Source organism: Carassius gibelio, chromosome B10 (assembly GCF_023724105.1).
Source record: "Carassius gibelio isolate Cgi1373 ecotype wild population from Czech Republic chromosome B10, carGib1.2-hapl.c, whole genome shotgun sequence".
NCBI lineage: Eukaryota > Metazoa > Chordata > Actinopteri > Cypriniformes > Cyprinidae > Carassius > Carassius gibelio.
In genome coordinates, this window is record NC_068405.1 from 4,150,459 (window position 1) to 4,222,547 (window position 72,089).

At 42.7% G+C, this 72,089-nt stretch overlaps 2 protein-coding genes across 2 annotated transcripts; one reads left to right on the plus strand and one right to left on the minus strand.

The window, feature by feature from the left end:
* Positions 1–15,168: 15,168 nt before the first annotated feature.
* On the minus strand, positions 15,169–21,689 carry phax (phosphorylated adaptor for RNA export). Its single transcript, XM_052567026.1, has 5 exons — positions 21,535–21,689; positions 20,270–20,805; positions 18,601–18,721; positions 17,896–17,979; positions 15,169–15,915 (listed from the first exon to the last, which is right to left on the minus strand). The coding sequence occupies exons 1-5, from the start codon at positions 21,607–21,609 to the stop codon at positions 15,646–15,648; spliced, it is 1,086 nt and encodes a 361-aa protein (XP_052422986.1). The 5' UTR covers positions 21,610–21,689; the 3' UTR covers positions 15,169–15,645.
* A 2,709-nt stretch (positions 21,690–24,398) lies between these two features.
* On the plus strand, positions 24,399–37,860 carry aldh7a1 (aldehyde dehydrogenase 7 family, member A1). The gene is made up of 18 exons (XM_052567019.1): positions 24,399–24,650; positions 25,905–25,958; positions 26,030–26,095; positions 26,427–26,507; positions 26,573–26,696; positions 26,764–26,896; positions 26,976–27,020; positions 27,705–27,782; positions 27,895–27,992; positions 28,746–28,787; positions 28,919–29,013; positions 29,095–29,179; positions 29,773–29,879; positions 31,644–31,760; positions 31,836–31,933; positions 32,007–32,080; positions 35,354–35,429; positions 37,632–37,860. Exons 1-18 carry the CDS (start codon positions 24,456–24,458, stop codon positions 37,684–37,686), a joined length of 1,623 nt encoding a protein of 540 aa, XP_052422979.1. The 5' UTR covers positions 24,399–24,455; the 3' UTR covers positions 37,687–37,860.
* Positions 37,861–72,089: the final 34,229 nt, after the last annotated feature.

The window sequence follows — 72,089 nt, forward strand, 5'->3', positions numbered from 1 at the left end:
TGGCTAAGAGAAGGATGTCAGATTAAATGGAAAATGTTCTTAGTGATGCTTTTATTTCATCTATTAACTCTCAAACAGAACCTGATACTGTGTATACAATAACCGAAGATGAGATTCCTGTGCAGAAAGTACCATGTGTTGATAATCAGACTGACAAGTCTGCTTCCATGTCTGAAAGACCATTTATTTTTGATGACCATGTAAACACTTGTTCTTTGTCTCCACTTTTATAGTGTAGTATAGTGACTCGAGATGAATTAATCAAAGCCCAGAATGCGGATGAAACCCTTCAAGACTTGTTCTCCTTAGCTGCTGGTAGAGGAAATAAAACCATGTCTTCCTTATATTTTCTTCAAGATGGATTGCTTTGTAGACAGCAGCCTATAAGTTCTGAAAGTTCTCTTGATCTTAGGATCCAAATTGTAGTTCCTCTTACTTTTCGTAAAGCCATCTTACAGTTATAACATCAGGGCCTTGCTGGTCATATGGGGGTACGGAAGACATATGGTAGAGTTATGAGGACATTTTATTGGCCTAGAATTAAGAGAGATGTGGTTAACTATATACGATCTTGCCACATCTGTGAAATGACTGGAAAACCAAACCAAAAGGTTCCATTTGGCTCCCTTACAGCCCATTGCTGTACTTACTACTCCATTTGAACATTTGACCATCAATTGTGTTGGTCCTTTACCATGATCTAAGGCTGGGCATGGTTACTTGCTTACTATAATGTGTCAGTCTACACGTTATCCACGTTATCCTAACCCTAAACCCTATCCTAACCCTAACCCTAACCCTATCCTAATATCTCAAGTGCTTACCACCCCCAGAGTCAAGGAGGGTTGGAAAGGTTCCATCAGACTCTTAAGTCCCATTTGAGATTGTATTGTGTTGAACTTGATTTTGACTGGGAGGATGGACTTCCCTGGATGCTGTTAGCTATTTGTGAGGTTTTGCAAGAGAGCACTGGTTTTAGTCCTAATGCATTGCTATTCGGACACACGGTCAGAGGCCCTATTGCTGTTTTAGCCGATGAATGTAAAACATCTGATCCCCCTGAGAATGTCTTGGACTACGTGAGTAGTTTTCGTTATCGACTCTACGAAGCCAGAGTTATTGCTCTATGAAAATTAGGTAAGTCTCAGGAAAAAAATTAAGAGGTTGTTTGATCTTAAGGTTCAAGCGAGAAGTTTCCAAGTAGACGATCAAGTGCTTGCTTTGTAAGCTGTTTTAAGTAGTCCATTCCAAGCTAGGTTTACTGGACCTTATACAATAGCAAAGTGTTATCCTAATAACAACTATCTTTTAAATACACCTGATCGTCGGAAGAAAGTACAGGTTTGTCATGTTAATTTATTGAAACCTTACATGACTCCTGTGTCGTCTCTGCCTGTTAATCTTGTGGCTACTGACGTCATAGATCTAGGTGTCTCTGAAACATCTGTAGAGATGGCTGATGTTCTAGAAGAGAAGAATGGTCCTTCTCGAGGAGTAATAGAAGGGCACCTTAATAACTCTGAGGTTCTTGCCAATTTAACTTATCATCTGTCTCATTTGAATGAACCAGAGAAGACCTATTTAATTAAGTTGGTGAATTCATTCCCCTCTATCTTTTCTGATGTTCCCACCCAAACGCATGTCATTGAGCATGACATTGATGTTGGTATGGCTCAACCTATTAAACAACATCCATATAGAGTAAACCCTGTAAAACGGAAGTTGTTTCAGAAAGAGGTGAATTATTTACTTGCTTATAATTTAGCAGAACCCAGTTTTAGTTCATGGAGCTCTCCCTGCATTTTAGTCCGTAAACCTGACAATTCATATCGGTTTTGTACTGATTACAGAAAACTTAACACCTTAACAGAGCCTGATTGTTTCTCTCTACCCAGAATTGACGACTGTGTAGATAGTGTAGGTTCTGCACAGTTTGTCAGTAAATTTGACCTCCTGAAATGTTATTGGCAAGTGCAGTGCTAAAGAACTATCTGCTTTCATTAGCCCTGACAGTTTTCTCCAGTATACAGTTATGCGATTCGGAGTGCGAAATGCTCCCACTACATTTCAACATTTAGTTAATCGAGTGTTGTCTGGGTTGGCAGGATGTGAAGCTTATTTGGATGATGTTGTCCTGTATAGCTCTTTTTGGTCTGAACACCTTGCACAAATTAAAGAACTTTTTGAGCGTTTGGCTAAAGCAAACTTGACTGTAAATCTTGCCAAATGCAAATTTGTCAAGGCTACAGTGATGTACTTGGGTAAGGTGGTTGGGGGAGGGTGTGTAAAATCTATTAATGCCAAAGTTGAAGCTGTCTGTAGTTTTCCCACTCCCACCACTCGATGTGAAATATGACGGTTTCTTGGGATGGTGGGCTACTATAGAGGGTTTTGCCAGAATTTTGCGGATGTAGTAGCACCTTTAACTGATTTGTTGAGGCCAAAGAGACCTTTTGAATGGTCACAACAATGTCAATGTGCTTTTGATAACACAAAGTCTCTCTTGGTCAATGCTCCTGTGTTGATGGCACCTAATTTTGAAAGATCTTTCTTAGTCGCAGTAGTGCTTATGGTGCTGGGGCTGTTCTTTTGCAAGAGGACGCTAAGGGAATTGAACATCCAGTCAGCTATTTTTCAAGAAAATGTAATCGTCATGGTCAGCAAGTGTATTCTACCGTGGAAAAAGAGGCTTTAGCCCTGGTCTTGGCCATTCAACATTTTGAGGTCTATTTAAATTCAATCTGTGGTCCTATCGTGGTTTACACCGACCACAATCCACTAACTTTCTTGGATCGAATCCGTGGCAAGAATCAAAGAATTATGAGGTGGAGCCTTATTTTACAGCCTTTCCACCTACAGATTGAAAGACAACGCGGCAAAGACAACTTAATTGCTGATGCTCTTTCGCGGCTGTAAGAGAGCTCTGTAGTGTAGAGTATATCTTCTCTCTCTTGTTTTTCTTTTTCTTTTTCTCTCTCCCTCTCTCTCTAGTTTTCTGTATGATGTCCTAGGGTCCAGGAGTCTTATTAAGTGAAATGAAGTGGGGATTGTGAAGATGAGTATTACAATTTGTTGTAAATGACATTATATTTAAATGGTGGTTTTTGTGTATTTTTTTTTTACCCTTTTTTTTTTTTTTTTTTTTTCTTTTGCGTTTTTTTAGACAACCTCCTTTTGGAGTGGGAGATGTGACGACCCTCAGTCTTCAGATCCTATTCGATGGAGTGTGATAGTTCCTGATTGGCCTTCTGTTAATTGCTCATTAGTCCCATTATATAAGTGTGTTACCTATTGACTAAGGGAGGCACTCTGTGGGATTGTTTCTCTGGAGTGGCTCTGGGTTTCAACATGTAAGAGCTTGTTGATTATGTTCCCCTTTGCATTTCTTATATCATGTAGTTAAAGTTTTGTTGTGAGATTTATTTTCCTTGTTTTCTATTATTACCCTAGACTTATGTTTATTATTATTATCATTAACTGCTGTTTTATTAGCTTAATACAATAAAAGTAGTTGCATCGGTATCCCTCTTTTATGTTGTGGCTTTAAAACGAGCAGGTCGTAACATAAAATTGGGGCTCGTCTGGGATGCTACATATATAAATAAATGTATAGTTTTTTGTGTGTTCACCTTTTATAAATGAGTAGACTTCAGGTAGTTAGAGTGCTCTCAGATGGATTTATAATTCCTCCATCGAGGCACTGTTTGTTATTTTAGTTTGTTATTTTTCCTTTCTTATTCTTGAAGGTTATTCTGGATGGAGGTTTTAAGACTCTGTTGGGGGTACGCTTCAGGCTTTTGGCTTGAAAGGCCAATTGTCTTCGAGTTTAGAGTTTAAACGCCGCTCCGAGTCAGTACTCATTTGAGGATTAGGTAGGTTTAGTTAGTTTTGTTAGTAGCTAGGAACTGAAGTCTCACACTTTGTTGTTGTTCTTTTCGAATCCTGTGTTTGAAGTGCCTACCAAGTTAGAAGGTAATTTGATAAGTGACTTGCGGTAAGTCTTTATTTATCTTGTAACGGTGAGGTTTTATATTTGGAGCGTGCTTGCGGTAGTGATCCCTGGTGATGTGGCTGATGGGATTTGTAGTTTTAACGCGCTGGATGCACAGGTGTTCATGTTTGATTGCTCTGTTCTCTTTTAACCATTATGTCGTCATCAGTAACCTTCGGAAATTTTATTGGAGAGGCGAACAAAGGATGAACTTCTGCAGATTACTGAACAATTTGATGTGGATGTAACAAGCAGTGATAAGAAGCTCAAGGAAACGCTAATGAAAGTTGTGAAGAGCTCAGTTTCAGAACGAGGTGTTTTAGAGGTAAGAGCTCAAATTATTAACCCTGAGGAGTCATCTTCCACTCTTTTTGATGTCGATCAAAATGCTAAGTTTAGCAAGATGTCTTTACAAGAGAAACAGTTGTGTCTTGATGCAAAAAACTTCACACTGAACGAGATGGTTGTGCTATAAAATAGAAGGAGTTAGAGAATCATTTTGAAATAAAGAAATTGTAACATGAAAAATTGAGTTACAATTTGAACTCATTCTTTTGAAGAGTTTAAAAGGTGTGTTCCAAGTACTGTTGCCATGTATCTTAATGAACACAAGGTTACTAAATTTTCTGATGCTGCGCTTATGGCAGATTAATTTGTTCTCATTCATCAAAGTTCTACTCTTTTAAATGAGTTAAGCAGGTCAAAGTTTAGTGTTTCAGTTAAGAATAAAAAGATGGTTGCACATCAAAGTGTTGTGTCAGCTTCTGCAGATAATGATTCATTCACATGTACAAAAAGAGAAATGGTTTGCTTTTATTGTAGGAAGCCAGGACATAAGATTTCAGACTGTGCTGTTCTTAAAAAGAAAGACAAGGCTCTTAAACCTGTTGTCTTAATTTCTACAAGTTTGAATTTTAGACCTGACAAGCAGAGTGAGCAGATGAATCTCACTAAGGTGGAGAATGTCAAAAACTGTGATTTTGGTCACTTCTTACAGATGGGAGTGTTTCTTTGCCTGACTGTGAGGAAACGGTACCTGTTCTTATCCTTCGAGATACTGGGGCAGGGCAGTCATTTTTGTTGGAAGGACTTTTGCCGTTGTCTGAACATACTGCTACTCATACTGCTACTAGATCTCACTTGTTGGTCAGAGGGCTTGATATGGGCTACATGGAAGTTCCTTTACACCACATCCACCTTAATTCCAAGCTTTTATCAGGTAATGTATTTGTAGGAGTTTGTGGTTTGCTTCCTATCCCTGGTGTCACTTTCATACTCGGCAATGACTTGGCTGGAGCTAATGTTTGGGAAAAGTCAGATGTTGGAGTTCCACCTATAGTAGTTCCCAGTGGAGAGAAATTGAATGGATCTTCTGACTGTCCTAACTTATTTCCGGCTTGTGTAATAACTCGAGCGATGGCTAAGAGAAGGATGTCAGATTAAATGGAAAATGTTCTTAGTGATGCTTTTATTTCATCTATTAACTCTCAAACAGAACCTGATACTGTGTATACAATAACAGAAGATGAGATTCCTGTGCAGAAAGTACCATGTGTTGATAATCAGACTGACAAGTCTGCTTCCATGTCTGAAAGACCATTTATTTTTGATGACCATGTAAACACTTGTTCTTTGTCTCCACTTTTATAGTGTAGTATAGTGACTCGAGATGAATTAATCAAAGCCCAGAATGCGGATGAAACCCTTCAAGACTTGTTCTCCTTAGCTGCTGGTAGAGGAAATAAAACCATGTCTTCCTTATATTTTCTTCAAGATGGATTGCTTTGTAGACAGCAGCCTATAAGTTCTGAAAGTTCTCTTGATCTTAGGATCCAAATTGTAGTTCCTCTTACTTTTCGTAAAGCCATCTTACAGTTATCACATCAGGGCCTTGCTGGTCATATGGGGGTACGGAAGACATATGGTAGAGTTATGAGGACATTTTATTGGCCTAGAATTAAGAGAGATGTGGTTAACTATATACGATCTTGCCACATCTGTGAAATGACTGGAAAACCAAACCAAAAGGTTCCATTTGGCTCCCTTACAGCCCATTGCTGTACTTACTACTCCATTTGAACATTTGACCATCAATTGTGTTGGTCCTTTACCATGATCTAAGGCTGGGCATGGTTACTTGCTTACTATAATGTGTCAGTCTACACGTTATCCACGTTATCCTAACCCTAAACCCTATCCTAACCCTAACCCTATCCTAATATCTCAAGTGCTTACCACCACCAGAGTCAAGGAGGGTTGGAAAGGTTCCATCAGACTCTTAAGTCCCATTTGAGATTGTATTGTGTTGAACTTGATTTTGACTGGGAGGATGGACTTCCCTGGATGCTGTTAGCTATTTGTGAGGTTGTGCAAGAGAGCACTGGTTTTAGTCCTAATGCATTGCTATTCGGACACACGGTCAGAGGCCCTATTGCTGTTTTAGCCGATGAATGTAAAACATCTGATCCCCCTGAGAATGTCTTGGACTACGTGAGTAGTTTTCGTTATCGACTCTACGAAGCCAGAGCTATTGCTCTATGAAAATTAGGTAAGTCTCAGGAAAAAAATTAAGAGGTTGTTTGATCTTAAGGTTCAAGCGAGAAGTTTCCAAGTAGACGATCAAGTGCTTGCTTTGTAAGCTGTTTTAAGTAGTCCATTCCAAGCTAGGTTTACTGGACCTTATACAATAGCAAAGTGTTATCCTAATAACAACTATCTTTTAAATACACCTGATCGTCGGAAGAAAGTACAGGTTTGTCATGTTAATTTATTGAAACCTTACATGACTCCTGTGTCGTCTCTGCCTGTTAATCTTGTGGCTACTGACGTCATAGATCTAGGTGTCTCTGAAACATCTGTAGAGATGGCTGATGTTCTAGAAGAGAACAATGGTCCTTCTCGAGGAGTAATAGAAGGGCACCTTAATAACTCTGAGGTTCTTGCCAATTTAACTTATCATCTGTCTCATTTGAATGAACCAGAGAAGACCTATTTAATTAAGTTGGTGAATTAATTCCCCTCTATCTTTTCTGATGTTCCCACCCAAACGCATGTCATTGAGCATGACATTGATGTTGGTATGGCTCAACCTATTAAACAACATCCATATAGAGTAAACCCTGTAAAACGGAAGTTGTTTCAGAAAGAGGTGAATTATTTACTGCTTATAATTTAGCAGAACCCAGTTTTAGTTCATGGAGCTCCCCCTGCATTTTAGTGCGTAAACCTGACAATTCATATCGGTTTTGTACTGATTACAGAAAACTTAACACCTTAACAGAGCCTGATTGTTTCCCTCTACCTAGAATTGACGACTGTGTAGATAGTGTAGGTTCTGCACAGTTTGTCAGTAAATTTGACCTCCTGAAATGTTATTGGCAAGTGCAGTGCTAAAGAACTATCTGCTTTCATTAGCCCTGACAGTTTTCTCCAGTATACAGTTATGCCTTTCGGAGTGCGAAATGCTCCCGCTACATTTCAACATTTAGTTAATCGAGTGTTGTCTGGGTTGGCAGGATGTGAAGCTTATTTGGATGATGTTGTCCTGTATAGCTCTTTTTGGTCTGAACACCTTGCACAAATTAAATAACTTTTTGAGCGTTTGGCTAAAGCAAACTTGACTGTAAATCTTGCCAAATGCAAATTTGTCAAGGCTACAGTGATGTACTTGGGTAAGGTGGTTGGGGGAGGGTGTGTAAAATCTATCAATGCCAAAGTTGAAGCTGTCTGTAGTTTTCCCACTCCCACCACTCGATGTGAAATATGACGGTTTCTTGGGATGGTGGGCTACTATAGAGGGTTTTTGCCAGAATTTTGCGGATGTAGTAGCACCTTTAACTGATTTGTTGAGGCCAAAGAGACCTTTTGAATGGTCACAACAATGTCAATGTGCTTTTGATAACACAAAGTCTCTCTTGGTCAATGCTCCTGTGTTGATGGCACCTAATTTTGAAAGATCTTTCTTAGTCGCAGTAGTGCTTATGGTGCTGGGGCTGTTCTTTTGCAAGAGGACGCTAAGGGAATTGAACATCCAGTCAGCTATTTTTCAAGAAAATGTAATCGTCATGGTCAGCAAGTGTATTCTACCGTGGAAAAAGAGGCTTTAGCCCTGGTCTTGGCCATTCAACATTTTGAGGTCTATTTAAATTCAATCTGTGGTCCTATCGTGGTTTACACCGACCACAATCCACTAACTTTCTTGGATCGAATGCGTGGCAAGAATCAAAGAATTATGAGGTGGAGCCTTATTTTACAGCCTTTCCACCTACAGATTGAAAGACAACGCGGCAAAGACAACTTAATTGCTGATGCTCTTTCGCGGCTGTAAGAGAGCTCTGTAGTGTAGAGTATATCTTCTCTCTCTTGTTTTTCTTTTTCTTTTTCTCTCTCCCTCTCTCTCTAGTTTTCTGTATGATGTCCTAGGGTCCAGGAGTCTTATTAAGTGAAATGAAGTGGGGATTGTGAAGATGAGTATTAAAATTTGTTGTAAATGACATTATATTTAAATGGTATTTTTTGTGTATTTTTTTATATTATCATTTTTTTTTTTTTAGTTTTTCTTTTGCGGTTTTTTAGACAACCTCCTTTTGGAGTGGGAGATGTGACGACCCTCAGTCTTCAGATCCTATTCGATGGAGTGTGACAGTTCCTGATTGGCCTTCTGTTAATTGCTCATTAGTCCCATTATATAAGTGTGTTACCTATTGACTAAGGGAGGCACTCTGTGGGATTGTTTCTCTGGAGTGGCTCTGGGTTTCAACATGTAAGAGCTTGTTGATTATGTTCCCCTTTGCATTTCTTATATCATGTAGTTAAAGTTTTGTTGTGAGATTTATTTTCCTTGTTTTCTATTATTACCCTAGACTTATGTTTATTATTATTATCATTAACTGCTGTTTTATTAGCTTAATACAATAAAAGTAGTTGCATCGGTATCCCTCTTTTATGTTGTGGCTTTAAAACGAGCAGGTCGTAACATAAAATTGGGGCTCGTCTGGGATGCTACATATATAAATAAATGTATAGTTTTTTGTGTGTTCACCTTTTATAAATGAGTAGACTTCAGGTAGTTAGAGTGCTCTCAGATGGATTTATAATTCCTCCATCGAGGCACTGTTTGTTATTTTAGTTTGTTATTTTTCCTTTCTTATTCTTGAAGGTTATTCTGGATGGAGGTTTTAAGACTCTGTTGGGGGTACGCTTCAGGCTTTTGGCTTGAAAGGCCAATTGTCTTCGAGTTTAGAGTTTAAACGCCGCTCCGAGTCAGTACTCATTTGAGGATTAGGTAGGTTTAGTTAGTTTTGTTAGTAGCTAGGAACTGAAGTCTCACACTTTGTTGTTGTTCTTTTCGAATCCTGTGTTTGAAGTGCCTACCAAGTTAGAAGGTAATTTGATAAGTGACTTGCGGTAAGTCTTTATTTATCTTGTAACGGTGAGGTTTTATATTTGGAGCGTGCTTGCGGTAGTGATCCCTGGTGATGTGGCTGATGGGATTTGTAGTTTTAACGCTCTGGATGCACAGGTGTTCATGTTTGATTGCTCTGTTCTCTTTTAACCATTATGCCGTCATCAGTAACCTTCGGAAATTTTATTGGAGAGGTGAACAAAGGATGAACTTCTGCAGATTACTGAACAATTTGATGTGGATGTAACAAGCAGTGATAAGAAGCTCAAGGAAACGCTAATGAAAGTTGTGAAGAGCTCAGTTTCAGAACGAGGTGTTTTAGAGGTAAGAGCTCAAATTATTAACCCTGAGGAGTCATCGTCCACTCTTTTTGGTGTCGATCAAAATGCTAAGTTTAGCAAGATGTCTTTACAAGAGAAACAGTTGTGTCTTGATGCAAAAAACTTCACACTGAACGAGATGTTTGTGCTATAAAATAGAAGGAGTTAGAGAATCATTTTGAAATAAAGAAATTGTAACATGAAAAATTGAGTTACAATTTGAACTCATTCTTTTGAAGAGTTTAAAAGGTGTGTTCCAAGTACTGTTGCCATGTATCTTAATAAACACAAGGTTACTAAATTTTCTGATGCTGCGCTTATGGCAGATTAATTTGTTCTCATTCATCAAAGTTGCAGCTTTAAAACGAGCGGGTCGTAACATGCACCCACTGAGAAACCTGATGAAAGTGCTCTAGTTATTGGTGATTCTATTGTACGGAACGTGAATATAGAGACACCAGCCACCATAGGCAAACGTTTACCGGGAGCCAGAGCGCCTGACATCTTGGCAAATTTAAAAGTGCTGGCTAATGCTAAACGTAAATACAGTAAGATTGTTATTCATGCCAGCGCTAATGATGTTTGACTTCAACAAGTCGGAAATCACAAAAAATAACATTAAAGAGGTGTGTGACCTTGCAAGCACGATGTCAGACACTGTAATATGCTCTGGTCCCCTGCCTGCTTACCGTGGTGATGAGATGCATAGCAGATTGTCATCACTCAATGGCTGGATGTCTAAGTGGTGCCCACAGAATAACATAGGTTTCATAGACAATTGAACGAGCTTTTGGGGCAGACCTGATCTGTTTAAAAGAGATGGTCTTCATCCCTCCTGGGGTGGTGCTGCTCTTCTGTCTAGAAATATGGCACATAGTCTTAGTGTTTATACTTGACTAACTGGGGCCCAGGTCAGGAAGCAGACAGACTGGCTAAACCGACCGTCTGCTAGCTGCCTCCCGTCACAGAGGTCAGTTAATTCTCAGCACATAGAGACTCTTTCACCTAGATATCACACTATAGAGACTGTGTCTGTTCCCCGAACTAGAAAATACAAAAAACGTCCAATCCAAGTTAAGGCTAACAATTTAATTGAGGTTCAACAAATAAAAAACAAATGCAATATGGATAAACAAATGATAAAGATTGGCTTATTGAATATCAGATCCATTTCTACGAAAACACTTTTTGTAAATAATATGATAACTGATCATAATATAGATGTGCTCTGTTTGACAGAAACCTGGCTAAAACCTGATGAATACATTATTTTAAATGAGTCCACCCCCCAAGATTATTGTTATAAACACGAGCCGCGTCTGAAAGGCAAAGGGGGAGGAGTTGCTTCAATTTATAACAACGTTTTCAGGATTTCTCAGAGGGCAGGCTTCAAGTATAACTCGTTTGAAGTAATGGTGCTTCATATAACATTATCCAGAGAAACCAATGTTAAAGGGGGGGTGAAATGCTCGTTTTCACTCAATATCCTGTTAATCTTGAGTACCTATAGAGTAGTACTGCATCCTTCATAACTCCAAAAAGTCTTTAGTTTTATTATATTTATAAGAGAAAGATAGTCTGTACCGATTTTTCCCGGAAAAACACGAGCGCCTGGAGGCGTGACGTGTGGGCGGAGCTAAAGAATCACCAGCGCCAGTAGGCTTTTTCGTTGAGAGCGTTTGGAAGCTGTGACATTACCGTGAGGACAAAACCAACCAAAACAAACCATTGCTAACAGTCAGATTCAGCGTATATTTATGATCCAGAATCAGATCCAGAGGCTAAAATTTAACAAGAGCAGCATCAGCAACAACGTCTCTATGTGGTATGTACTGAAACTGTATATATTTGCTTAGCGGTTTTGGAAAATGACTAAGTTCCACTTTGTCGTCTTTTTTTTTTTTTTTTTAAGCTGTACATGTGGAAAGTGCAGTTTGATGCAAACATCGCATGTTGTTTACTTGATGTGCTTACGCGCCGATAGCTAAGTTAACAACACAGAAATATTTGAAGCAGTTTTACCGCCTGCGGTTCCAACACACGATCATGACCCTTTTTCGTTGGGACTGCATTATCCTTAAGAAATAAACGATGTGCAAATCCGTCGTCAAACTGGGCCTTGTTTGTAAAACAAGCATCTTCGAAATGCAGAGGAACAAACACAAACACTTGCACAACTCCGTTGATGCTCTGTAAAAAATAAACTCCATCCACTGGTCCCTTAATGCTGTTTCTCTTTTGGTAATCTGTGCAGGGTTGTCTTGCCCTGGCAACCAAAAACACACTTCTTTTGTGACATTTGGCGACGCTCTCGCTCTGATCAGTGAAGTCTGTTGTGCTCTCAGTGCTCTGCTATACGGGAGTGCGCTCTTCCGGCAGAAGTGCCTCAGGACCCATATAAGGAAATTCTGCTCCATCTAACGTCACACAGAGCCATACTCGAAAAAAACTTTCCGAAACTTGTGACAAACCGGAAGGAGTATTTTTGGAACAGAAATACTCCTTCAAACGTACAACTTAATTTTTGAAACTTTGTCCATGTTTAGCATGGGAATCCAACTCTTTAACAGTGTAAAAAACTCAGTATGCATGAAATAGCATTTCACCCCCCCCTTTAATGATAAATCCCCTGTTATGTTTGTACTGGCTACTGTATACAGGCCACCAGGGCACCATACAGACTTTATTAAAGAGTTTGGTGATTTTACATCCGAGTTAGTTCTGGCTGCAGATAAAGTTTTAATAGTTGGTGATTTTAATATCCATGTTGATAATGGAAAAGATGCATTGGGATCAGCATTTATAGACATTCTGAACTCTATTGGAGACAACATGTTTCAGGACCTACTCATTGTCGAAATCATACTCTAAATTTAATACTGTCTCATGGAATTGATGTTGATAGTGTTGAAATTATTCAGCCAAGTGATGATATCTCAGATCATTATTTAGTTCTGTGCAAACTTCATATAGCCAAAATTGTAAATTCTACTTCTTGTTACAAGTATCGAAGAACCATCACTTCTACCACAAAAGACTGCTTTTTAAGTTATCTTCCTGATGTATCCGAATTCCTTAGCATATCCAAAACCTCAGAACAACTTGATGATGTAACAGAAACTATGGACTCTCTCTTTTCTAGCACTTTAAATACAGTTGCTCCTTTACGCTTAAGGATTAAAGACCCATCTCTTTAACCTGGCATACACATAACATACTAATATGCTTTTAATGTCCAAATCCGTTAAAGGATTTTTAGGCTGCATTAATTAGGTAAACCGGAACCGGAAACACTTCACATAACACCGTACTTTCTACATCATTAGAAGAATGGCATCTACGCTAATATTTGTCTGTTTCTCTCTTGTTCCGAGGTCACCGTGGCCACGAGATCCAGTCTGTGTCCAGATCAGAGGGTCACTGCAGTCACCCGGATCCAGTACGTATCCAGACCAGATGGTGGATCTGCACCTAGAAAGGACCTCTACTGCCCTGAAAGACAGCGGAGACCAGGACAACTAGAGCCCAGATACAGATCCCCTGTAAAGACTTTGTCTCAGAGGAGCACCAGGACAAGACCACAGGAAACAGATGATTCTTCTGCACAATCTGACTTTGCTGCAGCCTGGAATTGAACTACTGGTTTCGTCTGGTCAGAGGAGAACTGACCCCAACTGAGCCTGGTTTCTCCCAAGGTTTTTTTCTCCATTCTGTCACCGATAGAGTTTCGGTTCCTTGCCGCTGTCGCCTCTGGCTTGCTTAGTTGGGGTCACTTCATCTACAGCGATATCATTGACTTGATTGCAAATTAAAACAGACACTATTTCAACTGAACAGAGATGACATAACTGAATTCTATGATGAACTGCCTTTAACTATCATTTTGCATTACTGACACACTGTTTTCCAAATGAATGTTGTTCAGTGCTTTGACGCAATGTATTTTGTTTAAAGCGCTATATAAATAAGGTGACTTGACTTGACCATTACTAGGGGTGTCACGATTCATTGATATGGTGTACACAGCTCTGGTCAATAAACAATCGGTTCACAGTGTGTGAAACATTCAGCTTCAACAAGCTGTGGTGAAGTGTTAAAAGACCATTCGTCTTCTCTTCCTGGACAGAACATATCATCAAGAAACACCTCTCACAGACTTCTGGAAAACATTTTCTACAGCTACGCTTATGGAGCAAATCTAATAAAAATTTTGGTACAAACATTGTCAGTAAACTAATGAGGTTAGAAAAGGGGAATATTACTACAGCAGAAAATGCCAATAATAACTGCTATTAAAACGACTTATTGGACTAATATAAGCAGAACATCACTCAAGCACACAAACACCTTCTCACGTACCACGATTGGTCGATTTTCGTACTAAGTCTGCAGGTTATTGGTCAAATGATCATTACCTCCATTAAGTATGTAAACAGGAAACCAAAGCCAAAACCTGGATATTTTAGGCAATATAGAAATCCTGGCCAGGACATGTCCTGCGAAAATGGCACGAATGGCCACCCTAGTATACGGTCTACATCAAAGTAGTCCATGTGACATCAGAGGGTCCGTTGGAATATTTTGAAGCATCAAAAATACATTTTGGTCCAAAAATAGCAAAAACTATGACTTTATTCAGCATTGTCTTCTCTTCCGTGTCTGTTGTAAGACAGTTAAAAACAAAGCAGTCTGGATATCTGGTTCGTGAACGAATCCTTCGATGTAACCAGATCTTCTTGAACCAGTTCACCAAATCGAATTGAATAGTTTTAAATGCTTCTCATCTCCAATACGCATTTATCCACAAATGACTTAAGCTGTTAACTTTTTTAATGTGTCTGACACTTCCTCTGAGTTCAAACAAACCAATATCCCGGAGTAATTCATGCACTCAAACAGTAGACTGACTGAACTGCTGTGAACAGCTTTTAGGTTTCCTCTCATGATGAGCCGAGTTTTCTTTACTCTCTCAGTCTAGGATTTGTAGAGATTCAAACTTATTTTTTTTGTTTTTCAGGTGCCGATCTTTTAATTTGAACAATTTTTACCCAAGCATAACTGTTAGTGTTAGCATACATGTTAAAGGTGAGAATTATCCTGAAATGTTAAAGTGTCCCACTGGAAGTGCTAAATTTAAGAAATGTACCAGCTCAAAATACTTCATCAGATGAACACAGAGTTAAACACCAGGAACATAAAGCCCTTTCATTCTCAGCTGGAGGAAATGTAATGAACTTTAAGCTGTGCTGCTATTCTAGATTTTACCTTCAGTCTAGAGCTACAGTAACCATCATGTTCACAAGACCGACAGTAACTGGTTAATGTCACTCGTGTTATCCCCAACACTGTTCATGGATGGGTTTATTTCCAGGTCACAGATGAAACATCTGTAGTATATTCAGCCATGTGCAAGAGTGAACTTGATCAGAGAAGATAGCATTAAATCACAAAACTGAAGAGACTGCTTTTTAATTTGAGCATGTAGTGAAACTTAGTTCAATAATCAATTCAGCTCGATTACACCATACAATTAACGCAAAAACAAAGTAAAAAAAGCAAACCACAGACCTATTCGAGAGACACGCACCAAAGCTGAGCTTGACTTCTACACATTAAGCATCTACTCTTTATTGTACAAACGTTTAGAGCATCTCAGATGACTGAAACCAGCTGTATTCTTCTGAAATAAGTAAAGGTATATTTTCTTGCTGAAATACATTTTCCGTGAATGCAGTAATGTATCAAAAGCTTGCAAAAAATCAAACAGAAATATCACAATTTATCAACAACATTTTAACCAGGCAAGAATTTCTGCAGAAGATCTGTACAAGAGTTGGCTGCTGCTTACAGTCTTTCAGGAACCAGCAGAGAACTTGAAGTGCTATCTGTCTTTCATCTTTAGTTCAGTCGGTCTAGAAGGGGCATGCTGGTTAGAAAACCTCGAGGTCGGTGGAGCTGTAGACGACAGGGCTGTCCTCTGTGCCCAGTGCAGACTCCGACGGGCCCTCGGGGGCCTCCTCCAGCGAGCCCAGAGCCTCTTCAGTGTCACTGGCAAACGTTTCTCGGGACACGTCGTCATCCTCCTGGAGGTTGAGCGTGTTGATGGCCTGCTTCATTTGCTTTGCTACTACTCGCTTCCGTCGCTTCTTAGCTGCCTTCTTGTTGTTGTATTCTTTCTGGTTCTCCTCATGAAATATCTCCTGTACCAAGAGAACACGCAAACAAACATTTCTGAAATCTGTATGTAGTGAGGAGGAGATAAACACTGGAAATAAACCCCAACATCAGCTTCAGACAGCCGGCCTTTCGAGACCGTGTCAAACCAGACAACGAGTGCTTAACCCCACCCACCACTATCTCATGAAGCAGATAAGCTCCGCCCAACGAGTGCTTAACCCCACCCACCACCGATCTCATGAAGCAGATAAGCTCCTCCCAACGAGCGCTTAACCCCACCCACCACCGATCGCATGAAGCAGATAAGCTCCGCCCAACGAGCGCTTAACCCCACCCACCACCGATCGCATGAAGCAGATAAGCTCCGCCCAATGAGTGCTTAACCCCACCCACCACCGGCTCATGAAGCAGATAAGCTCCTCCCAACGAGTGCTTAACCCCACCCACCACCAAATCGCATGAAGCAGATAAGCTCCGCCCAACGAGTGCTTAACCCCACCCACCACTGTCTCATGAAGCAGATAAGCTCCGCCCAACAAGTGCTTAACCCCACCCACCACCGATCACATGAAGCAGATAAGCTCCGCCCAACGAGTGCTTAACCCCACCCACCACCGATCACATGAAGCAGATAAGCTCCTCCCAACGAGTGCTTAACCCCACCCACCACCGATCGCATGAAGCAGATAAGCTCCGCCCAACGAGTGCTTAACCCCACCCACCACCAATTGCATGAAGCAGATAAGCTCCGCCCAACGAGTGCTTAACCCCACCCACCACTGGCTCATGAAGCAGATAAGCTCCGCCCAAAGAGTGCTTAACCCCACCCACCACCGATCGCATGAAGCAGATAAGCTCCGCCCAACGAGTGCTTAACCCCACCCACCACCGGCTCATGAAGCAGATAAGCTCCGCCCAACGAGTGCTTAACCCAACCCACCACTGTCTCATGAAGCAGATAAGCTCCGCCCAACGAGTGCTTAACCCCACCCTCCACCGATCGCATGAAGCAGATGAGCTCTGCTGTAGTTTCCATTAGCCGCATCTCCACTGTTAGGGTTACGGGCCGGGAGGGGCTCATAGCGAGGCCAGAATAGCGCAGGGTTTCCACAGTCAGGGCTTGAAGCTCCGCTTCGCATCACTAAAACACGCCCTTTACACGCCTTTCAGGACAACGTCATGCAACCTCATCATTTCACCAACAAAGAGAAGTTATCAGAAAACTTCAGGAACATGCGCGATCACACACGAAGATGATAAAAGCGGCCGTTTGTTTGCATGCTTTGGTAAATATTCAAATTCAAAAGCATCAATGTTTTAACTATAGTAGAATAAGTGATACATTGATCATAACGAATTAATTTATCAGGACTCAAAATTAATCACACATAAATACTTATTTATAATTTTATTTATTTTTAACGCTCATGAAAATAGCCTACTTATTCAGTCGAGTCTGTTTCTGTTTATTAGCCACAGTAGCTGTCACATTAACAATGAATGATAATATCTCTATTTTTATAAAAGCTCCCGAACAAAAATCATTATTATATTTTGATGATATGCAACGTGGAGCTAAACTCACGAAACGAGACGACAGATAAAATGTTACTTAATAAATACACAATTGTGATAGAGAATAAGAAGCTGACGTCTGATTTATCCAAGCGGTCATATTTACCATGTTTACTATAGTAACGTTAATGTTTAGCGTGCATAGTCTTTTACATCGCTTATAAATATTTCTGCCTTGTTTAGTGATTATAACCCACATCGGATCAAGTTATTTCAAACACCCGCTGCTGACTAAGAGTGAGTTTTGAGCTCAACTTTAAACCGTCTTTAATGCTGGTGTTTTAGCTGTTATCTTTCTGAAATGATCCGCAGCGCTGACACTCTTGGCACACTTTAGGCTCCTCAGTGCTCGCCCGGTTTAAGCTCTATAGTGGAAACACGGCTATTGAAGTGTTCTTGAAGATTGAGACGTGTCAGTGTTGACGCACCTTCACCTGTCCGTCTGAGATACTGGGTGTGTTCTTCAGTAGATTCAGATACACTCCACCAGGTGTCCGTCTCCTGCTGCCATCCTACAGGAAAATCAAACAAACATGCTTGTGCACTGGATTCATTACTGGAAAACACTGATAACAGATCAACTTATTTAATGATGTGCAGTGATTGTTTGATATTCAAGGCTTCATGCTCAGTCAGTATTCTTCAGCCTGCACTTTCTATCACTGATCATGATCGATGGCCGATTCTACTGGCTGATTTTTGACAAATATATATATATATATATATATATATATATATATATATATATATATATATATATATATATATATATATATATATATATATATATATATATATATATATATATATATAGTTTTATGAGAAGGAATGGCAATGAATTCCAGGTAATGTTATATATTATATTCAGTTTGTCACACAGTGTGATCATTTTACTTCACAAGACCTCACAGGATATGGTCAGTAGTCCCAAGTATCAAGAAATGTATTGATGGCAAACTTTAATGGCCGTTACATTTCCATCTAGTACAAACTGTCCCTCCATTTGTGTCTACAAACATATTTATCAGAATAATGATCAAATGCTATGATTAACTAGTGAGTGCATGTTAGCGTGTCTCACATCGGTGTGTTTAGCTCTGAACAGGAGTGTTCAGGGAGGTAGATGGTCATACCACAGTGTAGAGTCCTCCGGTCTGCTCAATGGTTGCCGTCTCCGCCAGCAGCTCGATGGCTTTCTTCTTTCCTATCACTCTCACCACTCGCTCGATCAGATCCTTCTTCGGCTCCATGAGTCTTCAACAGAGAGTAAACAGAACAGACACCAAGATCAAGAACGAGCTGAAAGCTGCAGCAGGTGATGGTCTTCAGAAACACTGTTATACTGGTTAAAGTCTCCTCAAGTCCTGACAGCAATCGTTCAGTTAAGTGGTCTACATGTATTTATATATTCTGTGGAAGCCAAGTAATGCATGTCCAATCTAACCGCCCAACAGTGTGTTCCCTGCTCCCTTCTGAACACGGACTGATGCAGTCTGTCGTAGTAATGTTGTCTGTGAACATAAATGTGTTCAGGGGGCGTGGCTTTGAACAGAGACTGCAGGGAGGATGGGACGCTCCTGTCAGTGCTATCAGGCTAATGTTAGCATCTCCTGTCAGTGCTATCAGGCTAATGTTAGCATCTTCTGTCAGTGCTATCAGGCTAATGTTAGCATCTCCTGTCAGTGCTATCAGGCTAATGTTAGCATCTTCTGTCAGTGCTTTCAGGCTAATGTTAGCATCTCCTGTCAGTGCTATCAGGCTAATGTTAGCATCTCCTGTCAGTGCTATCAGGCTAATGTTAGCATCTCCTGTCAGTGCTATCAGGCTAATGTTAGCATATTCTGTCAGTGCTATCAGGCTAATGTTAGCATCTCCTGTCAGTGCTATCAGGCTAATGTTAGCATCTCCTGTCAGTGCTATCAGGCTAATGTTAGCATCTCCTGTCAGTGCGATCAGGCTAATGTTAGCATCTCCTGTCAGTGCGATCAGGCTAATGTTAGCATCTCCTGTCAGTGCGATCAGGCTAATGTTAGCATCTCCTGTCAGTGCGATCAGGCTAATGTTAGCATCTCCTGTCAGTGCGATCAGGCTAATGTTAGCATCTCCTGTCAGTGCTATCAGGCTAATGTTAGCATCTCCTGTCAGTGCTATCAGGCTAATGTTAGCATCTCCTGTCAGTGCTATCAGGCTAATGTTAGCATCTCCTGTCAGTGCTATCAGGCTAATGTTAGCATCTCCTGTCAGTGCTATCAGGCTAATGTTAGCATCTCCTGTCAGTGCTATCAGGCTAATGTTAGCATCTCCTGTCAGTGCTATCAGGCTAATGTTAGCATCTTCTGTCAGTGCTATCAGGCTAATGTTAACATCTGCTGTCAGTGCTATCATGTTAATGTTAGCATCTTCTGTCAGTGCTATCAGGCTAATGTTAGCATCTCCTGTCAGTGCTATCAGGCTAATGTTAGCATCTCCTGTCAGCGCTATCAGGCTAATGTTAGCATCTTCTGTCAGCGCTATCAGGCTAATGTTAACATCTTCTGTCAGTGCTAGCAGGCTAATGTTAGCATCTTCCAAGATCTCCTATTGTACCCTTAAGTTACTGTAGAATTTAGGTTTGCACATATTGATGTTCAAAAGTTATAGCATATTGTTGATGTATGAAAACCAGCTGCTTTTATCCTCCATGTTAATCAGTAATTTTACACATGATGATGCCCTGTCCGCTTCGGTCCTTCATTAGAAGCAGACTGACTCTGAGCGTGTGCATATGGCGACTCTCTGTGTTTATGGTGTGTGTCTCCTGACCTGTGGGCGATCTCCTCCACCACTCTCTCCTCCGGGTCGTCCTCCAGCAGCGGGTATCGGCCGCTCAGGTCCATCTCAGCTCGTGGGCCCAGCCTCTCTTTAGCAGGACGCTTCCTCTTCAGACTCGGACAGCTCTTCTCCTGCATGTATCCGTCCAGCTGGCCGTCCAGCGCGCTCCTCAGGCCCTGCTCCTGCTCCTCGCGCTCCTTCTCCATCAGCTTGCGGGCCAGGATGTAGTTGTAGGTCTCGCTCTGGCGACTGCTCATGCTGACGCTGCTCTCCATGCCCATGATGCCCAGCTCTGCGGCCACAGACTCCTGGCTCTGCTCCTGCACCACGGAGCCCCAGACGTTGTTGACCCTGCGTCCGGAGCCGGAGCAGGAGCCGGAGGCGGAGGGAGTGCTGGAGCTGCGGAGCCGCTTGTGTCTCCAGGCCACGGCCTCGTCTTCAGACGCAGAGTCACTGTCGCTGGAGCCCGGGCTCTTCAGACTGCGGTACCCAGAGATGGAGGCCGAGCTCAGAGACGGACCGCGGCCCTGCAGCACACAAGAGCAGACACTGATCACTGTCCATTCACAAACATCACTTGTCCATTCACATGATCTGATCATCATCATCTGTCTGGCGTCACATGAAGAAACTGAACACACTGAGACAGACTCAATCAGAAGAACGGTGTCTCCCAGACGCTTAAACAAACCTCCTGCAAACCTATAGTGCTGTTAAACGCTTAGGCACTGGTGTAAAAATGCAGTCAAAAATGATGTCATAAGTAGATTTCTTTATCAATTAAATAATATGAGCTAAATGAAATCATCATTTGTTGTGAGCATCTGTGTTTAAAGCAGAGTTTCTCACGAGGTTTGTTGAAGTGTCTCTGAGACACAGTTCTTCTGGATTGAGTCTGTCTCTGTGTGTGTGTGTTTCTTCATGTCTGATGATGATCACATTTCCTTCTGACACACTACAGCAGAAGACTGACATGAGCTGTTGATAAGATCACTACTGTATTCTGTCTCGGAGAAGAGATCTTTACCAGATGAAGAAATCCGACAGTCACTTCAGAGACAAAACAAGTGTTTTACAACAACAAGACAGAGCAGGAACGTGTGAGTGAAGAGAATGAGGTTCAGAGAAACTCCGTCATCTTCTGAAACACACACACACACAGACACACAGACACACACACACACACACACACACACACACACACACACACACACACACACACACACACACACACACACACACACAGATATATATACCGGCTCTCGCTGCTCCTGGTCTGAATCCAGCTCTCCGTCCTCCAGCTCCGCCATTCTATCTTCATCGCCCGCCATTTTTCATAGCCGGAAGTGACGCGCACATATTTACTGCAGCTCCGCTCACTCTCATTGGGCGCGTTCTCTTCTGCTGCTTCTTCTTTGCTCACTAGACAGCACACTCCCGCCACCTGCTGGGAGCTAATGCGTCATATCCTGTTCGTGTTAAACACGTATTCGCTAACATCCCATTCCACTAGTGACCAGATCCCTCTTAATTCCCCTTTTCCTAATTCTTCCTTTATGTTTTTCCTCTGTTCTTCATATGGATCAGTTTCACAAGACTGTGATGACGCGTTTAACGGTCATCAGCATCGTAAATTTTAAATATGACAGTTTTCGTATTTTTTATTTATTATTATTTTTAATATGAACATTTAAAATAGTTTTCTTTGTACTATATCACCTTTGCATTAAATAAATAAATGACCTGTTCTCGTTAATGCGAGGGTGTTTCTAATGCAGTAAATGGTTATCAGAATCTCAGTTTGTTTGCTATTATTCAAAGTCATGAAAACACTATGGTGCAGTTTTTCTTTTGCCATCTGAGCAAATGGGTATGCAAAAATATTTTTGTATATTATTGCCTACATTTAGTCTCTATCCAGTGCTGTTGTCATTCTCTATAAGGATCTTTCTGTAATTTGCTTTATTTCAGATATTAACTATTTAATACTTAGTATCATCTCCTCATGAAGTTAATCAAATATGTCTTCCTTTCTTATTAAGAGTGTCCTGCGTGACATCTAAACTCCTGTAAAACTAAACTCAGTAAACTTCTCAGTGTAATCTCCACGCTGCTGTTTCATCTTTTCCTTCACATATATTTCAGTTATTTTCACATTTAAGCCAACTGTATCCAATGATTTACCGCTCTAATTACAGACTTTGGTCATTTTTCTGAGTGAACGTGTTTAATAGCAGTTGTTTGTGTGCTTCTTTTGACCTGAACTCAGTCATGACAGAGAGAACTACACAAGTACACATTAATAAGTGTTCAGCACTTAACAGATGAGGACAGTAACACACGTGTACAGGAGCTGTTAGTGTTAATGTACAGCTGGTGAGCACTAGCACACATTCAACACTTTACATAAGTACACTCTCCTCAAGTTTATTAACACATGATTAAACCTGATATTCATGAGTTGTACTAAACAAGGATCTTGATACACAGATCACACATGTGTCCCTGCAGCACAGAAGCTCTCATCAGTATCACATGTACAGGTCCTTCTCAAACAATTAGCATATTGTGAAAAAGTTCATTATTTTCCATAATGAAAAATTCCTATCTCAAAAAAATTAGCATATTTCATCCGACCAATAAAATAAAAGTGTTTTTAATACAAAAAAAGTCAACCTTCAAATAATTATGTTCAGTTATGCACTCAATACTTGGTTGGGAATCCTTTTGCAGAAATGACTGCTTCAGTGCGGCGTGGCATGGAGGGAATCAGCCTGTGGCACTGCTGAGGTGTTATGGAGGCCCAGGATGCTTCGATAGCGGCCTTAAGCTCATCCAGAGTGTTGGGTCTTGCGTCTCTTTCTCTTCACAATATCCCACAGATTCTCTATGGGGTTCAGGTCAGGAGAGTTGGCAGGCCAATTGAGCACAGTAATACCATGGTCAGTAAACCATTTACCAGTGGTTTTGGCACTGTGAGCAGGTGCCAGGTCGTGCTGAAAAACAAAATCTTCATCTCCATAAAGCTTTTCAGCAGATGGAAGCATGAAGTGCTCCAAAATCTCCTGATAGCTAGCTGCATTGACCCTGCCCTTGATAAAACACAGTGGACCAACACCAGCAGCTGACATGGCACCGCAGACCATCACTGACTGTGGGTACTTGATACTGGACTTCAGGCATTTTGGCATTTCCTTCTCCCCAGTCTTCCTCCAGACTCTGGCACCTTGATTTCTGAATGACATGCAAAATTTGCTTTCATCTGAAAAAAGTACTTTGGCCCACTGAGCAACAGTCCAGTGCTGCTTCTCTGTAGCCCATTTCCTGCCCACACCTATGCACGGTGGCTCTGGATGTTTCTACTCCAGACTCAGTCCACTGCTTCCGCAGGTCCCCCAAGGTCTGGAATCGGTCCTTCTCCACAATCTTCCTCAGGGTCCGGTCACCTCTTCTCGTTGTGCAGCGTTTTTTGCCACACTTTTTCCTTCCCACAGACTTCCCACTGAGGTGCCTTGATACAGCACTCTGGGAACAGCCTATTCATTCAGAAATGTCTTTCTGTGTCTTACCCTCTCGCTTGAGGGGGTCAATGATGGCCTTCTGGACAGCAGTCAGGTCGGCAGTCTTACCCATGATTGCGGTTTTGAGTAATGAACCAGGCTGGGAGTTTTTAAAAGCCTCAGGAATCTTTTGCAGGTGTTTAGAGTTAATTAGTTGATTCAGATGATTAGGGTAATAGCTCGTTTAGAGAACCTTTTCATGATATGAATATATATTTTTCATATATATTTTTGAGATAGGAATTTTGGGTTTTCATGAGCTGTATGCCAAAATCATCAGTATTAAAACAATAAAAGACCTGAAATATTTCATTTGGTGTGCAATGAATCTAAAATATATGAAAGTTCATTTTTTATCATTACATTATGGAAAATAATGAACTTTTTCACAATATGCTAATTTTTTGAGAAGGACCTGTATATCTGTACTAAAAGAAAACAATACATTGTATGGGTCCGAATTATACGTGTTTCTTTTATGTTTTGTGCTTCAGGGACAGACACACGTGTGTATTTGAAGGGGTGAGTCGCTGGCTGACCAATCAGAAGCGCCGTGAGCACGTGACCGGGGACGGCTGCGCCTGGCGCTCCTGCGTGCTGTGCGTCAGTTGTTCGCCATGCAGCGCGTGCTTACGCAGAGAGTGGCGCTGCTCCTCGCGCTCAGAACTAAACTCTGTCCGCGTGTCGGATCCAAGGCGGTCAACATGTCGACGCTGCTCGTGAACCAGCCGCAGTACGCCTGGCTGAGAGAGCTGGGCCTCAGCGACGATAACCACGGCGTGTATAACGGCTCCTGGGGCGGCCAGGGACAGGTGAGAGGATCACTGACGCGACGCGACGCGCGCTAAATATAGCTGCACCGCGACGCGCTCGTCACTGCACGATCAATACAGCTTCGGGTCTCTTCTGTTAGATTACAGGCTTGTGTTAACTCCGAGTGAAGTTACAGCTCTAGTCAAGGATAACTTAACTAGTTATAGTTTGTTAACCTGCTTCCTCACTTGTGGCTTCTGCACAGATCAGAAAACAGTCAGTCTGTTAATTCTAACTTCTATTAAACATCAGCTTAACTAGTAAAACATTTACAGTATTTTGCAAAATATTGATAGTAACAAGTAACACTTTATTTTAAGGAGTCGTAAGTTGCTGACAAATATAATGTATCGATGAATAAAGTCGCGTGGCAGTGCAGACAGGTTCATTAACTTATTAAATCATTATTTAAATCTACAAAAGGAGATGTTATTCTCTCTTGTACCACGGCAGATTGAATGACTTCAGTATGAATCTGTACCTCACACTGAACTATGGAACAGCTTCAGAACACTTCAAATATAGTGCACAAAACGTTTAGGTGCTTTATAATGTTTTTGTGTTTGAGCTCAACAATCACAGAATAGTACACACACAATATGAGATGTGGATCGGTCTCGTCTGATGATACCCGATCATATAAAATGCCAGTATCGGAGCCAATACCGATCCCGAGTAACGTTAGAGGATCGATGAATGCCTCATTTGAACATTCAATACAAATATCTTACTTAAACGAATACTCAACAGCAAATACCTAAACTAATAACAAAATACACTTCCAGTAGCTGATTCAGAAGCACCAGATTGTCGTAGTAAAGTCAGAATGACCTGGGTTTACGAAACGATTGTCCATAAAATGTGTGCTGTTCTGTTGGAAGTAATCTTAAAGATTCCTGAATGCATGTCAGAAGAACAAATAAAGTGCTTCGCACCGAGCACTGAAAATCACTTGCACAGCTCTGCTGTTATATATTGACCATATCAAAGTCACGTTTATTTGAGGCTCAGCAACCCGTCTGAAGATGACAGACACAACACAACCAGACAACTACACCTAAAGATCAAAGATACTCTTATTTACTTGAAACATTGTCCTGCTGTAGTTTTGCAGTGTCAATGCAGTCCTGCTTCCTCTGAGCTTCAGTAAACAGTCTGTGTACATCCATTTAAATGTTTGTTCTTCAGTTGTGTTCGGTGTGTCTGTAGTTGTTTCTGTGAACAGGAAGTGTTGAATGCTCTGTGTCGTTCAGGTGGTCACTTCCTACTGTCCAGCCAACAATGAGCCCATCGCCCGAGTGCGCCAGGTAATTACACACCACATGATGAAGCACACTGAAGGACATGCCTCTCTCTGAATGAATGCTCTCTTTCACAGGCCACCATGGCAGAATATGAGGAGACCGTGCAGAAAGCACAAGAAGCGTGGAGAGTGTGGGCAGACGTAAGCTTTCACACTGTCAGGAGTTATCTTACTACAGACACACATGATCACTGCATTACTTTATCTGTAACGAGCGTTTACTTGTGTTCTTGATCGTTTTAGAAAAGGAATAATCCACCCCTTTCATTCAGGTCGAAGTGTCATTGAGCTCAGTCAGATCGATTAAGGTGTTTCCATCGAGGCTTTCAGTCCAGTTACTCACAGATTATGGGATGCATGTAAACATAGCCAAAAGAAGAGAGGCAGCACTGCTGAAGAGATCCAGAAAATAAGAGATCTTTCAGTGGCTGAACCCCGTAGTTCCTCCTGAACCCTTCTCCTCGTTCTGCAGGTTCCTGCTCCCAAGAGAGGTGAGATCGTGCGTCAGATCGGCGAGGCTTTGAGAGGGAAGATCACGGCTCTGGGCCGCTTGGTAAGGTTTGATGGAGACGGCTGTGTTTGGTGAGGGGTGAGGGTGTGACCGTGTGCTGTGTGCAGGTGTCTCTGGAGATGGGCAAGATCTATGTGGAGGGTGTCGGGGAGGTGCAGGAGTATGTGGACGTGTGTGACTACGCTGTAGGACTGTCCCGTATGATCGGAGGACCCATTCTCCCCTCAGAAAGTGAGTAGTGGGTGCACGGGTGGTGTTGAGGTGTAGCAGACTCTGAGTGTTGTCTCTGTGCTCCCAGGGCCGGGTCATGCGCTCATCGAACAGTGGAATCCTGTGGGTTTGGTGGGGATCATCACTGCCTTTAACTTCCCTGTGGCTGTGTACGGCTGGAACAACGCCCTCGCTCTCATCTGTGGAAACGTCTGTCTTTGGTTAGCCCTCCGCTATCTCACTGCAGGATGGTCACAGCGTTCAGTGTGCGGTCCTGACCTCTGTTTCTTTACTCGACAGGAAAGGAGCGCCTACAACACCCCTCACCAGCGTCGCCGTGACCAGGTACAGCTTTCTGACCTGGATCCGTTCCCCCACGACTGTGTTTCACATGTAGTTCAGAGTGAAATGATTGATTGGATTGTGTGAAGTCAGCTGTGCAGAGAATGTCACATAATGATACAACATAACACAAAATACAAACCAATAAAACTGACACACTTTTATTGAAAGTAAAACCATAAAAATTGGATAGAAAATATATTAATTTTAAATATCAATATTTAATTTTTATCCAGGTCTATGTAAAACAATCAGTTTTTTCAATTATCCAAATAATGTGCAGTTTTCCAAAGCGGTTATGATCAGCAGGTGAGCACAGCGTCACGAGAGGGTAGGGTTATTTTACTGCCAACAGTTCAGTTAAATTATACAGGATGCATTCAAAGTCTGAGGCTCTCAGTGATTTTCTTTTTGTTGTTTTATTAACATTAAAGGAATAGTTCACCCCAAAAAATCTAAATACTGTCATCTTTGTCAAATCTGTCATGCTTATTTATTTTTGTACCATCATTTTCTCACTCAAAAGTGGTTTTAAACCGGAGTTTGTTTCTTCTGCTGAACAGTTGCTGGTCCACAGTGAGTGTATTAGTCTCCGAGTCAGTGTGGATCACTGGACCGCTGTTTAACAGGCTTTTAGTAATAGTTTCAGAGGTCTTTAGCTGTGCTGTGGTTCATGTTTGTGTGTAGGATTGTAGCTGAGGTGCTGGAGCGCAATCATCTTCCTGGAGCGATCTGTTCGATGACCTGTGGAGGTGCTGACATCGGGTATGACACCAACACACTTTCCTCAGTCACACCAGACCATTAGAACAACCAGAACCAGCCTCCTGTACACGTGTGTGTGTGTGTGTGTGTGTGTGTGTGTGTGTGCGTGCAGCACGGCCATGGCCAGAGATGAGCGGGTGGGTCTGGTGTCCTTCACAGGAAGCACTCAGGTGGGCAAACAGGTGGCCATGATGGTACAAGAACGCTTCGGTGAGTTCATATTAACATTCACATCTAATCATTTAGCAGATGCTTTATCCGAAGCAACTTACACATGAAGCTAAAACATCAACACAAGACTAAGTGCTGTGCCGAGTACACATCAGATCTTTATCAGTGCGCGGCACACATCTGAACATGTGGACGTGTTTAACGAGGTGTTTTACAGGGGGGCGTGGGTGAAGATCTCTTTGGGTTTGAGACTTTAGTCTTTGCAACGTTACAGATCTTTATGCACCAAGAGCTTGTAACACTGCACAGAGAAGGGTAATACTTTAAATCGCATCACATGACCCCTGTAACTCTGTCTCACAGCGCCACCTAAAGCACAACATCACCAGTGCAGGATTAGCCCCACTCTGAAAGTCATGAGATCCAGTGAGAAGAGACGTCTCTCCACACACACTGTGTTGTCTTAGCTCTTTAACAGCGCTGATGTTCCCAACAACACTGATGCAGAAGAACAGCACACACTGTGTGACAGCCGTTTAATTAGGAGTTTCAGTCCACAGATCCTCTATCCACCACAGATGTGAGGTCTTGTTCTGATGATATCACCACAGTAGCACCTTTCTATAACGTTCACTCAGGAGCAGAACCCTTTGTTTAAACGTGATTAGTCATTAACTGTGATTATCTTTGTCATCTGATCAGTCTCTGGCCACAGCGTCCAGCTCTAGAACCGTAGATCAGTGTTTGGGTACTGATGACATTTCAGAATGGTGATTATTTTGTGTTTTACAGGTCGTCAGCTGCTGGAGTTGGGAGGAAATAATGCCATCATAGGTTTGTGTCTTATTTACTGAAAGGGTCTGTGGATCAGATGTGTTAGTCTTGAGTTATTGAGTCTGAGACTGTAGGGCTAGTGAAACTGATGCCCAGGTGTGCAGTGCAGTGATGGCTGAGTGTTTCCCCAGTGTTCGAGGACGCTGATCTGAATCTGGTGGTGCCGTCTGCTGTCTTCGCCTCTGTGGGAACGGCTGGCCAGCGCTGCACTACGACCAGACGACTGGTGAGCACATGTGCTGAGCGATCCTAGATTAACCACACCGGGATCCGTCTGAGTGTTAGTCATGTGATCTCTTGCTGTTAGATGCTGCATGAGAGTGTACATGACGATGTTGTGGAGAGGATCACTAAAGCCTACAAGCAGATCCGCATCGGTGACCCCTGGGACCGTAAGTTCAGTAGATAATCACGGGCCTCCATCACTAATACCTGCATGGACCGGTTCTATTTATGTGCACAGGAACTTACACTCGTACGTGTCTCTGTGTGTGTGTGTGTGTGTGTGTGTGCATTAAAACTTAGCTTTAGGTAGTTTAAGCACAAAATGTTTTTATTACTTTTTTTTTTACTGTTTACATATTCTGTTACACCAAATACACAAAATAATGATCTTTAATAAAGCATCTTGTGTCCCCATTAAAACTTACTAAATCTGCACATAAAACATAAGAAAAAGAAAATTGTTTACATTTTATTTTGCTTTTTACTTTGACATCTTATTTGTTGTTTGTCTTAAAAATAAATAAATCTATAGTTTTTTGTGTTGCTCGTGTTGCATGTATGAGGCCCAGTGCTTATAAATGTGTAAGTTGAACAGTATATAATGTAAGCTTGTGGAATAATTATGGGCTTGCTCTTAAATGGTGACCGTGTGAATGATTACAAATAATTGAATGATCTTTTAGTTGAGTGTTTTTCTGGTAAAAGCCCGTCTCTAGTATGCAGATAGTAAATGAGCCCCGATGTGTTGTGTGTTTAACAGCGAGCACTCTCTATGGCCCTCTGCACACCGAGCAGGCCGTTCAGCAGTATCTCTCAGCTGTAGAGCAAGCCAAGCAGCAGGGCGGCACTCTCGTGTGTGGAGGAAAGGTAACACGCTTCATTCACTCCCAATACCTGCAGCATGTTGTCATTATTACACTAGAAACAGGGCTTCTTCTGACACTTAGTGCCCTACACCTGTATATTAAAAATGGCCCTGGCTCTTCCAAGCTTTATAATGGCAGTGGATGGGTGTTTCTGTTCCAACAGTCCAAAAGAAGTCAAATAAAGTACATCCATCCATAATAATACATGCCTCACATGGCTCGGGGGGTGGACATTTAAAAATAATAATGTTATCAAAATGTAAACCTTTATAAACTCTCTTCAGCTAACTCTCATACAAGCAGGCCATTCTGCGCAGATGGAAAATGATATGAATCGCACCATTTTATTACTTCTCTGTGAAACATGGTTACATGTGTTCAGTCATTCCTCAGTGACCAGGAATCGTGACCCTGCGTGTGACACGGTTCCCTCTAGGGACACCGAACACACACATGGGCCGCCTTTAGGGAGTCTTTACTATGAGCGGGTACCCAAAATCAAGGGCCATACCACACCTCGTACTGAATTTAGCTTTCAGTGACAGAGACAGTTGGTCCAAGGTTCACTAATTGAGAAACTAAAATCTGGACCTAAACAGCACATATTGTTAGCACATAGAGGGGGGAGCTCTACACCCTGCCAGTCATCTGGGTTCATCTGTTAATACTCCTGATATAACTCCTGATGAGACTGCTTCACGCACTGATCCTAAAATCTGCTCAAGGCATTAGCAGTTGCACATGTTGGCACCATTTGAGCAGTGTTGGGTAAGTTAATCTAAAAAAGTAATTAATAGTTACTTATTACATCTTCAACAGTGTAATTAGATTACTGTACAAATTACTCTCTCCAAAAAGTATTTCATTTCTTATTACTAGGGATGCACCGATACCACTTTTTCCAGTACTCGCCCGATACGATACATTTATTTTTGGTACTTGACGATACGGAGTACCAATACTGTTATTTTTATTAGTACATTTTTTTTACATATTGGGTACAGAAGCCAAAAGAGTATGTATAATGTTATCTGGTTAACTTAATTTATTAAAATTTAATTCTCTATAGTTTAGAAGATGGTGATTAAAATATGACAAGAACTATTTCTATAACTTTGATAGAAATATATCACAATTGACCAAACACTCATGCAGCTGTTAGTATGACAGAAAACAGTGTTTGGTCTCCTGCCTCAGGAAGATGTTCAAGCACAGCTGGCATGTGTCTGCTCCTGTGAATAGACAGAACATCACAAAACAAGACGTGCTATATTGAGTCGGTTAAGGGCTGTTATCATTTCTGAACACCAAGAGGAAATGGGGCCAGGGTGTTCATTCAAGTGGACATACTCCTTACTCCAGGAAGAGCTGAATGACTGGACACCATATAGTACAGTATCCACTTAGCTGGGACTACTGCAACAGAGCCGTGTTTCAAAGGTTGTTACTTTAACAAGCTTCACCTGCTTAATTATCAGATCAGGTCAGATAACTTTACTTGAAGCAGTCAGTTTCATCTGTGAACTTTATGCATTTGAAAAGTTACTTTTTGGTTCACTTTTTTTATTTGAAAGATGTTAAATCCATTGTTAGTTTTGTAATGAAACCGGTTGCTATCAAACATCATGTGCACTGCTCTACCTGCAGGAAACTGTTCTTTCATTCTGCTGCTTTGAGAAACATCACAGTTTTGTATCTTGTATTCATAGCATGTTTGTGAAAGGTAAGCTTCGTAACCGAGATGATGTACTGATTTGTGATTCAGGTAATGGAGCGCCCGGGTAACTATGTGGAACCGACCATTATCACTGGACTGCCACACGACGCTCCCATAGTGCACACAGAGACCTTCGTGCCCATCCTTTACGTGCTTAAATTCAAGGTGGGCTGTGGTTTTGCTTATTGTTATATGATATAATTATAACTGTGCTGGTAATAATGTCTCCACTGGTTTCAGACGGAGGATGAAGCGTTTGCCTGGAATAATGAAGTGAAGCAGGGTCTGTCCAGCAGCATCTTCACTAAAGACATGGGTCGAGTGTTTCGCTGGTTAGGGTGAGTGTGCAGGGGTCAGGGACTGTGCTGGTCTGGGTGAACTGAAGAGGGTGTAACTGTTGTTTGTCTGTAGACCCAAGGGCTCTGACTGTGGCATCGTGAACGTCAACATTCCCACCAGCGGCGCAGAGATCGGAGGAGCCTTCGGTGCGTATCTACACATCATTCACGCTTAGCAGTTTAAACACTGCCACAAAGGGAAAGACATAGACCAGAATAAGGGTTCAAGTTATCCTTTTATTCCTTGAGTCCCAACAAAATCCCATTTGTCTGCTATTCTGATGAAGACTGAACAAGCAGCTAAGAACAGCCTTCTCCCAGGTTAGCTGTTCTCTAGCTAATTCCAATTAAAACCATGCAGATGGTGTATTTTGAGTGCTCTTGGGAAGATTGTTAGCACAGTGACCTCAGGTTGATGTGACATGTCATAACTGTTAGATTTAGCTGTATTTGGTGAGCAGTCATAACATAATCATGGTCAGATTCCTTCTGTCTGTGAGATGGAGCTTTAGACCTGATAAAAAAGGCTACAAACTAGGGTTAGATGATCGTATCGTGTATCGACGATAGTCAGAGATATCCACGCAAGTCAAGACGATATTAGGCTCATTCTCATATTAATGTATTACATTATAATTCTTATATTATTTATTAGATTATTTAATTATATAATATTATTTTTATTTTTGTTAGGCGGCCCTTTTTAATACGGCTATCACACTGCCCAGCTATTTCACTTCAGCACCACATTTCACACACACACACACACACACACACACACAGTGAGCGCAAGAGGATTAGAGTCTGTCGCTGAAGAAGTTGAAACACTTTGACTCTGATGACTGGTTAAATCCATGAAATAAAAGAGATAGAAAACGAGGAGTTGGTGTCCCACACATTTAATGGCTGATACACGTTATCTTCTCATACATGAGAGATAAACTCTTTCTTGGCGTTACAAATAAAGTAAAGACAAAATAATAAGATGCATAGTGGTTCTCTCGTAGCCCTTCTCTTAAAGACTGATCACTTCTAACACACACTGTTGTGATGACGCAGAAGGACGTGAGAAACACTGGATGATACGGTCGCTCTGCCGTCTTATTTTCATGCACTCCGCACTGTAATGTGATGAAAAATACATAGTTTTGGCCGTTACAGAGTCCATCCACAAACAGACGTACATCGTGTGCAGGTATAAGGTACTTTAACAAGTAATGTGAACAGTATATATGTGCACTATATGAAACGAGCCCTCACTAACTGAGTTTAATGCCACAGTAATGTTAGGACGCGTCTCATTCTTGTTTCTGTGGCAGTCTCATCATGAGGCGCACGATCCGGAGCGATGTATGACTGATGCAGCAGTTCAATTCAACTTTACTCATAATATATCAACTGACCTGTTTTCAGTAGCCTTTATATTTAACCTGTTCCTTTATCTCCAATATTAGTGATAAACTGTTGGACTTCACCGTTGACTGATTCTGCAGATCATTTAGACTGATAACTTCTGTGCTCAGAGGAGGCAGATCTGTCACAGGACGGTGATATGACCGTTGTGTCAGACTATATATGAACTAGCTGTATTAAATACAGTATTTTCATATTTAACGTTAGTTCATCAATATGTTTGTTTGGCCATAGGATACGCATTTGAGTTTTGTCATGTTTTTTTTCCTTTTTTTTTTTTTTAACTTCCACTGCAATCATTTGAGCTTTATTAAATTTGTATTGGACCATATTAGGGCTGCAAGATAGTTGTAAAGAATCAAGGATCTTTGCTGCCATAACGTGGTTGTAGCAGGCACTGCATTATATCACTGTGCCTGGATTATTACGCCAGAACGAGAGTATAGTTCCTAGCCATATCGACCTGAAATGTCACAACTTTTCATTTTCTGTCGGTTTTAGTACAGGATGTCACTACAGAAGACTCAAGTTTTAAATATTAAAAATATTTAATAATTTGAGCAAGATGCTAATGGTCTAATCAGATTCAATGATCTGTGCTAAGCTAGGCTAAAGTGCTCCCGCCAGACCCAGAGATCTGCTGAATTCAACTGTTTAACTCTAGGGGAGTTGGAAAATCAGCCTGTTTTCAAAAATAGTGAAGTGTTCCTTTAACTTTTCAGTGCTGCAATTCTGACACTTTTACTGGTTATTCAATATAAATTCTTGTCATGGCTTCTAAACTTATTCTTTAAATCATCACTAGAATTAGTTGCAAATTAATCTCCAATTCCCTAAAAAAAAAAAACTTCGGTCTCAAGTCAGTGGAGAAACAGAGCAGTTCTGAGAGCAGTGTGAAGGAAAGGGAATGTATTTCTGTCTGAAAGCGCTGTTGATCAACCTCATTGTCCAGTTCAGTGGTTCCCAAACTTTTTCAGCTCGCGGCCCACACAACCAAACACCTGCAATACCACCGCGTCCCTCAGGTTGAAAAGCACTGGTCCAGTTGATCTGCGTGTTAGCGTGCTGTAACGGTGTGTTAGCGTGCTGTAACGGTGTGTTAAGCGTGCTGTAATGGTGTGTTAGCGTGCTGTAACGGTGTGTTAGCGTGCTGTAACGGTGTGTTAGCGTGCTGTAGCGGTGTGTTAAGCGTGCTGTAGCGGTGTGTTAGCGTGCTGTAACGGTGTGTTAGCGTGCTGTAACGGTGTGTTAAGCGTGCTGTAATGGTGTGTTAGCGTGCTGTAACGGTGTGTTAGCGTGCTGTAACGGTGTGTTAGCGTGCTGTAGCGGTGTGTTAGCGTGCTGTAGCGGTGTGTTAGCGTGCTGTAGCGGTGTGTTAGCGTGCTGTAGCGGTGTGTTAGCGTGCTGTAACGGTGTGTTAAGCGTGCTGTAACGGTGTGTTAGCGTGCTGTAACGGTGTGTTAGCGTGCTGTAACGGTGTGTTAGCGTGCTGTAGCGGTGTGTTAGCGTGCTGTAGCGGTGTGTTAGCGTGCTGTAGCGGTGTGTTAGCGTGCTGTAACGGTGTGTTAAGCGTGCTGTAACGGTGTGTTAGCGTGCTGTAGCGGTGTGTTAGCGTGCTGTAGCGGTGTGTTAGCGTGCTGTAACGGTGTGTTAGCGTGCTGTAACGGTGTGTTAGCGTGCTGTAGCGGTGTGTTAGCGTGCTGTAGCGGTGTGTTAGCGTGCTGTAGCGGTGTGTTAGCGTGCTGTAGCGGTGTGTTAGCGTGCTGTAGCGGTGTGTTAGCGTGCTGTAGCGGTGTGTTAGCGTGCTGTAGCGGTGTGTTAGCGTGCTGTAGCGGTGTGTTAGCGTGCTGTAGCGGTGTGTTAGCGTGCTGTAGCGGTGTGTTAGCGTGCTGTAGCGGTGTGTTAGCGTGCTGTAGCGGTGTGTTAGCGTGCTGTAGCGGTGTGTTAGCGTGCTGTAACGGTGTGTTAGCGTGCTGTAACAGTGTTTGCGTGTGTGTGTGTGTGCAGGAGGTGAGAAACACACCGGAGGTGGCCGTGAGTCTGGCAGTGACTCATGGAAGCAGTACATGAGAAGATCCACATGGTGAGTATCGGTCTACATCAGATCCTCAGGAAATGATCCTGCATGCTTGAAATAAAACACTGTTTATTATTCACCTCTTTCCTACACGCCACGCCGCTTTGAGCAAATTATGGGAGTAACTTCCATTTAGACTGTAATCAATCAGCAAAAGGTTTGCGCTGAACATAAACTGGGAACAATGAGGCGACATTATTTTACTCACCCTTCAGTCATCAAGCATTAAAAGAAAAAAAAACATTAACATTTGTGACTCTGGACCACAAAAGCATTAAGTCGCTGGGGTATATTTTGTAGCAGTAGCCAAAAAACAAATTGTACAGGTCAAAATTATTGATTTTTCTTTTATGCCAGAAATCATTAGGATATTTTGATATTTACAGTAGATTTACAAAATATATCTAAATTACATTTTTGATTAGTTAAAACTAAAAAAAAAACTTCATCTGAACAACCTTAAAGATGATTTTCTCAATATTTAGATGTTTTTGCTCCCTCAGATTCCAGATTTATAATAGTTGTGTCTCAGACAAATATTGTCCTCCTCACAAACCAGACACCAATGAGAGAAGATTTATTCAGCTTTCAGCAGTGTTGGGTATCAAGCGGAGGTCTCTATACGTTCCTGCCGCGTTCCCTGACAGAACGCAGTGTGTTATAATCTAGAGACTGTAAAGGATGTAGCACACACACTGACGTGTTTAGAGACTTCTCTCGTGAGACCCAGAGCAGCATCAGATGCAGGAGTCCTGGTGCGAGACGGTACACACTCATGAGAACAAAATCATTCACAGCACTACCCCAAATAGAAATATCTAAACATAAAATATCTAAACCCAATAAATGTTTATTCATCTATCGCACAAATGCAACATGAACTAATATCAAATCTAAACAATTAGCTTCAAGTGTATATTCAGAGTTTCTATTTAGGCTATGACACATGTTTACAGCGTTGAGCAATGCATTGCTGAACTTCACATGCTCACAAATCCTCTCATTATACACAAATTGTAGACCTTATGAAAGATTCATTATGCATATATTTATTGTGTTAGAGCTGAGATTGTGATGAACTGAGATGTCTTTTAGAGATTATAAAAGCAGCGCTATGTGCTTGTATTCTGCAGAACCATGCACACAGTCACTTGCTTCAGTTAAAAATAACTGTTGTGTGAATATTGATGCTGTAATAACATAGTTATCAGGAGCATGAGGCCTATGCTGTGATTCATATTTCATGGAGAAAAAAATAACGTTACTAGTAATGTAACTAATTACTATTTACTTTTGAAATAATGTTATAACAGTTACGTGATTACTTTTAAAAGGAGTAATTAGTAATTTGATTACTTTTTCAGAGTAACTTGCCCAACAGTGGCTATCAGATGGTGTTCACATCTCTATTTAGACTAGTTTTGTGCTCCCTGAGCCCCTTTCACACTGCACGTCGGACCCGCAATATTCCCGTAACATTGCCTGGTCGCCTTCTGTGTGAAAGCAACCACGTCCCGGAATTGATTACTGAATCGAACCCGGGTCGGGGACATAGTAACATTGCGGTAATCAATCCGGGACGAGCGCTGTGTGAACAAAACCCAGATCTAATTCCGTGTCGAAGTGATGACGCGCGTTATCGCGCGACTCTTTTACCGGCTGTTTTGAAGGAAGATCAACATTCGCGACGAAAACATGTGCAAACTGTAATGAAGCAGAGATCAGTTAGTTCCTCACTTTCCGCGCTGACGCAGAGATCGTTTGCTTGCTTCAGTGAAAGTATAACGTGCCAAGCGTTGTCGACTCGTACATTACACGTCACGCGCTGATGTCACGTGTCGTTACGGGATCTTCAAGGGTTGTGTGTGAAAGCACGCACATATACCGGGTCATCACTGGCAGTGTGAAAGTGCCAAATCTAGCGACCAGGGAACAATTACAGGAACACTTTACCCCTGTATTTGCCGGAATGGCAGTGTGAAAGGGGCTCTGGTCACATATTACTCCTGAAGATCCTCCTCCTGTCCGCAGCAATTACAGACATGTTAAATATCATCATGGTAATAATGTCTGTATTTGGTCTTTTTGAGTGGAACTACTTCAAACCGGATCATTTAAGACTTGTTAGGAAAAAGGTGGTGATAAAATGGATCCAGTAACTCTCCTGTTGACAGATTTAACCATCAATGAAACGCTCTTTTCTTGCAGCACGATCAACTACAGCAAAGATCTTCCACTGGCCCAGGGGATCAAGTTTGAATGAACCGCATCGCTGCCTAGCTGACTGTGAGAGATAGCATTGAGGATGGACAAAACACTGTTTGTATGTTGATCTGTGTTTGTATGAACACATAAAGTAGTCCCAAACCTTTGATAGCACTTAGCCATAGCTTCTAGTCTTGATGCTGTTTCTTACCAATAAACCATGAAAGACTAACCCAGTTTCTGTCCACTTTCTGAACATATTTTCATCCAGGCATATTACTAAATAATTTCACGTTCTCACTTGCATATAATAGACAAAGGTTATGTGTATTTGTGGTGCTGTCTGAGGGGAGGGCTCCGAGCTCTGAATTTTGTCCTGTACCCAGAGTACACCCCCAAATGTAAAAATAAATAAATGTTTACCTACATGATATGGATTATAGTCTGATTTAAGAAAATAATTCTAATGCAACCAAAGATCATTTGATGAATGGGAATCCTGAGTCTTTTCGTTCGTATGTCCCGTGACTGATGCAATGAACAAATCATTCTTTAATGACCCATCACTACTTTATAAACAGATAAAAACTGACCGAACATTTACATCCTATCAAGGTGACAATGTGTTTATTGTATATATATTTTGTATTCCTTTATCATTTAGAAAGGGCAGTGGAGAGATTACAGGAAAGTATTAGGTATTGTAATATGACATGGTTTCATTAAACAGAATGAGGCAGAAATCATGTCACTTTATATTATTCTATACCGTGATAAAGGCTATATTGATTAGCATTGCATATTAAACTTTATTCTTATAAAAATACCAAAGATGGCTTGAAGAGCACCGATACAACCATATATTGTTGCAGTCATTGTTTCTTTGCTTCATGTTTCATCAGTAAAACGTCCATCTGCATGTTATTCAGCTACATCTACAGTGAAAGCTGAGTTTCCTGGAACTTCATCAGTGAGTCTCACTTGTGGTGTTTCTGCGCAAGAGCACCCTCCGTGGACGAGTAAGAATGAAAAATAGCAAAAATTATTATGAACTTTGTAGTAAACATTTGTAAATCCCTTTGTTTTTCTCCAGGGTAACGAAGTGTGCATTTTTTTATTGCAACTATATATATCATTATATTTATTTTTAAATACTCAGTTCTGTAGTGAAATGTTATTACAAAGGTAAAATTCCTTCTTTTGATTAATGTTTTTATTTAGAAATAATAACCATAATCATTATTATTAGTCTTATTGGTATATATATATATATATATCTGTCTCTCTCTCTCTCTCTCTCTCTCTCTATATATATATATATATATATATATATATAGACTGAGCCTGAGATGTAAGCCCTCACTCACTAAACGCACAGTTCCCATCTATCCGTATGGTTCAAACACCCTACTGTGTACCCTGGGAATATTCACCTCACTGGTGGAATCCAAATCACGATTCACAAACGCTACTTTCCAAGTACTTCAAGGCAGTAACGGCAGTTTACTTTGCTATGACACTGCCAGTCAGTTGGGACTAATCAAAGTTGCTAACACACTCCACCACAGCCTGACCACCTCAAGCCAGACGGACATGAATCCAATATTTCATCTGCTCACTGAGTATGGGGATCTCTTTTGTGGGATGGGAAAATTAAAGGACTTTCAAGTCAAGCTGCACATAAAGAAAGACGTTCCTCCAGTCACAGAACTCACAGAAGAGTACCTTTCCATATCAGAAAGTGAATTGAAGCTGAATTACAACGTTTAGAGGAACATGGCACAGAGAAATGGCCCATTTGAACCAACCAGAGTGATAAGCTATGCAAGCAGTGCCATGTCACCCATCAATCAAAAATATTCACAAACCGGTAGCTCTCACTATTGTGTGGGACTGTGAGCATTTTCACATCTATCTTTATGGGGCACCACTTACCTTTGTCAGTGACCACAAACCTTTGGAACGGATTTTAAATGACCCCAAATCCAAGCCGCCTGCTCGTATAGAACGCTGGAGTCTACGCCTTCAGCTTTACCACTACACGATCTGTTACAAGTCTGGCAAGGACAACCCAGCGGATTACATGTCATGACACCCCACACATTTCACACGTCTTTCAGGAGTTTTCAAACACCGAACAACAAGTGAAAGAATACGTGAGCTTCCTTACTGCAAACGCTGTCCCTAAGGAAATGACATTAACAGAAATTCAGAATGCAACCATAGCTGACCCCACTCAGAGCTCACCCCACTGCAAAGTCATCCAATTCATCAAAGAAGGCTCATGGGGGTCACTGTCTGAGAAACAGGATTTTGCTGATGGAGTTGATGATGCTGTAATGAAATCATACCATAACTGAGAACTGAGAGTAAACACAACCCATGACACTGTACTGCATGGCACAAAGATCGTTATCCCCCAATCTTTACAAGTCAGGGCAATACCACTTGCACATGTAGGCCACCAGGGACTAGTCAAAACAAAGAAACTGATCAGGGAGAAAGTCTGGTTCCCTGGCATTAACAGACAGGTAGAAACCATGATAGCTGGCTGCATCCCATGTCAGGCCCTTGTGCCCAATCCACTTCAGGTCTCTACCAGCACATGCAAAACACTCCTCTTAGTTGTGTGGGGGACAAGATGCCATGAACTGGACTGAAACTCTTCCTGAACAAACCCCAGAACCCTTAGCCCCTGACCCCACTGGGTCACAGTCACCTGATCGCAAATACGCAGTCAGGGTAAATAGAACACCCCCAGCACACCTCACTGACTTTAAAAAATGTGGACAGTTAAAAAAAAAAAGTAATGAAAGGAGGGTTGTGATGTTCACAATTTATAATGTGACGTAATGAAAAAGGAGCGGAGAGCAGAAAAATGTAAACAATTGTAACAGGGATTTATAAGTTCACTTAAAGATCTAAAAGCGGCTTTGCTGTGTCAGAATTTTATTCAGAAAGTTTACAGTTAGGAACCTAGGTGTGCTATTTGATAGTAATTTTTTTCTTAGAAAGCCTTTCTAGCATTTGTAAAACTGCTTTTTTCCATCTCAAAAATATATCTAAATTATGTCCTCAAGGTTAGACTATTGTAATGCTTTATTGGGTGGTTGTTCTGCACGCTTAGTAAACAAACTACAGCTAGTCCAAAATGCAGCAGCAAGAGTTCTTATAGAACCAGGAAGTATGACCATATTAGCCCGGTCCTGTCCACACTGCACTGGCTCCCTATCAAACATCGTATAGATTTTACAATATTGCTTATTACTTATAAAGCCCTGAATGGTTTAGCACCTCGGTATTTGAATGAGCTCCTTTTACATTATACTCCTCTACGTCCGCTACGTTCTCAAAACTCAGGCAATTTGATAATACCTAGAATATCAAAATCAACTGCGGGCGGCAGATCCTTTTCCTATTTGGCGCCTAAACTCTGGAATAACCTACCTAACATTGTTCGGGAGGCAGACACACTCTTGCAGTTTAAATCTAGATTAAAGACCCATCTCTTTAACCTGGCATACACATAACATACTAATATGCTTTTAATATCCAAATCCGTTAAAGGATTTTTAGGCTGCATTAATTAGGTAAACCGGAACCGGAAACACTTCCCATAACACCCTATGTACTCTCTACATCATTAGAAGAATGGCATCTACGCTAATATTTGTCTGTTTCTCTCTTGTTCCGAGGTCACCGTGGCCACCAGATCCAGTCTGTATCCAGATCAGAGGGTCACTGCAGTCACCCGGATTCAGTACGTATCCAGACCAGATGGTGGATCAGCACCTAGAAAGGACCTCTACTGCCCTGAAAGACAGCCGAGACCAGGACAACTAGAGCCCAGATACAGATCCCCTGTAATGACCTTGTCTTAGAGGAGCACCAGGACAAGACCACAGGAAACAGATGATTCTTCTGCACAATCTGACTTTGCTGCAGCCTGGAATTGAACTACTGGTTTCGTCTGGTCAGAGGAGAACTGACCCCAACTGAGCCTGGTTTCTCCCAAGGTTTTTTCTCCATTCTGTCACCGATGGAGTTTTGGTTCCTTGCCGCTGTCGCCTCTGGCTTGCTTAGTTGGGGTCACTTCATCTACAGCGATATCATTGACTTGATTGCACAGACACTATTTCAACTGAACAGAGATGACATCACTGAATTAAATGATGAACTGCCTTTAACTATCATTTTGCATTATTGACTCTTTTCCTAATGAATGTTATTCAGTTGCTTTGATGCAATGTATTTTTTTAAAGCGCTATATAAATAAAGGTGACTTGACTTAACTTGTGCTAATTAATGCTATTGCTAAGACAATTGTGTTTCTTTTTTATTTTTTTTAAACAACAATTACCCTGTTTTACGTCTTGCTGTATTTGTCCTGGTTTTTTTCTGACCATTCAATGGTAGAAGCTTGTGTGTTTATTAAATCTGTGAAGCATAAGACTGCATATTGGCATTTTAATAATGCTTTACTTGATGATGCTGTTTTTGGACAATGTCTACTTTTCTTTGGATGGGACGGAGAGTTCAAAAGCATAATTTTACCTCAATACAGCAGTGGTGGGATGTTGGAAAGTTAGAGATACAAAAACTATGTAATAAGTATAATTCTAATGTCACAAGAAAAACTATTCAAAATATTCTAAATTTAGAAATGGATATCGTGGAGCTCCAAGTGTTGTGTGGAACCCATAGAGATCAAGGCCAAATTCAGACTCTTAAGGACAAAAAAGTATTCAGTTTTTAGGGTTTGTGGATTGGATGCATCTGATTAGGGTTTCTGATATTCAAAAAAGGGCTATTAGCTTCTATAAAGAGATATGTGCCTCTGAATGTGTGGAGGACCAGTCAACAAATCTATTCCTTTTAGATCTTCCACAGGTGACCGAGGAGTCTTGTGCTGGTTTGGTACATCCTCTGACAGTGGATGAACTTTTTAAGGCACTGCAAAGTAGAGCTGTAGTACTCGAGTCCAGTCGGCAGCGTCATACATCAGCAGCGTCATGAACGCACTCACAACAGACACGGAAGAGAAGACAATGCTGAATAATGTTGTCATTTTTGTTATTTTTTTTAGAAATAAGAGGTTTAGAAGAGATCTTAACATCACACACTGTGCTCAGATATTTCTCCAAAGTGTGTGATGTTGTTGAGATCTCTAATCTAAACTTTGGGGAGACAAATGTGAGGGATCCAGAGTCTCTAGATAAGGATAAATATCCTAGCACAGTTTTGTGATTTTGTTGTGCTCTCTACTGAAGCTTTAAAAGAGACAAATGTGAGAGTCTCTAGCTAAGGAGAAATAACTGAACACAGTGTGTGATGTTGCTGAGACCATTGTGAGAGTGTTTTTGTCTCAGGAGACACGTTTAAGAAGCAGGGGACTCGACCAAAAATCTTCATGCGAGCTTAAAAAGCTCCGTTTCTTGTTTCAGTAAACGTAAATTGCACTAGGTACCTAGGGCTGTATTATATCTTCAGGAGGAAGGTGGTCAAGGCATTGTAGACCTTAAGAGCAGAAAAGCAGCCTTTAGGTTACAGTTTTTTAAGAAATATTTATATAAATCAAATGTTTCTTCGACTGGATAAACTTTTTGCCTTCTAAGTAAGGTTGATGGTTGGGGCTTGGGGAAAAATCTTTTCTGTACGGACTGCACTAAATTAGATTTTAGGTGTATTTCTCTTTTTGATGAAACTGTGAAAAAAGTTTGGTGTCTGGTGCAAGTCAGGAGATCACTGGTTTCTAGAAGAACCTCCAATTAATGATGCACATCTGGATTTATGTGATGGTAACACATTGATTAAAACAAAAGCTAATGGAAGTGGCTGGTAAGATTCTGGACAATAATACTGCGTTTGCACAGAAACTGGGCATAAGATCAACAAGAACAGTTCATCGTCTGTTGAACATTTTTTGAGAGACTTTGAGCAAAGAAAACTGGACTGCTTTACTATCACAAACTGTCCTGAATGCAACAGATCTCTTTCCCCTTTCTGGTCAAGTCTGTCAGGGGGGCTGCTATGGAGGAGAAGTTAGGTAGGAAGCAACGGTAATACCCAACCAACCCCAGCAAAGCCTGTACCTGCGTCTTGGAGCTGGGGAGCCGACAGAGGTCTGCCATCAGCTGGGACATGAAGGGGGTCCCCTGGTCGGTCAGAATCTCAGCGGGGATGGCGACTCAGAGGAGGAACAGCTCTTGGGCAATGGCCTTGGCGGTGGCCTTCCATAGGGGAATAGCCTCGGGGTACCGGGTGGCATAGTCGACAATCACGAGGATGTGCTCGTGTCCCCGGGTGGACTTTGGCAGCGGCCCCACGAGATCCATCCCGATCCGCTCAAAGGGCACCTCAATGATGGGTACTGGAATCAGCGGGCTGGGGGGAGGGGTCTGTGGCGACGTCCGCTGGCAGGTCGGGCACACCTGGCAGAACCTCTTCACCTTGTCATCCAGGCCGGGCCAGTGGAAGCGATCCCGGATCCGTTGGATGGTATTCTGGCCCCCGAGGTGGCCGGCCATGGGATGTGAGTGGGCCAGCTCCATCACTGTCTCCGTTTTCGTCCGAGGCACTACCAGCAAGGTTTTTTCCTCCCCCCTTCGCGGTGCGACACAATAGAGCAGGCCTTTCCTGACGATGAAGTGTGGGACCTGGTGGGGCCCTGGCCGGACCTCTTTCCCCTCGATGACCCGGACCTGGGCCCAACAGTGCTTCAACTGGTCGTCCTCGTGCTGGGCCTTGCTGAAGTTGCCCATCTCCTGACACCTGGTGGAAGACATCAAGATACAGGGTTAAGGACACTTGGGGACTCGGACCCGGTCGACGACCACGCGCTCGGCCACCTGGCTAGCGGAGGGATCCCCGGCTAGCAGCCAGTGCCGTGCGAGCCGGGAGAGTTCTGCCGCTTGGGCCCGGGCTGGGGACCGTGCGTTGTATTCCCAGTCAATGAACAGTTGGGCCGCTGCAATCGGTGACAATCCCACCCGAGCCATGATTTCCCGCTTCAGTTCCTCGTAGCTCTCACTGGCCTCGGGTGGGAGGGATAAGTAGGCGCGCTGTGCTTCGCCGGTCAGGAGGGGTGCGAGCAGTCGTGCCCAACCCGGGCATTCCCAATGCTCTCGGTTGGTGACGTTCTCAAACATCTGCAGGAACATCTCTACGTCATCTCAGGCGGTCATTTTGAGTATCAGCTGTCTGGACACGGGGATCAGGTGGCGGGGCGTGTTGGCCTGCCTGGAGGGCGGCGAGCTCCCGTTCCGTCTCCCCTTGACGGCTGGCGAGGTGTTCAGCAATTTGTTGCTGGCGGATGCTGACCTCGGTGAGGTGTTTGATCAGATCTTCCATGATGAGGGGAGGAGCGCCCGCCTGCATGGGGAAAGGGAGAGAAGAAGCAGCGGTGAGGAAACAAAATAATATATATATATTTTTTTTTTTAAGTGAGGGCGGCTGTCGGTGACTCTTCACGCTTCTGCCCGCATTCTCCACCAGTGTCACGGGGTGAAGAATCACATGACAGCAAGGAGTGCAAAGTAAGGTCCCGGAGGGTGGATTTATTTGGGTGAGAGAGTTCCGTTGTCAGGAGTGGGAAGTGCTGATGCGCTGGTCGTGGTGGTGTCCCAGGTCCGTGTCCGTGCGTGGGGGTGCTGATCGGTCACAAGCTTTCTGCAAAGGAACACAGAGAACAGCATTAGCAGCCAGTCTTCTGGAGTGATCACTCACTTGTGTACAAGTGGTGGCGGCTTATGTAGCCTGGTTTCTCCCAAGGTTTTTTTCTCCATTCTGTCACCGATGGAGTTTCGGTTCCTTGCCGCTGTCGCCTCTGGCTTGCTTAGTTGGGGTCACTTCATCTACAGCGATATCATTGACTTGATTGCAAATTAAAACAGACACTATTTCAACTGAACAGAGATGACATAACTGAATTCAATGATGAACTGCCTTTAACTATCATTTTGCATTATTGAGACACTGTTTTCCAAATGAATGTTGTTCAGTGCTTTGGCGCAATGTATTTTGTTTAAAGCACTATATAAAAATAAAGGTGATGTAGCCACCGCTTGATTGACGGCAGCCGTTGACATTGGCGGCATTTTAATGTGATATGTCTTTTTGCTTTAAATTAAATTTTGTATTAATACAAATTTTGTACTTTTGATACCCACGTTTCTGCCTACCAGTTTTTTAGAGTCGAACCTGGGTGTCCTAATCACAATCTTGTAGGTGTCATTTATATGTCCCTGGGTGAAATTCCCATGGGTGGCGTAGTCAAAATTCCTTGTATTTTAAACCTGTTTCACTTCCCCCACAATCTGACGCAGTCGGCAGAAGATGTGGGTATTGTGTTTGTTGGTTTAATATTTTTTGATATTCTGTATTTCTTTCTCTTTTGCAGAAACCACATAGCCGCAGTCTTTCATTATTTTTTATTTATTTTTTTTGCATGATTCACAATCATGGACGATGAACTACGTGAGTTAAGAGAATTAGTAGTCCAACTGAAGGCAGACAATGAAAGATTACGACAGGAGCAAGTGCCTGTAGCACAGCCTGGTCCATCTGGTGCTCCGATACCTGCAGCTGAGGACCTTCCACCCACTGGTTCCAGTTGTAGCAACAATCACTTTCTGGGGAATAATTAACTCAAATGAAGTGAATATTCATGAGTCTATGAATATAACGTGCTTATTGCTTACAAATATAAATATAAAACAATTCAATTCAAGCAAATTATAGGATTTAATAAAAACAGACTAAAGAGTACATAACTACAATTCACATGGAGTAAATATGAGTATATAGCAAAACGAAAATACAATTTAAACAAGGTAAACGTACAAGAATAATAATGAGATAAATGAGAGAGAGAGATAAAGAGAGAGAGAGGGGGAGAGAAAGTGAAAGTGAAAACCAATTTCAGCGTGACAATTTCAAACAGTTAACTTTGCAAGAGACCCCAAGTCATTGAATAATTTCACAAACATGGAATAGCCTAGACAACCTTAAACAGCAATTTTAGTTGCGATATAAGAAAGTACTTGCTTTGATCTGGCTCTTGTGTGTAGCTGCGCTCAAATTGTCCGTCCGTGCGGCCTCACCGCGGTTCTTTCCAGAGCAGATGATGCGTGAGCTCGATGGTTAACGCGAAGGTAAACTTTGCCAAAAGATGATTAGACTTAAGTTCGTTTGGCTCGTGAAGACAATTGAACGAAGTCAAATATCCGAAGACAATAAAGAAAAACTAACTTGAAACGAAAAGTAAAGAAGAATAAACGGAGAACTTCTTGAAGTCCGGTTACAAAGCTGGGAACCCTCTTTTCTCTCTGGCGGAATGCCCAGAATACAGGTTTCCCTGAGCTTTTACGTAAACCTAGGTTTACACCTATTTTTCAGTATGAGCCAATGAAGTGTAAACAAACTGAGGCGGGAAAAATCTTCTTTGTTTGCTGATCTCCGCCCACTGGTCTAATTTATGGCGATGACAAAATTAAACATTTTTCTTAAGCAAGATCGTTCCTCTGAAACAATGCATCTTTTTGTAATTTGCTATCAAGATTCGTTACAGTCGTGTTTTTACGATTATACAGACACCAAGAACTATGATTTTACCAACCAAGTATACAGAGATACAGAGTTATTCTTAACTAAATGCATATAAAGTTTGCATTAAACACAGTAACATTCATATATTCCACTATGCCGCATACATACATTTGAGCACATAAAGGGAGACATTAAAATACATTTAGAGGTAGTTTTAGTAAAAAGGTCCATGGGCTAGCCAAAAATGCTTGTGCCTGTTTTTGAATGTGTGTGCGTCTTTTGAGTGTGGGTGCGTCTGTTTCGCTGGAATGTGTGATCAAAAAGGGGGGGGTGTTTGTCTTCCCTTTTGAAGTTCGATATCGCATCTCTGGATAGTCTCCAAGGCGTTTTAACTCTCATCCACGCCAGGACGTTGCCATCATGGAGGCGCCCAGGGTGGTGAGTTATGTTGTAAGAGGGTTGTAAAACGAAGGTCCTTGTTTTTTCTTTAACTCACGTTCTGGTCTTTGAGTGTAGAATGTGTCAAAGAGTCAAACTTGCATTGGCCTCTTTGTGTGTGTGTTGTGCTTCTCTCGTCCGCAGTGAGCCAGGATGTCGCGTGCATCCAGTCCCTCGGGATCAGCTAGCGACATGGCTGGAGATGATGATGACCTCCTTCCTGCCAAAGGACACCAGTGACCTGCAGCACTTCAGCCAGAGACAACTGGACACTGAGATGGACCAGCTGATGGCAAACGATCCGACCGAGAGTTACACCCATAAAGAACTCGCCAGGATCACAGGGACCGTAGCTCACCTCCTCATCGCCCAGGCACGGATCAGCGAAAAGAGCAACCACGACTTGGAGCAGGATGCCGCAGCTCTGAGACTTCGAGTGGAGGAAGCCCTACAGCATCAGGCCCACACCCAGAGTCGTCTAGATAAGCTACTTCTCGAGACCCAAGACCAGCAAGAGAAAGAGAACGCTACAGATCCAGAGCTACAGAAAGAAGTGGAAAGACTTCAAAATGCCCTGGAGAATCTTCTTCTGGACACAGACCAAAGAGAACATTTGGAGAGAGAAACCCGAGAGAGACTCGAGGCAAAGCTCCGACAAGGTGACGCTCTCCTTGAAAGGGCTGAAATCGAACTGAAAGAAAGAGATGCTAAAGTTAAGGCCTATGAAAATCACCTGAAAATGGCCCGAGCTGAAATCCACGAGCGTAAAGACTTTCTAATAGATGAACTTGACATGGTTCACAGAGAACTGAAACATTCTTATAGCCTGCAACATGAACAGAAAGAGGAAACACACTCCACAGAGTTTCCCCTGGCCAGTGAACCCCAGCCTTTCAGCCAAGAACTTCGAGCTGAAAAAGGGGGTGAAAGCCTGCTTTTCAAAATGTCACCAGCCAGCCTCCACGAACCCCTGTCAGCAGTGGGGGAAGGAAAACCCTTCCAGAAAGTCCGGGTCACCAGCTACGGACACATAACTCCAAAAGAACTGGACAAGCTGGCTAGAAACATCCCTACGTTCAACCCAGATCCTGCCGGAGGCCATGACATTCACGCTTATTTACAAGATATAGACTTTCACTTGCAAACTGTCACCAACGTAACCACTTGGGACAAATTGTACCTGCTCAGAATTACGTCCAGTCGTGAGGTACGCAGTTTCTTAGACCGTCAACCAGAGACTGTCAAAACGGACTACCAGCAACTGCGAAAAGCTTTGGTGCGTGAATTCTTTGATCCAGAATCAGACCAAGGCCTAATAACCGCAATGGACCTCAAGCAAGGTCGACTTGAAACCCCACCAAATTTCTACAACTGACTGCGACGTGCCTACTTCGGAGCAAGGAATGAACCTATACAGGTATTCAAGGGCAGGCTCTAAGATGGTTTAGATCCTACCTGTCCGATCGCTACCATTTTGTTTACTTAAATGGGGAGTCATCTCATTTATCATCAGTAAAATATGGAGTGCCACAAGGATCCGTCCTAGGTCCCCTTCTATTTTCAATATATATGTTGCCCCTTGGAAATATTATTAGAAAATACGGAATTAGCTTCCACTGTTATGCTGATGATACTCAGCTATATATCTCAACGAGACCAGATGAAACTTCCCAATTATCTAAGCTAACAGAGTGTGTTAAAAATGTAAAAGATTGGATGACACACAATTTTCTCCAATTAAATTCAGATAAGACAGAGATACTAATTATTGGACCAAAAAACACTACACAGAATCTTGTAGATTACAATCTGCAACTAGACGGATGTACTGTTACTTCCTCTACAGTCAGAAATCTGGGTGTTATATTAGACAGCAATTTGTCTTTTGAAAATCATATTTCCAATGTTACAAAAACTGCATTCTTCCATCTTAGAAACATTGCTAAGCTACGAAACATGTTATCTGTTTCTGATGCAGAAAAGCTAGTTCATGCATTCATGACCTCTAGACTGGACTATTGTAATGCACTTCTAGGTGGTTGTCCTGCTTCTTCAATAAACAAGCTACAGGTAGTCCAAAATGCAGCAGCTAGAGTCCTTACGAGGTCAAGAAAATATGATCATATTACCCCAATTTTACAGTCTCTGCACTGGCTACCTATTAAGTTCCGTATCAGTTACAAATTATCATTACTTACCTATAAGGCCCTAAATTGTTTAGCTCCAGCGTACCTAACTAGCCTTCTACCACGTTACAACCCATCACGCACCCTAAGGTCACAAAACGCTGGACTTTTGGTCGTTCCTAGGATAGCAAAGTCCACTAAAGGAGGTAGAGCTTTCTCTCATTTGGCTCCCAAACTCTGGAATAGCCTTCCTGATAATGTTCGGGGTTCAGACACACTCTCTCTGTTTAAATCTAGATTAAAAACACATCTCTTTCGCCAAGCATTCGAATAATGTATCTTTTTAATTGTGAGTGTAGTTGCATCTGTTCAAAGGTGCATTTTTATTCATTAGCTTGGGTTAAACTAATTTTACTTTGTTGGATCAGCAGCTATGCTAATGATGTCTGTATTTTGTTTCTATGTTTCGCCACGGGATTTACATCCCGTGGTAACTAGGATTTACACAAGCTCCAGTCTGGATCCAGAACACCTGAGAAGAGATGATGCTGACCCTCAGAGGACCCCAGATGATGCTAACCTTGAATCAACAAACAGAACTAACAATTATTGCTAAATGTGTGACTGAATCATATAATAACGTAATTAATAATATTGATAGTTCATCGTCTAGCTGACTACGTCTTGTATTATTATTATTATTTTTATTTTTTCAAAAATCCTGTCAAATGTGCACAAACTACTAGCTACTACTAAATATTGTAGAAACATAATTTTCTGTAAAGTTGCTTTGTAACAATTTATTTTGTAAAAAGCGCTATACAAATAAACTTGAATTGAATTGAATTGAATTGAACCAGGCATGGAGGAAGACGCCATCCTACTGTCAGCCACCATTTGGGAGTGTTAGCGTGCCCGCGTAGCATGTCAATGCAACAGTTATGTGATTTAGCACATAAGGCCTACACCAAACAAAAGTCTGTGTCAGAAAAGACTGTAAAACACCCAACTATTTGTCCTGTCTCTGAGTCCTATTCAGAGTTGACCCTAGAGGGCGCCCAACAGCACCCCAGTTATACACCCAGCAACCGAGAGTCAAGACCGTTCCAAGCCAGCAGAGGGTAGCGCGGTCGCGGTGGTGGTGCCCGTCTGAAGCACCAGAACGACCGCTCTGGAATATCCTGGGACCGGCCTCGCCCCTCCCATAACCAAAAGGGGGGGCCACCTGGGAAGCCGGCCGGAGACCCAGAAATGGCCAACCTCCAGCCTCCAGAACACCAAGCCCAGGGAGGCGGGAGGGGGAACACTCTCGACGTGATGCTTGGAAACTCAAGGCTGAGCCCACATCTAACAAGGAAAGTGCAGCCACATCCGAAGCTGCAGAACTTCTGAGAATACTAAGAGAGTTCCTTCAAAAGAAACCTCACAAGGAGGACAAGAAGGATAAACCAGACACCGCATGACTAAACCTTATGCCTGAAACCAGCACCACTCCCGACGTCTCCATAACTGAACCAAGCAACAGAACACTGTTTTTCAACCACGAACTATTGAACTACCTGTTGCATCAACAAACGATAGCAACACCCACTCAGTCCAGCTGACGTCTGCGCTTCCTGACCAAGAAAGCATCATCCCACACACTGAGGTGCCAGAAAGTGCTGTTTTGGTTATCTGTACCCACAACGAAACACACAAAACATACCCTAACTGCTTTTCGATCAACACACAAGCCCCAACACCAAAACATCTGGGGAACCTGATCGAGAAGGGAGTGGCTCGGAAACTCTACCTAACCATCACTTTAGAAAAGGAAATGAGACTCGAAGCCCTTGTGGACACAGGCTCAGACCTCACGTTGATTTCAGCTCAACTATTTGATAAGCTCAAATTTGAAGCTCAGAGACAGAATCGAACTCTAAATTTTCACACTTGCAAGCTGAATGTGCAGTCATACAGCCAAAATGACATCCAGCTCAGAAACGTAGCACCCATCCACCTAACGATTGGTCCTATGAGTCTAGTACATCCTATTTATGTCTCACCAATGAACAATTATTCATTTCTCATCGGGAAGGTTCCCTTTCCTCTGGATTCTGGACCATTCCGGTGCATCCGGAAGACCAACACAAGTTGGCATTCACATTTGGCAACAGACAGTTCACCTTCAACAGGTGTCCGTTCGGCTACGCCAACTCACCAGCTGAATTCAACATCTTTCTGAACAAAGCCTGCCCAGACGCTAGAATGAGAGGCAACCTGATCTATGTAGACGATGTTCTCATGAAGAGCACAACGGTGGCCGACCACCTGAAAGAAATAGACTATGTTTTGAACCAATTATCCACTGTCGGAGTCAAGATTGCCCTCCACAAAGGACAGTGGAGCCGTACTAAGGTTAACTACGTGGGCCTGCTCATCGGATCCCAAGGCATTGAACCTCAGTCAAACTGCATTCATGCCATTCAAAACATCAAGCCTCCCACCAACGTTTCTGAGCTGAGGAGTTTTCTAGGGGTATGCAATTACTCTCGACAGTTCATCGAAAACTACTCAGACATTGCCAGACCTCTGACAGCTCTGCTAAAAAAAGACTGCCCTTTCTTCTGGTCAGAGGCTCAAGAACACGCCATGAAAGAACTAAAAAGACATTTATGCACAGCTCCGTGTCTTGCTTACCCCGATCCACAAAAGGAATTCTACCTGGAGGCTGGGTTTTCCAACCAATGTCTCAGTGCTGGCCTGTACCAACGGCATGACCAAGACAAGAAAGTAGTTGCCTATGCCAGCAAGACACTGCTTCCACCAGAGTGTAAGTTCTTAGACTGTGAAAAAGCACTGCTCTGCACTGTATGGGCCATTCAGCGATTCTCCAATTACATTGGGGCACAGAAAGTTATCATAGAGACTTGCCACCAGCCAGTAATGTTCCTCAACAGCCAGCGAATCCGAGATGGCATGGTAACCAATTCACACATAGCCACATGGTTAATGGCTCTCCAAGGACGCAATGTTGAGGCACGGTATGCACAGAATCACAAGTCTGCACTGGGCAATGGCCTGGCCGCATGCCAAAACTGTTCTGATAACACATCTGCAGAAGAAATGGGTGTGCAAGAACCCCAACAGCAACAACCGACCTGTCACAGGTACTTTGAAGAGAATGCGTGTCAGGGCATGCTCACAGCCTACGTCGATGGATGCTCCTACAACCACGATGGCATCCTTAAGGCAGGTGCAGGAGTGCTGTGGGTCAACGACCAGCCGTGTTCCCCACAACACTTCAAGTTAGGTCCCCAGTCATCACAATATGCAGAAATAGCAGCCATTCTCATAACTCTGCAGATCGCATCAGCCCATGACATTAGAGAAATCCTCATCTGTACAGACTCTAACTATGCCAGACTCAGTTTTGTGTGCCACCTTCCGGGCTGGAAACAGAATGGTTTCAAAACGGCAAACAACAAGCCAGTCAAACACCAACACCTGTTCCAAGAATGTGATAACATCACCGAAATGCATAATATGACTGTGTACTGGAAGAAGGTAAAAGGACACTCTAAGCTACCAGGGCTGGACAAAGACTTAAATGATAAAACCGACGCCCTCGCCAAAACAGGCGCACTACACGGGGAGGTGTGGTCACCCCCAGAACCCACACCCAGCCCCGATGTTGCAGTGTTAACCCGCAGCAAATGACCTTCACCTGTGGCAGTGCCCGCCTCACAGTCGCTATCGCTAACTCCGCAGATCTCCAACAACGACATTGCGGATATGCAAGCCTCTGACACTGCCATAAAGACAATTCTTAACCACCTCTCTGACCCCTCCAACCACCCTATCACTGAAGCTGAGCTCAATGATGACTCGTGCCTCCGACACCTGTATAACACCAGACACATGCTACGTGTACAGGGTGACATTCTGTGGTTTGCACCTGATGACAGCACATCGCCACGGCTCGTGGTGCCACGATGCCAAAAGGGGGTAATGCTAATGTACGCCCACGACACACCATGTGCTGGACACCATGGTGCCAGAGCCACGTATGACACACTGAGACAGGTGGCATTTTGGCCCGGCATGCAACAAGATGTGGCAGAGTATGTCAGAGAATGTCTTGTGTGCTGCCAGTTCACACCAGCAAACCCAAACCACAGAGCCCCACTGCAATGCAGAGGGATCACGTTCCCGTGGTCAGACCTCCAAATCGACTGGGTAGGGTCCCTGCCCAGATCAACAAGAGGCAACAAGTACTTCCTCACGGTGGTGTGCCAGTTTACCAATTGGGTAGAGTGTCTGCCAGCACCCAATGACACTGCCCAAACCACTGCATACCTCCTGATGAACCATATCTTCTCCCGGTTCGGATTGCCACTGAGAGTCAACTCAGACAGAGGTACCCACTTCACGGCCGAGATCATGCAACAGATCTGGAAATGCCTAGGGGTACAAGCTAAACTACACATCAGCCACCATCCAATTGCATCCGGCCAGGTAGAGAGATCGAACCGAGCGGTGGTCGCCATGCTGAAAAAGTATGTGTCTGCTAATCAGAAAGACTGGGATGTGAAACTACCCCTTGTGTTGATGGCCATCAGAGCCACCCCACAGGAATCAACATGGGTGTCCCCTTTTGAACTCATGACTGGGCGGCAGATGACCCTGCCACTACACTTGCTGTATCAACCAGGAGACTCCAACCTTGTCACCGCTTACACCACATTCCAGTACCTTGACGAGCTCCATAGACACTTGAAAACAATGTTTGCTTTTGCCCAGAAACACCTGCAAAAAAGCGCTGAAGGCCAGAAAGCATACTATGACCGGAAAGCGTCACACCAGGAACTGAATGTGGACGACAGGGTCTTGTATTACCGCTTCACCCCGCCAACTCAGACAGGCCCCCAGCGGCTGTCAAAGAAATTCCTGCCACACTGGACGGGACCTCATGAGATTATGAACAAACTCTCCCCAGTTGCGTACCAAATCCAGCTAAGCCGGGGATCGAGAGAACCAGTTCTCAAATGGGTCCACCGTAACCAGATTAAGAGACATGTGGCCACTAGCAGAGAAAGACAGGGAGGGGCCAATGCAAGCTAAACACCAACCGCCGCCATCAAGCGAAAAGACTGTCCCATCCAACCTGGGACAAACCTTACTGACCTGTTCCCTCTCTCTCTTTTCCCTTTTCCTCCCCATCTCTCTCTCTCTCTCTGGCCTGTAACAGGATGCTGCTGTGGATTCTCATCCTGTGCCTCCAGTCAACCAGAGGCTAGCCGTCATCAGACATCATCACACCGGGTCCTGCCTCGGGCATTGTATTGAGAGAGCAACCAGGACTCCTGATCACGAATTGTCGGACGTATACCCAGAAAGTATACGTTCGACTCGACCCCCGCAACGTCTACAGAGCACACTACCCCCGCGCAGTAGCCCAGTACAGCTGGGCCGGTGCCCGTTGGACAGAGGACTCCCTCCAGCACGCCGAGGCTGATGTCAAGCACATGCTTAACCAACTTGAGAAGATGACTGTTACCCAGGCGGAACTAGGTGGACACAACCGCCGCCCCAAACGTTTCCTGGGAGCGCTGCTCGGAGCCACCGCTGCTGTTGGAACTCTGTTCAACATTGGTATGTCCAGTGTCAATGCAGTAAATATAGCCACTGTGAGACGGCATGTGGCTGAAATTCAGACTGAACTTCCACAGCTAAAAGAGCAACTCACTACACAGAGTGCATCCTTGCAAACCATTGGAAAGACTTTGAAAGGAACGGTGGTCATTCTCAACACACACAGCGTGCTTTTGAACCAGACCATGAACTCCATGAAACAGCTGTTCACTGTGTTCCAGAATGACTTTTCCCAAACGCAGCTGGTAACAGCATTAATGACTGACATGCTACGGGAAGTGAGTTCTTCCATCGACAGTCTAGCCATGGGAAGAATTCCACCATACCTGATACCCCTAAGCCTGGTGCAAAATGATGAAAATGACACCCACTGATCCTATGCAAATCCACCTTGCCTACTCTCTAGGTAGTGCTATTCCCCTTTACGTGGATCCTGAGCAGGAGGAGATGAGTTTCCTCCTGAACTTACCCATCATAGAGTCAAGCCGAATCTACAGACTCAAAGACATTGTTAATGTGGGGTTCTAGAAGGATAACACTCATATCAAGATACGTATCCCTGAGGTGGTGGCGTACCATGACAGCAACACCCAGCTGTACTTAGCCCCAAACCTGCACATGTGCACCCTAACTAAAGACATTCACTACCTCTGCCCCAGCAAACCGTTTCTCAGAGACAATACTGATGGAATCTGCGGGTTGCAACCCATTATCAGCGACACGCGTTGCCCTGCCGATGCCCAGCCTCGCAGCCACGTCACCGAGACGCAGGCTGAGATTGTAGGTGATAGATGGCTCATTAACACTCCAGTACGTACCGCTACACTGACCTATGACCAGCATGACACAGCCACCCGTGTCAATCTGCTTGACCAGAGCATGTGGATTCAAGTCCCACAAGGGGCCATCCTCCACCTCGACGATCTGGCCTTATACCATCTTCCGAGTGAAGAGTACCAATCAGAACTAGAAATCCCATCCTTCTTCAAGAACTACAACTTCACCCTAGGTCCGGAGTTGGAACTGTGGATTGAAAAAGGCGGGCCTCAGCTCATTGACATTGCTCACGTCGACGCAGCCCTCCAAGCCTTGTCTCAATTGCCCATCCTGAACACCTCACCTGTTGTCCAAGCCTGGACTGCAGCTGACACAGCACTGTGTATCTCCATGGTCGTCGGCCACACCCTGACCCTTGGCATGGCCTTAGTCCTATACAGGAAACTCAACGAGATGCGAATCTCTGCAGCTACACTCAAGACAACTAGGATTGGAGGTCTCCGATGGAAACCCCGAAGGGAAGGTAGCAAACCAGAGACGGATAAGGACCTCATCGAGTTGAGTCCTAAGCCCTAACAAACACCTGCTATCCGACTGTCAGGATTCACCTGCCATCCGACCATGGTGGTGGGTGTTGTCCGATAATGACCACAGGGCATCATCCGACCACAAAGGGGGGATGTAACACCAATGAGCGGATGGTATTCAACCATCCGTTCCATATTAATGAATCCTGACTCTTTGTCACATTCTACACTCAAAGACCAGAACGTGAGTTAAAGAAAAAACAAGGACCTTCGTTTTACAACCCTCTTACAACATAACTCACCACCCTGGGCGCCGCCATGACGGCAACGTCCTGGCGTGGATGAGAGTTATAACGCCTTGGAGACTATCCAGAGATGCGATATCGAACTTCAAAAGGGAAGACAAACATCCCCCCTTTTTGATCACACATTCCAGCGAAAAAGATGCACCCACACTCAAAAGACGCACACACATTAAAAAACAGGCACAAGCATTTTTGGCTAGCACATGGACCTTTTTACTAAAACTACCTCTAAATGTATTTTAATGTCTCCCTTTTTGTGCTCAAATGTATGTATGCGGCATAGTGGAATATATGAATGTTGGGGAAGATGTGGCCTAATGGTTAGAGGGTTGGACTCCCAATCGAAGGGTCGTGGGTTCTAGTCTCGGGCCGGATGGAATTGTGGGTGGGGGGAGTGCATGTACAGTTCTCTCTCCACCTTCAATACCACGACTTAGGTGCCCTTGAGCAAGGCATCGAACCCCAAAACTGCTCCCCGGGCGCCGCAGCATAAATGGCTGCCCACTGCTCCGTGTGTGTGTGTGTGTGTGTGTGTGTGTGTGTGTGTGTGTGTGTGTGTGTGTGTGTGTGTGTGTGTGTGTGTGTGTGTGTGTGTGTGTGTGTGTGTGTGTGTGTGTGTGTGTGTGTGTGTGTGTGTGTGTGCGCGCGCGCGCGCATATTTCGGATGGGTTAAATGCAGAGCACAAATTCTGAGTATGGGTCACCATACTTGGCTGAATGTCACTTCACTTCGTTACTGTGTGTTTAATGCAAACTTCATATGCATTTAGTTAAGATGTATACTTGGTTGGTAAAATCATAGTTCTTGGTGTCTGTATAATCGTAAAAACACGACTGTAACGAATCTTGATAGCAAATTACAAAAAGATAAAAACATTTTTTACAAAAACATAAAAAAAAATTTAATTTTCTGTCATCGCCATAAATTAGACCAGTGGGCGGAGATCAGCAAACAAAGAAGATTTTTCCCGCCTCAGTTTGTTTACACTTCATTGGCTCATACTGAAAAATAGGTGTAAACCTAGGTTTACGTAAAAGCTCAGGGAAACCTGTATTCTGGGCATTCCGCTAGAGAGAAAAGAGGGTTCCCAGCTTTGCAACCGGACTTCAAGAAGTTCTCCGTTTATTCTACTTTACTTTTCGTTTCATGTTAGTTTTTCTTTATTGTCTTCGGATATTTGACTTCGTTCAATTGTCTTCACGAGCCAAACGAACTTAAGTCTAATCATCTTTTGGCAAAGTTTACCTTCGCGTTAACCATCGAGCTCATGCATCATCTGCTCTGGAAAGAACCGCGGTGAGGCCGCACGGACGGACAATTTGAGCGCAGCTACACACAAGAGCCAGATCAAAGCAAGTACTTTCTTATATCGCAACTAAAATTGCTGTTTAAGGCTGTCTAGGCTATTCCATGTTTGTGAAATTATTCAATGACTTGGGTTCTCTTGCAAAGTTAACTGTTTGAAATTGTCACGCTGAGATTGGTTTTCACTTTCACTTTCTCTCCCTCTCTCTCTCTCTTTATCTCTCTCTCTCATTTATCTCATTATTATTCTTGTTCGTTTACCTTGTTTAAATTGTATTTTCATTTTGCTATATACTCATATTTACTCCGTGTGAATTGTAGTTATGTACTCTTTAGTCTGTTTTTATTAAATCCTATAATTTGCTTGAATTGAATTGTTTTATTGCTCATTGAGATCGAAGTCCCTGAATCGTGTGATCTACGCTACGAGCTTTGTTTTATATGAATTAATTTCAGTAATCTTAGTAGTACAGACACAGAAAATATTGTTTTTTCCTGATCAGAAGATTAATATTTCTTGGAGTTTGTAAGAAGGGTATTTTTATTGAATTTTGATAAGGAAGTCTAGCTTCCAGTTCGTTGGACGAACAGATTGTCTACAGTAACTTAAATTAATTCTAGTAAAGGTTACCTTTAAATGATTAAATATTCCCTCTTTGGGTAATTTAATATTTGTAAGCAATAAGCATGTTATATTCATAGACTCATGAATATTCACTTCATTTGAGTTAATTATTCCCCAGAAGTGATTGTTGCTACACAGTGTAACGGTGTGATTAGTGTAACACAGTGTGATTAGTTTTTGTTCCTTATGACAGAAAGTGTCCAAAATTAAATGGTATGTCCGGCATTTTCATCGATGAATGGGTGGAGGAGGTCCAGGCCTAAAATGTCAATCACCTTATGGCATGCCTAATGCAGAAACTTTGCTGCACAATCAATCTGTGGAATATGTTAATGATGGTGCTCTCCAATGTGAATTTACACCGCTAGTCTGTTACCAACCCACTGTTACATTGTTGGATGTTCGCAGTGAAGCTATTTGCTGGGAATGGGAGGGAGTGCAAATAGCAACACTACTGACACTATCGAAGTCAGTCCGTTCCTTCTGCTTGTGGTATCCAGTATGGAGTACAGGGACATCAGAACACAGGGAGTAATGCCATTTCAACAACATCTGAATTGAGCGAATTACGAGAATTGGTGAAAAAAAAAACAGCAACAACAATTGAATCAATTGATTCAAAGTATAGCTCAATTTCAAAATCCCCAGCTGCAAATGCAATCATCCCACCTAATCAGATTATTTGTAGAAGGTGTCAACAACCTGGTCATTTTGCCAGGGATTGTGATGGAGAGCGGTGACCATCTCATTTTCCACCAGCACTTGCAGATTCCTCTGTAATGAGGAGTGCACAATCATCTAGACAATTGTCTTGAAAACTAGTTCCTGCCGAGCTCAGGGCCACAGCTTGGTTGGGGAAAAGACAGGCTCGGGTGTTCTGATGGGTTCAGATTTTTTGTCTCATTTTATGTCGACTTGTCCTCAACTGGTCGTGGGTATGGGTGGGGTCAATGTACCTTGCCTGGTGGACTCTGGTTCAATGGTGTCCACCATTACAGAGAATTGTTTCTTGACAAATTTTAAATCTTGAGGTCAGGAACAGCTTTGGTCATGCCATTGGCTACAGCTCCGGGCCGGATGGCCTCTCAATTCTGTACATCAGCTATCTAGAACTAGATATTGAGCTTTGTGGGCGCGTGGTCTTAGGTTGTGGGGTGCTGGTGGTCAAAGATCCTCGGGGTTGTTTGTGTTCTCAGGTTCCTGGGGTTCTGGGAATGAATGTCCTGAGCCGCTGCTATCAGAAAGTCTTTTGCCATCATGGTGTGAGTCTCTTCAATTTACCTAGCATGTCACAGGCCCCTGGTTCTGTTTTCCAGGCCTTACAACATTGCTATCATATTGACTCCCAGTCAGTCTTGGATCAGGGGGACAGAGTTAAAGTGTGTGGACGTCGGGTGTGTTACACCCCACCATGAAATTGGTTGCCGTGACCTGCTCCGCACAGTAATCGAGTGGTACAGTGACGTTTCTGGCACTACTGGAGTTTCTTCTGCTCAAGTGGGCCATGACTGAAAGGTTCCAGGAGTGCCTACTGGGGCATAAGTGTATAGTGTATACCGATAATAATCCTCTTAGCTACCTGACCTCTCCCAAGTTAGGGGCCATGGAACAGCGTTGGGCTGCCCAGTTGGTAGCCTTTGACTTTGAACTCAAATATAGATTAGCTAAGTGCAACCACAATGCTGATGCCTTGTCGTGTCAAAATTTTCTGGTGATGGGAGGTCAGGATTTGTGCCTGGGTGCCGCTGTCCCAGTCGTGTTGCGTCAAGCCACCCAATGTGGTTTGACAACTCGGGTGAATCAAATTTCATAATTTCCTTGTCTCACCAGTGATATGTGTATGCAGCAGGAGGCAGATTCTGTCATCAGGGAGCTGTTGGTGTTCTGGAGGCAGAAGTCACCCCCTAGCTCTGAGGAGTGCAAAAACTCTCCAGGTCTGCTATGATTCTGTTTAGGCAGTGGGACCATTTGGTGGAGAATGATTGGGTGCTTTATCGCCGGGTGTTTTTGCCCAGATGGTGGAGAAGAGGTTCTCCAAATGCTATTGTCGGTGGCTACAAAGTCTGAAGTACTGATTCAACTTCACCAACTGCACAGGCACCAGGGGGTGGAGCGCACCACCCAGCTGATACAGCAGTGATGTTATTGGCCACGGATTGCCAGTGTGCTAAGGGTGATCAGCCCACCCATGCTAGCTTCATGGGACATTTGTTGACCGCATGGCCAAATTAGATTTTAGCTTTATATTTCACGTTGTTGGAGCCCTCAAGTACTGGCCTTGAGAATGTTTTGATCATTACCGACATTTTCACCAAGTACTCCTTGGCTGTAACTTCTAGGGACCAACAAGCTGAGACTGTGGCCCAGGTCCTGGTAGTCTAATTGTTTTGCAAATTTGGGGTGCCTGGTCAGATCCATTCAGACCAAGGCCGTAATTTAGCTTGGTAGGGTTGAAAAACCACTGGCAGGTAGTGTGCATAGGTGGGTCCTGGAGCATCAGGATCAGTTGCAGGTTGCTTTTGAGGGTGCTTGTGAGCGTTGGAAGGCCAGGTCGGAAGGCCAGGCATGATCTGCAGGTACGAGAAACTCCACTGAAGGAGGGTCAGTTGGTATACCTCTGCGACCATAGTGTGAGAGGCAAATACAAAACCCACGACCTGTGGAGTTCAGTGGTTTACCAGATCTTGAAAGCACCTAAGGAAGGGGGTGCGGTGTATACCATTGCCCCCGCCACAGATTTAGGTAAAGTAAAGCACATGCACCAATCCTTGCTAAAAAACTTGGTAGAAACCTTTTCCCTGTCTTGCAGGACAATCTGGTAGTTTAATCTGTGCAGTCACGCAGAGAGGAGTTACATGAGGGAGATTTGTTTGTGTTGGTGCCAGAAACACAAGTTAGTGTTGGGCAGGTACCTGGGAGTAGGGATGGGTATCGTTAAGGTTTTAATGGTATTACTACTCTTACCGATACTGCTTAATGGTCCGGTACTTTAACGGTATTCTTATCGGTACTTTGTGTTGTGTCAGTGTGTGTGTGTGTGTGTGTGTGTGTGTGTGTTTTAAGAACAAGTTGAGAACAGAATTAACATTTCTTAATTTTTTTAATGTAAAATTAATAAAACAATTATTTGTAGTGCAAGAAACAGCCATGTTTGAACAAATAGCTATTATACAAAAATCAAATGAATCTAAAACAAATGTAATAAACTATATTTTTTCTGCTAAAGAACATACAGTGGTACAAAGCAACATGGGTGGGGCATGAAGGCAGGCTGCAAAAGGACTCTTTAGCCATTCTTTTGAAGAAAGATTAACATATTTGCCTTTTCTGGCAAAAGCCGGGACCTTTCCTGGCTTAATGTGTTCCCTGCAGTTAAAAAACACCCTTTCACTTGGGGTGGAGGAGGCTTGAGCACAAAGGTATCCTGTTGCAACATTTGTGAGGAGGGGCAGAACAGCTCTCTTCTCCCACCACCACAACACAGGATCTTCAGACATAGGAATGGGAGGCAGGCTTTTGTAGACCCAAGAGAGCTGAGGTATCTTGTTGGATGGTCAACCTCAATTTCCTGTCCTGTTCTGAGAACAGCTCCTCCAAGGCACTCCTTGTTTTCTTCAATGGAGGTATTGTCTCCTCCATTTCCTCAACTTCTCCTTCAGATGACAGATCCTTTTGCTGGTGCTCTGTATCTGTCTGTTCCAGCTCTGTTGTATGTCCTGTCACAGTGTCAATAGCTTTCATCCTGAGTCTGTCCCAAGTTGCATCACTGACTGACCTCCCTTTGAATCTGGGGTCCATTGCTGTGGCCTCATGCAGGAAGGCTTGAATGTCATCATTCTGATATCGCTGGGAGAGGTTTTCCCACACCTTATCTTTGATTGATACACAATGTGGATGTATAAAGGATTCTCATTATCCGGACAAACTCCTCAGCCTTATGGAAGTCATCATCTTTCAAACGGTCCAGGTTGTCCTTGGACAATGCTTTTCGCAGTCGTGGGTCCAAGGCTGCTGCTTGGATTGCTTGGAAACTGCTCCATAAATCTCTCTATCATTAGATATAGAGAGTTCCACCTGGTCTTGACATCCAGGATGAAAAACACACATTTATTTAGCACACACTTGAATATTGAATCATATTGTTAGATGTGTGAATTTCAAAATAACACATATTAATAGATTCAACTTACCAAGGAGCTGTTGCTTTTCTGTCAACACTGTTTTAGACATAGAGGATCTCTTGAACCACACGACCACTGCTCTGATTCGGGCTTCCCATTTATCAATGGATGCAATTTTGTAAATTTTCTGTGCTGCTAGATTCAATGTATGTGAAAAACATACTATTTTTAGGATATGTAGCTTCTTGATAGCAATATCCATATTGCTAGCATTATCAACAGTCACAACTACAATCTTGCTCGGATCTATCTCAAACTCTTCCAGGATGTCTGAGATCTCCTCAGCCACTACATCGCCAGTTTGTGATTTGTATACTGCCCTGGTGTAGAGGACCTTCTGTTTTACACTGCCCTGGCTTGTGCAGTGCACTGTAACTGTGAGATAGTGATCTTGCCGGAGGCTGGTCCACCCATCTGATGTGTTGGCAGCTTTGGCACATCTTTCAACTCACTGATCACCAGTGGTGGACAGTAACGAAGTAGCTTTACTCCGTTACTGTACTTAAGTATATTTTTCAAGTATCTGTACTTTTCTGGAGTAGTTTTATTTTGAGTAACTTTTACTTTTACTTCACTACATTCCGAAGCATAAAATCGTACTTTTAACTTCACTACATTTCATTAAAAATATATCGTTACTCCCTATAATATATCACGTGCTCCGACACGTAGAAGCGGTGTCTGATTCATCATGAACGAACTGAGTCTTTTCAAAATAAACTTTTAAATCGGATCGCGAATCGCACCAAACGATTCGTTTACAAATTAGAATGATCCGATTGCAGCCTACTTTCTATGGATTGCAGCTGTCGACTACTCACTGATTCAAATGAATCGTTTATTGTGAGTCTACAGAAGTAAGAACCGGGAGATCTTGTGAGCGCGCGTGCGATGTTGCTAAAAGTAAGTTATTAATGTCGAAATTTTGGATTAATTATTGTAACTGAAAATCATATTTAGGTCAAAATTGTCAGTTGTTTGGGAACTAAATCCGTTGTAAAGAGTGATCTTTTAAAGCCCACTGAAATGCTCGAGTGCAGACACATCAATTTTAGGTAAAAAAAAAAACCTTTTAAATAACACAGATTAAATACAATAACTCATGCACGTTCAAATTCCCCGCTGCCGTAATGTTAACAGTTTTATTAAAATGCTACCATCCATGTCCTATGTGACGTCTGTTTTTATATTGTTTATCAACAGTAACGTTATACATATGTATATTGTTTGGATTAACTAGACGAGTAGACAGACATGATTGTTTATTCATAACCGTACTGAAAATAAGTAAATATTGTTAGCTGATGCTAACTGTATAGCTAACAAGCTTGCTGGTGCTAACTTGAGGTAATTTTTATAAATAATGTCCAAATATTTTTATTCAACCACATATATATAGATTACATCTGGGGAGAAAAGAAAGGATGTGTTGTTCAGAACATGGTAACTACAGTAATTATCAGTGGGAAGAGATGCACCCCGTTTGCCCAGTGGTGTTTTTAAACCACAGACAAGGTTTGAGAAGGAAAAAAATCATTATTAAAATATAATTGTATTTTCCTTAAAATGTTCTTCCTAACTTCAGGCCTTATTATCATGTCATATGTAGGCCTAACTGTGATGTTCTGTAAAAGAACAAGCTTTAAAATTGTTCTTACTGGTGAAAATCAGATGGTCATCTGTTTTCTCTCAGGTACATCACAGTGTAAACTTCACAGTGAACATCTCTCTCATCAGCATAGTCCATATCAACAACAAAAATATATCTTGACTCTATATAGTGGTTATTTTGGAAAAAATCCCAGGTATATTGAGCAGTAGAATTATTAAAAATATGTGCTAATATAAAAATTAATTAAGTAGCCTATATAAAATGTCAGTACTTTTTTACTTAAGTACATAAAAAATAGAGTACTTTTGTACTTTCACTTGAGTAAAATTGAAATAGGAGTACTTTTACTCTTACTGGAGTAATATTTTATTATATGTATCTGTACTTTTACTCAAGTACTTGATTTGTGTACTTCGTCCACCACTGCTGATCACATTGGCCTTTTCAACACCATACCAGGAAGGAATTAAGGTGTCGCTGAGATAACTTCTGGAAGGAGGGGTATATTTAGGGTTGAGTTCCATGCACATTTCCCTACAGTAAAAACAATTATAATCTGTTATTTTATCATTATTAAATTGTGTTGTTGTTTATTGTATTATGGCATAATGGGGCTGAAATACAAACATTTTTGTAATTCCCTAAAAATTAATATAACTACATACTATACTGTGTAATGTATATTGACAGACTGTTACCTAAAACAGTTGGACTCCACTGTTGCAAAGGGGTGTAGGCCTTTCACTATGAACATGGTCAAGGCTAAGTGGCAGTCGTTCACCCTCTCCTCAGGCATCCTCCCACTAGCTGCCAGGGTGAAGGGGTTTTGGGCTTGTCTTGGACCAGAGGTGTTAGGAGGAGTTGGTTGGTTCATAGTAGCTGCAGCTTAAAAAAAATTATATATATATATATATACACATATAATTAGATTTTTCTTTATTTGGAATTTTAAAAACAAGTAGAAAATATGTTGATTGCATTCACTCATTTCTCCCAAAAGAAATCAACAGAATTTCTACATAAGGTTAACAAACCAGGGAGATTTTACATTTATTTTAAATAATGTGAACAACATTGATTCAGCATGATTTTAGCATACACACCTGACGTAGATGGGGCAACAACCAGAGACGAGCTAGCTAGGCAGTCGAAAACGTTGCATTTCTCTGTCTGCACATAATGCACTTTTGAAAGATGCTTAGACAGATTGCTTGTGTTTCCGCCCTTACATGCAAACATTTTGTTGCACTTATGACAACGAGCGGTGTCTGCATCAACTCTAGAAAAGTGTAACCACAGTTTGTAACATTTTGCTCTCTCCGCCATTGTCACTCTTTGTATTAAGCGGGAGTTTTCGTATGCGTGCGGCGTGCACCACGCTCATTCTTGTTGTGTGTGTGACTGACAGACAGCCTCCACGGCGCGCATGAGAGATCTCGCAGATCTCACAGACAAACATCTTAAATATATCGTAAATTAGAAATGTTTGGTAAGATAAAATGTGCATGATAACATTATTAAGCAAATCTCTTCACCATTGTCACTCTATTATTAAGCGGGAATTTTTTGTTATGTCTGTGCGTGCGCCGCGCTCGCTCTTGTGGTGTGTGTGTGTGTGTGTGACTGACAGACTGCCTCCGCGGTGCGCATGAGCAATCTCGCAGATCTCACAGACAAACGTCTTAATATGATCGCACATTAGGAATGTTTGGTGATATAAAATGTACACGATAACATTATTAAGCAAAAATACATAGTACATTCATTTTTTCCCCTCCAGTACCGAAAGCAGTACCGATACCGTCAGATCTTACTGATACTAAGGTCTTTCATAATTTAGCCCTGGCGCCATTTTAATACCGGGTTTCGGTACCCATCCCTACCTGGGAGTATTGGCCCGTTGGTTCCTCAGAGGTCAGAGAAGGTACCATCTGGTGAAGCTCAGAGGGAAGAATAAATTCTTGAGACAGAGGTGAACTTGCAGCCAGTAATGATTCTTCCTTCAGGTTCTGTGTGGTCAGGAGGACTGGAAGGAGTACTGCCGGGCAGCATCCTAATGTACAACACCTCCCACGATCGTTGGGAGCAGGTATAGTATCAAGTATAGTGGGTGGTACAGCTGTTACTTGGTTCCGGCCTTGGAACTAATGACTCAGGGTATATTTTACATATTTTTATTTTTGTTTTGCATATTTGTTTTTGATACATACTCTGGCACCGATACAGAATGGCTGCCTCCGTGATGTGGTCTGCAGTTGTTTTTGTGTTTTTGTTAGTTTTTCCTGTCTTTAGTTATATTCCTGCAACCAGTTTCACCAGGGATGAACTGCTGAACATTTGGCATAACACACCCCAAAATATTTTTCCCGATTTCAATTATTCATACATTCTACTGAACATTGTTACCGGAGGAGCAGCGGCGCTGATCAAACGACTCAGGACGAGCAAACGGGAAAAGCAAGTGGGAGCGCTCGTCAGACTCAGGAAGCATGGATTTCGAACGCCGTTGCCTAGCATCCATCTGACAAACCTCCGCTCTCTACCTAACAAAACAGACAAACTCCTTCTGCTCTCTCGGACAAATAAGTATTTCTCACACTCTGCTGCTCTGTGTTTCACAGAAACCTGGCTGAATGACACAATACTGGACAGCACGCTCCATCTGCCGGACTTTCAGCTGTTTAGAGCGGATCGTGACGCAGAATCAATGGGGGAAATCGCACGGCGGCGGCGGGACATGCGTTTACATCAATGAACGGTGGTGTACATATGTTACTATGTTAAAGAAGATGTGCTGTCCTGATCTAGAAATGCTGTTTGTTAACTGCAAGCCGTTCTATTCGCCGCGGGAGTTTCACTCGTTCATTCTGGTCAGTGTTTACATTCCTCCACAAGCGCACGTAAGCCTGGCTTAACAGAAACTCGCTGATCAGATTACAGAGACAGAACAACAACACCCGGACTCTGTTTTAATAATTCTCGGGGACTTTAATAAAGCAAATCTCTCCCGTGAACTGCCAAAATACAGACAGCATGTTACATGTCCCACAAGAGACAGTAATATATTGGATCACTGTTACACCACAATAAAGAATTCATTTCACTCTGTTCCACGAGCAGCTTTGGGACGTTCTGATCACCTTCTGGTTCATCTTATACCGTCCTACAGGCAGAAACTAAAATCAGCTAAACCTGTATCAAGGACTTTAAAAAGATGGACTTATGAAGCAGAGCAGGATTTACAATCTTGTTTTGACCTCACTGATTGGAGTGTTTTTGAAGCTGCTGCCACCGATCTGGATGAACTCACAGAGACCGTAACATCATATATCAGTTTCTGTGAGGATATGTGTATTCCTACAAAGACTCAACTAATTTACAATAATGACAAACCGTGGTTCACTGCAAAACTCAGACAGCTCCGTCAGGCCAAAGAAGATTCTTACGTGAAGGGGGACAATGTCCTGTATAAACAGACTAAATACACATTGGAAAAGGAGATCAAAGTGGCGAAGAGGAATTATTCTGAAAAAATAAGGACTCAGTTCACTTCCAACGACTCCGCATCAGTGTGGAAAAGTCTGAAAGAGATTACCAACTACAAGACACCACCCCCCAGCACTGTAGAGAATCAACGACTGGCAGACGATCTGAACGAGTTTTACTGCAGGTTTTACTGAACGCCTCTCCAAACAACCGTTCACACCATTCACACCTCCTGCATCCCCCCTCTCCCCCACACCTGCAATTCAGATCAGTGAGGATGCGGTGCACCAGGTCTTCCGGAAGCAGAAAAGGAAAAAAGCATCAGGCCCAGATTGTGTTACATCAGCCTGAAATCCTGTGCTGACCAGCTGGCCCCCATCTTCACACAGATCTTCAACAGATCGCTGGAGCTGTGCGAAGTCCCTTCATGCTTCAAACGCTCCACCATCATCCCCATCCCAAAGAAACCCAAAATTACAGGACTAAATGACTACAGGCCTGTGGCTTTAACATCCAAGGTCATGAAGTCTTTTGAGAAACTGGTTATGGCCCACCTGAAGGACATCACTGGACACTTGCTGGATCCTCTTCAGTTTGCCTACAGAGCAAACAGGTCTGTGGACGATGCAGTAAACATTGGACTGCATTATGTTCTGCAACATCTAGACAGACCGGGGACTTATGTGAGGATCCTGTTTGTGGACTTCAGCTCGGCCTTCAACACGATCATCCCAAACCTCCTCCTGCCCAAACTAAATCAGCTCTCCGTGCCCACCTCCGTCTGTCAGTGGATCAACAGCTTCCTGACAGACAGGCAGCAGCTAGTGAGGCTGGGAAAATACACATCCAGCACCCGTACAATCAGCACCGGAGCTCCCCAGGGCTGTGTTCTCTCCCCTCTGCTCTTCTCCCTGTACACCAACGATTGCACATCTAAGGACCCCTCTGTCAAGCTCCTGAAGTTTGCAGACGACACCACACTCATCGGCCTCATTCAGGACGGTGACGAGTCTGCTTACAGACATGAGGTAAAAGAGCTGGCTGTCTGGTGCAGTCTCAACAACCTGGAGCTTAACACCCTCAAAACAGTGGAGATGATCGTGGACTTCAGGAGAAACCCCCCTGCACTCCCCCCACTCACCATCATGAACAGCCCTGTGACTGCAGTGGAGTCATTCAGGTTCCTGGGCACCACCATCTCTCAGGACCTGAAGTGGGACATTCACATTGACTCCATTGTGAAAAAGGCCCAGCAGAGGTTGTACTTCCTTCGCCAGCTGAGGAAGTTTAACCTGCCACAGGAGCTGCTGAAACAGTTCTACTCCACCATCATTGAATCCATCCTCTGCACTTCAGTAACTGTCTGGTTCAGCTCAGCTTCTAAATCTGACCTCAGAAGACTACAGAGGGTAGTCCGGACTGCTGAGCGAATCATCGGTTCAACTCTCCCATCTATTCAAGAACTGTACTTATCCAGAGTGAGCAAAAGGGCTGTTAAAATCACCTTGGACCCCTCACATCCAGCACACTCCCTCTTTGAACTGTTGCCATCTGGTCGACGCTACAGAGCACTGAGCACCAGAACAACCAGACACAGGAACAGTTTTTTCCCCCAGGCAATCCATCTTATGAACAGCTGATAATAACGGAGAACACACTACACTTTATATTTATATACACACACACTTATTTATCTAACACACATACTTAGTGTACACTTAATTCTGCACATAATATACCATACATAAGTGCTTTTTGTAATTTACCTGCCTTCAATTGTCAATCTGTATATTGTCATTCACTATCTACTTATTTGTATTTTTTTATTATGTGTTTTATGTTCTGTCGCAGTCATTCTGTTGTACTGCGGAGCTTCTATCATGAAAACAAATTCCTTGTTAGTGTAAACATACCTGGCAATAAAGCTCATTCTGATTCTGATTGTTCAGAGGTTTTTCTTTAGACCTCCTTTGACGAACAAGGACACTGCATCTTCTACACCTTTGCTTATTTGGACTGACGTTTGTTTATGGTTTGGGACACTGTATGTTGAACTTTTGTGGATTTCCAATTGAACTGTTGGAATGTGGTGAGATACCCATTACCTGACTATGTGGGAGTTGTGAGAAATGGACTTTATTAATGATTGAGCTTAATGTGTTGTGGTTGAATTTAAATGCTCTAACAAGATGTGAATTTGGTGCTGTTATGGGTGTTTGCTCTTTAAACTTTTAAATATATTCTTCACTACTCTTGGATGAATGGATCCCCTTCTTTTTATTTATGTTACGAAACATGAGTGTTACATAAATTGGCACCCGAACAGGGAACTCCTGTAACAGAGTATGAACAAGGTATGTTGGCTAATTGCAATTATGAGAGTGTGCAAATGATTTATAATCCTTGTCTATTTCCATTTGTCTAAGTTTAAAATTATGGATGCCTCTCAGGCTGAGGCTGGTCTGGGTATGGCTATTGCTCCTATAACAGCTCATTTTTATCAGTTCTTTTGTCTTTGGGTCATTATATTTCTCACAGATTTCTGGTCGTTTTAAATCAGATACAGATAAAGTAGCACAGTAAAGATTACATTCATATGAATGCATTAGGGAGAGCGATTGCATGTGTGAATTAATTCTACCTGGCAGCGTCTCTACACTAGTGAAGCTGTGGGATTTAGTTCTTAAGAAATAAATTCTAGAACTTTTCAGTTTCTGAGCTATTTTAACAGAAAATGATCTGCACATGACGCACACGCTGCTGTCTGTAGTCTATCTGTGTCCATTACAGTGCAACATTATGTTAGAACAGCAATTAACTTACCTGTACAATAAACTGTTTAGAATGTGTGTTCTCCTGTTCAATTTCAAGCGTCCAGTAATATAATCACACATGCATGTGGAGTACTTTCATAGTATGTATATATTTGTTATTTTAACTGTTTGGAAACGGTGCGTAAATGTGTAAGTCTTTGAAAGATTTATCCTGTTGCGCCCTCTATAGGACCGCCGACTAGTCCAAGTCAAGCTTAAAGCATCATGGCAGAGCATTGAAGTCGACTAATCGATTAGTCGGTGCAAACCCTAATACATACATATACATACACACACACACACACACACACACACACACACACACATATATATATATATATATATATATATATATATTAGTGGTGGGCCGTTATCGCCGTTAACGTGCTGCGTTAACGCGAGACTCTTATCGGGCGATAAAAAAAATATCGCCGTTAATCTATTCTCAAAGTTGGGTTGGGAGCTGGGTCTATACTAAGCAAGCTATGATGACTTTCACCTTGATATTTTATATAACCGACTGGCTGAGGACAGCCTAAAAAGATGCTCAGGACAGTTGACGGGCCACTGCTGCGCATCGTCACGAAAGCTTATCTTTCTCACGTGTTGTTAAGCCTTACCGCTTGTCGATTTAAACATTAAAGCATCCAAACACAAGAAATGTAAAAGCTGAACAGAGAAGCGCCTGCCGTTAGGTGCGCATGAGAGAGAGAGCCGCGTATCAAGGACAGCGACACTGAACCGAGCTCTCTTCTGCAAGTTCACCTCGAAGTTCCTCCTGCACAGGGGCGCCCCCCTGTGGCCACCCCTAGGATTATTTGCAGTGGGTACTATTAATTTAAATGCAGAATGTAAATTCACAATAGTTTAAGAAGTGAAAAAAAGTTCAGCACCTGCTGCAGCCACAGTTTTGCGTCTCTGAGCAACATTAAAGTGTTCCTGAATGAATCAACCGTTTAAATGATTGGGTTCAATCGCAATGACTCATTTATTAACAGTGACTCGCTGCCACCTATTGGCTGGCGGTTTTAATTTCACATTTTATGGAACCTTTTCATTTTTTTTTATAATTTCAAACATCAGTT

Bases quoted from the DNA above. Each gene is read 5' to 3' on its own strand.
- phax (XM_052567026.1), bottom strand. From the start codon at position 21,609: ATGGCGGGCGATGAAGATAGAATGGCGGAGCTGGAGGACGGAGAGCTG. The intron at 20,806-21,534 runs GTATATATATCT...TGTGTGCTGCAG, and splicing joins ACCAGGAGCAGCGAGAGCCG to GGCCGCGGTCCGTCTCTGAG. The intron at 17,980-18,600 runs GTATGACCATCT...ATTTTCCTGTAG, and splicing joins CCGGAGGACTCTACACTGTG to GATGGCAGCAGGAGACGGAC.
- aldh7a1 (XM_052567019.1), top strand. From the start codon at position 24,456: ATGCAGCGCGTGCTTACGCAGAGAGTGGCGCTGCTCCTCGCGCTCAGA. The intron at 27,783-27,894 runs GTATGACACCAA...GTGTGCGTGCAG, and splicing joins TGTGGAGGTGCTGACATCGG to CACGGCCATGGCCAGAGATG. The intron at 29,014-29,094 runs GTGAGCACATGT...TCTTGCTGTTAG, and splicing joins GCACTACGACCAGACGACTG to ATGCTGCATGAGAGTGTACA.